Source organism: Callithrix jacchus, chromosome X (genome assembly GCF_049354715.1).
Source record: "Callithrix jacchus isolate 240 chromosome X, calJac240_pri, whole genome shotgun sequence".
In the NCBI taxonomy this organism is placed as follows: domain Eukaryota; kingdom Metazoa; phylum Chordata; class Mammalia; order Primates; family Cebidae; genus Callithrix; species Callithrix jacchus.
Window position 1 is genome coordinate 136,826,219 of NC_133524.1, and position 72,089 is coordinate 136,898,307.

The 72,089-nt window shown below is 40.2% G+C and overlaps 1 protein-coding gene across 1 annotated transcript; it reads left to right on the forward strand.

Annotated features, from left to right (window-relative positions):
- Positions 1–32,622: 32,622 nt before the first annotated feature.
- Positions 32,623–34,229, forward strand: HAPSTR2 (HUWE1 associated protein modifying stress responses 2). The gene has a single exon (XM_054250969.2). The coding sequence runs from the start codon at positions 33,058–33,060 to the stop codon at positions 33,877–33,879; it is 822 nt and encodes a 273-aa protein (XP_054106944.1). The 5' UTR covers positions 32,623–33,057; the 3' UTR covers positions 33,880–34,229.
- Positions 34,230–72,089: the final 37,860 nt, after the last annotated feature.

A 72,089-nucleotide genomic window follows, 5' to 3' on the forward strand; every position in this document is an offset into this window, starting at 1 on the left:
CTCTTTTCAGATATGGGACATTTGTCTTTTCCAGTGGGCTTGGTTAGTTGTGAATGGGCATCCAGATTTAAATGGCTATTTCCTATACTCAACATTTTAGGTGTAAATTCTGAATCCCCAGGGAAAATTGGTCAGACAAGGTCCTCTTACTCTTCATTAACTGTAAAATGAATATAAAGAATCTCTTCTATTTGTGCCCCCCCCAACCCCGTGCAGAGGCTTCTTGGGAGGTATGTTAGCCTATTCATATGTTAATTCCACAGAGCCCTCGATCTTTTCACAGAGGCCCTGTAAAATGATGGGGGAGTCTGCATATTTCAAAAGAGCAGCATATGCTCCTTAAGGTGAACGTGCAATATAACACTGCAGGGGAAATACAGTGCATTATTCTTTGCCCCTTTGCAGAGAGAGTTTACAAGCATCATTTGGAAATGGATGGCATTTTTATGTATAGGGATTGAATTTGACAATTAACCATGATTTTTTTTTTTTATTAAAAGCTCTAGGTCTTCTAAACAACTTTCTTTTTTATGTAAATAAAAGAAATAAAAGAAAAGAACATTTTAATTCCTAGAAAAGCACCAGAAATGGCTTTCCCTGAAGCTGTTTAACTGTTGTTTTGAAAATGTATTCTTCTCAGAAAAGATTCTGAGTTGGCAGGAAAGTGGACAATGTATATAACTTGATATCTTAAATCTCTCTCTCACTCTCTCTTTTTTTCATTCTTAAGCCTAATGTATCCTATCACAAGATGCTTAATATTTAGGTTATAATTTCAGAGATGCAAATGATTCATTACTTGAGTATTTGATAATCATATTTCAAACAACTTGTGATAGACATTAATTGCTTCTTCTAGAATTATATTCCAGGGTTCAGTAATGACAAACACTGTGTATTAATTTCACATGTATTAGAAATAATGATTACAGTAAAACCTATTTGATGTAATGACCATTAGTTCAGAGATGTAGAACGATGCTTCGTGGCTTAAGATGAATAATAATGGCTTGTTTTTCATCAAACAGATGTTCCATCTTATTGTAAAAAGATGTTACATCGCTGAAATAGAAAACGTAAAAGAACTGGAATATACTACATTACCAAGCTTGATTAGCCAATTGAACAATTAATGTCTGGAAAGCGTTAGCATTTGCAATGCACTATGTGCTGTATTTTATCATGTTTTCTATGGGACCAGTTTTGAAGAATGTTTTACAAAAGTAAAATATAAACATTAGAGAAGAAATCTGTAGTAACATAGTTCAAGTTTCTGTGGACCATGAAATGCCGGGATGTCAAACCACAGTGTTGTAAACGTTAAAAAAAACAAAAACAAAAAAACAACTGTTAGCAATGGTTGTTGCTGGGCAGGTTGCTAGGTGGCTGAGGGACAGGAGTAGGAGAGAGATTTTTTTTAGATTTACTTTTTACTCTTTTTTTTAAACGTTTTGCATTGTATACTATATGGATTAAGTATTTTAAAATAATTTCATTATAAACAACAGTAACAACTCATAACCGTATATTGGAGAAGACTCATTAGAAACTACCATGACAGGCTTCAGACACACACACACACACACACACACACACACACTCATTCATTTCCCAATTCTGTTTCTTTCTAGTTATGAGGCCTCAAGCAGGTTGCTTATCTTTCCTAAACTAAGAGAACCCACCTCATGGGTTTGATAGGAGTATTTAAATAGGTTGTAGTATGGCACCTGTCACGTGTTAGTGCTTGATAAATGTTGACTAGCATTATTGTTTATATCATACTAAAAACAGTCTTATCTAATACAGTAGTCCTCTAGCATCTATTACTCTGATTTTCAAAGTGCCAATTAAAAATAGTATTTATGTGTGCTTGCTTTTATTTATTTATAGCCTAATGTATCCCATTGAAAAAGAAGTGAAAGATTCATTCCTCTCTTCTCCTTCCCTTCTTTCCTTTCTACCACAAACTTTTCCTGGGTACCTACTAAGTGCTAAGTGCACAGTGCATACAAAACCTCAAAAATTGTCCATACTAATTATTTGACTGATACAAGAATTTATTTCTGTCATATACCTTAAAGGTGACCCAGCTACAGTTTAACCAAGTAACCCTCCAAATAACAGAGACCTCACTGCTTCCTGAATCTTTTCCTTTGTTGAACAATTCTAATTTGTTAGAATGATCTTTTTTACATTGAACTAAAAATTGGTGTCCCCATGGCTTCCATAGTCGAGCAAACCTCTATCATTTTTCTTTTTCTTTATTTTTCGAGACGGAGTTTCGCTCTTGTTACCCAGGCTGGAATGCAATGGCGCGATCTCGGCTCACCGCAATCTCCGCCTCCTGGGTTCAAGTAATTCTCCCGCCTCAGCCTCCTGAGTAGCTGGGATTACAGGCACGTGCCACCATGTCCAGATAATTTTTTTTTTAATTTTTATTTTTAGTAGAGACGGGGTTTCAGCATGTTGACCAGGATGGTCTCGATCTCTTGACCTCGTGATCCACCCGCCTCGGCCTCCCAAAGTGCTGGGACTACAGGCTTGAGCCACCGCGCCCAGCCACCTCTATCATTTTTCTAACTCGTCTCTTCCTTGCAAATCTTCCCTTCTATCACAGGGCTGGTATCAGAACCCAGATCCCTCGACTCCTTGTCCAGTACTGTTTTGAGATTATTTTATTTTATTTTTTATTTATTTTCGAGACAGAGTCTCGCTCCATCACCCAGGCTGGAGTGCAGTGGCATGATCTCGGCTCACTGCAATCTCTGCCTCCTGGATTCAAGCAATTCTTGTGCCTCAGCCTTCTGAGTAGCTGGAATTACAGGCACGCGCCACCACGCCCAGCTGATTTTTGTACTTTTAGTAGAGATGGGTTTCATCATGTTGGCCCGGCTGGTCTCAAACTCCTAACCTCAAGTGATCCACCCACCTCGGCCTCCCAAAGTGCTGGGATTACAGGCATGAGCCACCGCACCCAGCCTAGAGGTTATTTTAAATAAAAATCTCTGCCAGCCAAGTTGGCTGCCTTCAATTCTATTGAATACCCTGACCTTGTCCAAAAGACTGACTGTGTTGAGGACTTCATTTTAAAAACAAAGGGAAAAATATTGCAAGAGTGATTCCCAGGCAAGACCTAGTGCATCTTAGTTAAAGCACCTTCCATCCAGTGGCTACCCTAGCATCAAGTATTCTACCAAGACCAAGAGTCTGGTGAGAGCAATTCTCTGTAAGTTCTGTAGCTGTGCTAGTTACAAAGTGCTTTCCCTTGGTTGAGAAGCACTAAACACAGACAAGCTTCCTTGATATTCTATTCAGTTTTTTGGAGCTTAAAAATTGACCACTAAGTAATTTGAATTGCTCAGTGTTTCCACTGTTCATTGGGAGCAAAATACCCAAGTCACTTTGTCAACTTGCCACTTATCAATGCAGAGAACAGGTGGTTTTAATATGGGTTGTCCAAATGTGCATCTTCTGAAATAGGTGCTGGTCTCAGAGTCTGGGAAACCTTTGTCAAGGTCAGGTGTAAGATAGTCAGATGAGTCATTCTTATTCCTAGACCTGGTGAGTCCGCTAACTGGGCAGGCTAGGACTGGGTTTGTAAAGAAGGGAGGACACATCTTTCAGTGCAATTGCCACTGAGACAGATCCTGAGTTAGGCCAGGAGGGGACAGCAGAGAGCTGGCCTAGCTGTGAGTCCGGCGAACCTAGGGGTGAGGGGAGTACAATGGAGAACTCTAAGCTGAAGAGGGTGGGATTGTCTGCCAAAGGCTTAGAAAAAAAAGCACTAAAAGAGTAAGAGGCCTAGCGAGGGAGTTGCCAGGTGGAGGGAGATAATCACGGAGGAAGCTCGTGAGGGCAAATTCACTAACTCAGGAGGCAGGGCTCACCCAATTTAAAGGAGTGCCTATGAGCCTGGCTTTGGAATAAAACAAAACGGTGGCAGGAAACTAGGTCCTGGCTTGGGAAGGTTAATATTCTTGAGCCTCAGTTTCCTCATGTATAAAAGAAAAATAATAGTGTTTACCTCATATGGTTGTTATGAAATACATCTGGCATATACTGAACAATTAAAAACTAGTTAATTATAATAACTACCTGCTGTTAAAAAGATACAAACTTGGACGGGCACGGCGGCTCGCGTCTGTAATCCCAGCACGTTGGGAGGCTGAAGTGGGTGGATCACGAGGTCAGGAGTTTGAGACTAGCCTGGCCAAGATGGTGAAACCCCCCATTTCTACTAAAAATACAAAAATTAGCCGAGCTTGGTGGCAGGTGCCTGTAATTCCAGCTACTGCGGAGGCTGAGGCAAAAGAATCACTTGAATCCTGGAGGCGGAGGTTGCAGTGAGCTGAGATCGCGCTGGGCAAGAGCAAAACTCCTTCTCAAAAAAAAAAAAAAAAAGAAACGATGAAATGAGGTTTTGAGGGGCCACTAGAGAAGCTCTGAACAGAAAAGCTAGTGGTCTGCCCTGCCTCCCTTTGGATCCTCACATCAGGGCAATTGAATCATACTACTAATTTGCCCCTATTGCTGGTGTTTTTCAGATTACTTTAAAATCTGTAGATAAATCATCCTATATCACCATAAAACAAGTCAATCTTCACAAATATCTGTGTCCAAATACTGTTTCTCAGACTGTCATTTGCAGCCAGAATTGGCACAAGAAATCCTCTGCTGAACCTTGGATCAGAACCTGTAGTTTGAAAAACATGCCCAGCCTTCCGAGGGGAGTGGTCAGCCAGTGATGGGCTTGGGGGGAGCCTGGGTGGGGAGCTGCTTTAGAGCTGCCCCTCAGATCAGATCACAGCAGGGGTGCCGCTGAGATTTCTTCGGGTGTTCTGCACCCAAAGCTCCTTTCAGATTGCAAACACTTTTGAATTGGATAATAAAATAAAAATAATACAAAAGGACTGAAAGCTCTGGGCGCAGTTGTGAAGGAGAGGGTTACAGAGAGTGGGAAAGGAAAGTGAAAGAGTGAAGCTGGGATCACTGAAGTGGACTTGGCTGAACAACCAGCTCTCTTCAAGGCTGGCCAAAATCTAGAACTCTGTATACATATCCAGCCATTTTCGTTTCAAAATTTTCAAGTTAAAAAAATAGTTACAGAGTGGTTACCTATGCTTGAGTAAGATGTTAAAGGAGAATCTTGATATAAGAATAAAAATACTGGCTCCACCTAGTTTTAGAGTACCCTTGAGGAAAAGCGCTAAAGAAGACCAAATGGAGATTTTCGAATGGGAAGATCTTCTAAGAATGACCACTTATAGATGTCTGGGGGTTGCATTTGAAGAACTATCCGGATTTTTTTTTTTCCCAGCAAGCATATCAATACAAAGTTTGGGGACTTTTTTTAGGAATTGGGCATCTGCAGAACCAAGGTAGGTGTGGACTCCTACTAGAAAGTTCCAGTATTTTCTTTCCGGGAAAATAATTCATGGGGATGCAAGTTCAATTATAGTTTATTCTTTGAAGTGTGCTGGATATCAGACTAAGAATTAGGGCATTATATTTGCTTCATGATAATAAATTATTATTCATCAAGCGCTGTGTTATAGGATAGTCAGAAAAAGCTCCTTTAAATATTTTAAAGTGGCTAGATGTTTCTACACCTAATATGTGTACTATGAGAGAGAGAGAGAAAGAAAGAAAGAAAGAGAGAGAAGGGAGGAGTGGGAGAGAGGAGAGGATATCATATTTTTGAATTCATTATAGGCCAAGAGCTTATAGGATTTTTAAAACAAATCCTTTAATTGACAGATAAAAATGTATGTATTTAAGAAGTCTTTTCCTTTGTCACTTCCTCTATGAAGCTGTAATACCCTGTCTAGGCCTCTATCAGAGCGCTTCTATTGTATTTAATTGATTGTTTATAGGTCCAGTTTACCCAACTGCTGAGATCCTAGAGGGAAGAAGCTATGTTTCTTTTCTCTTTCGGGTCCCAGGGCCCAGTTCTGGGTGTGACAGATAGCAGGCACTCAAAATGTTAAATGAAAGCATACATGAAATAAGAACATTAAATGTTTCTAGTTCTTTAGGATAAAAATAAATTATCCAACTAACAGCAAAATTGCATATCATGTTTAATTTTGAGAAGACCATCACAATTTTTTTTTTTTTTTTAGATGGAGTCTCACTCTGGCCCAGGCTGGAGTGGAGTGGCATGATCTCAGCTCACAGCAACCTCTGTTTCCTGGGTTCAAATGATCCTCATGCTTCAGCCTCCCTAGTAGCTGGGACTACAGATGTGCACCACCGCACCTGGCTAATTTTTGTATTTTTAGTAGAGACGGGGTTTCACCATGTTGGTCAGGCTGGTCCTGAACTCCTGACCTCAATAATCCACGCAACTTGGCCTCCCAAAGTGTTGGGATTACAGGTGTGAGCCACCGTGCCTGACCCAAAAATATTTGCATTTTTTTTCTGATGTTAATCAGATATTACCAAGACTACAAAGTATGGCATGGCCTTTCTGTTAAAGAGTAGCTGGAAGCAAAAGTGTGAGGTGGATGAAGTCCATCATCAATTTCCCTTTTCTGTAGCTTTCAACCATGCTCTTCCATCAACAATAATTTATTGAGCACTTACTATGTACCCAGTATTTTTGTCAGACACCACAACAAAAGATATGCAGTACACAGAAGTCAAGATTAGCTTAACTGACCCCAAACAATTAGGGAGAGAGACACCTGACAAAGGACTAGCTGCAGATGCTGAATCATTCAGGTGCAGATTCTAAATGCTGTAGGGAGTCAAAGGAAAGAAGAGATTGATGAAGGAGTTAGGTTCTGGGAAGGTTTCCTGAATGAAATTGAACTGGAGCTGGATCCTCAAGGATGGGGAGAATGTAGCAAGTAAAAGGGAAGAGGAGATTGTTTCAAGGAGGGGGGTCAATATAAACAATGATCGGGAAACAGGAATGAGTGTGCCATGTGTTTGTACATGCCTTGAGCATCACAAAGTGGTTATCCACAGCAGAGCACCTCTTTACTGGTTCAAAGTCAAGGCATGCTAAGGAGGAGGGCAGGCTATGTGTGAAGGGTAGGGAGTACCCTGGCCAAATCGTGGTAAGCTTATTAGCTCTTCTGCTCCTGTTTTCTATTGTACCTTTGTGTTATCTGTCTTCTGATAGTAGAGGAAGATGAGTATAGTGGTTATTAAGTTTTTCACTACAATAAGGTTCCTAGTGTTGCTGCTTCCCTCAACTACCTACCACCTCAAACACCATGGTGAGCTTGTTGGGCATTGAAGGAGATGGTACTGGTTAGAGCTTGAATTTGGAGAGGTGAGCAGGGGCCAGAATAGAAAGAGCTCAGTATCTTATCAGTAGAGTTTAGGTGATAATAACACTTTTTATTTTTTTGCAGACGGAGTTTTGCTCTTGTTGCCCAAGCTGGAGTGCAATGGCACAATCTCGGCTCATTGCAACCTCCGCCTCCTGGGTCAAGCGATTCTCCTACCTCAGCTTCCCAAGTAGCTGGGATTACAGGCATGTGCACCACGCCTGGCTAATTTTTTGTATTTTTAATAGAGGCAGGATTTCACTATGTTGGCTAGGCTGGTCTTGAACTCCTGACCTCAGGAGATCCACCTGCCTCGGCCTCCCAAAGTGCTGGGATTACAGGCATGAGCCACTGAGCCCAGCCAATAATATGTTTTTATGATGTTTTACACCTTACCAGAGTGCTTTCCTGTCATCTGTCCCCCTTTTTTTTTCTCAGGGACCCCTATAAAGTGGGCAGGGACAACATTTCTATTCCTCTCAGTTTCCATGTCTGGGCTCAGTGCAGTGGAGAAGTGCAGAGGCCAACATCTAGAAAGTTTTATTATTTATTTATTTATTTATTTTTAAAGAGTCTGGGTTTTTCCTTGTTGCCCAGGCTGGAGTGCAGTAGTGCAACCATACTTCACAGCTGCCTTGCATTCCCAGTCTCAAGTGATCCTCCTACCTCAGCCACCCGAGTTGCTGAGACTATACCTGTGCCCCACCATGCCCGGCTAATTAAAAAAACCTTTTTTTGTAGTGACAGGGTCTTGCTATGTTGCCCAGGCTTGTCTCAAACTCTGGCTTCAAGTGATCCTCCCACCTTGACCTCCCAAAGTACTAGGATTACAGGCACAAGCCACTGCACTTGGCCATAATAAATGCAATTTAATTACAGCTCCCTTAAAGAAATGGAGTCCCTGAGCTTTGGTATCTGGAGGTCTAGGATGGGCATAGGAGGAACAACATTTTCCCAGAACTGCAGTGTGTAATGCTAAGATGGCCAAATTGAGAGGCAACATCCTGGGGTGGTACCAAATTGAAGCCAGTCATCCAAAGGAGGCATCAAAGCAGACAAGCTAGGCAGAGACAGAGAATCTGGAGGAGAGCCAATGGGATCAAAATCAGGAAGACAAAACAAGAGAAGGAACATTTCAACAGAAGGATGAAAGGGAGAACATGGAGATACTCCCTAAGCCATGGAGGGGAGCTAAAATAGTCATTGCAAGGATCCTTGTGGTCTTGGTTGTTTCTGGTGAGGTGTCATTAAAAATGCTGATGGAGTGGTTAGATGTGGTGGCTCACATCTGTAACCTCACCACTTCGGGAGGCCTATGTGAGGGGAGGATTACTTGAGGCCAGGAGTTCAGGAGCAGCCTGGGCAACTTAGTGAGACCCCACCTCTACAAAAAATTAAAAAATTAGCTGGGCCTAGCGGCTCATGCATGTGGTCCCAGGTACTCAGGAGGCTGAGATGGGAGGATTGTTTGAGCCCAGGAGTTGGACGTTGTGGTGAGATATGATCATGCCACTGCACTCCAGCCTGGGCAATAGACCCCGACTCTAGAAAAAAAAAAAATTCTGATGGAATCTAAATACCAACATTTCCTCACACCTCACTTCCTGTCCTGTTAAGGTAGCTGCTGTTTCCCTACATTTGCCTGGCCAAAGGCCTTAATGTGCTCTAGATAATTTTGATGTTGGAAGCAGGGATCATTCCTTCAACCTTTACATTTTTCAGGAGCTTGAATTGAAAGTTTTAACCTTGCAAATATCTCCAGGAAGGCCTGAGGTGCTTGAGGGGGAGGAGACTCCATGTTGTGTGCTAGGCCTGAATTCCTGAAAGCCGAGCATTATCAAGGGACCTCCCAATAAAGCTTAGGCATTTGTATAACTACCCCGGCTTGCTTCCCATATCCACTGTCTTCCATGTTTATGTGAATTGCTAGACCAAATAGCAACAATAATAAAAGCAAATTTATTAGTGAATTTAGGCTCATGGGTGTGTCAAGCCTTTGGTGAGTCCCACCCCATTTTGTATCCTGGTCTTCAGTATTTTTTTTTTTTTTTTTGAGATGGAGTCTCAGTGGGTCACCCAGGCTATAGTGCAGTAGTGCGATCTTGGCTCACTGCAACCTCCACCTCCTGGGTTCAAGGGATTCTCCTGCCTCAGCTTTCTGAGTAGCTGAGACTACAGACGCCTGCCACCACGCCTGGATAATTTTTTGGTATTTTTAGTAGAGACGGGGTTACTCTATGTTGGCCAGGCTGGTCTCGAACTCCTGGCCTCAAGTGATCTGCCCACCTCGGCCTCCCAAAGTGCTGGGATGACAGTCATGAGCCACTGTGCCTGTCCGGTCCCCAGTCTTATAATGGAGTGTTTCTTATCCCATTAGGGCTCAAGGTGTAGGTTCCTGCCCTTTTACTAAAGTAATGATAGTCTCAGGGAGTGATGGTGACTCCATGGGCTCATCTCTGATTCACAGACATAAGGCATCCCAGTTAGACAAACCAGTAATCCATGAGGCCATCATTAAGATGGGTGTGTTTCTAGCAGCTAATCAGTTGTGCTGTCCATGACACACTGTTCTTGCTTGCTTTTGGTCTTTGTCTTCTTCTGCCTTGAGTCCCATGAGATAACTTTGTCATGGAAAAATAAAATCCTCTATTTCATACCACTTTTCTGCCAACCACATTGCTGGTGCCCCTAGCAAATACTACCTCATGTAACAGCCCTAAGCTAAAGGCCTTAGGCAAGTCTTCAGTTTATGATAAAATGTTTTCAGGTGTGAAAGTGGCAATAGCACTTCCCCATCACCACTGTGATTGGGCAGTAGAACTGAGACCAAGATGGCTTTGACCTACTAAGGAAGTTTATCCTCATTCAATGTGTGTAAAAGATTCCTTAGTTCTTCCGCCACCCCCACGGGTAATCCGCTGTTCTCTCTGAGCCTCACCTTGTTGGATCAGCTCCAGGAGATTCAGGTCCTTACACAATTCAACCATGGAGACCGTATAACCTCATCCTTAGCAGCAGGTGGTTAAAAGAAGATGCTTTCAGGTCTTGGAACAAGACCTCTTACCAGCCATAATGACTTTTCGTTGTTTCTCAAGCATCCTAAGCTCCTACTCACCCGTAGAGCAAGCCTTTGCACTTGCTATTTTCTTGATCTGAAATACTCTTTCCCTCCATCTTCACATGGCTGGCTTCTTATCTTCATTCAGATCTCTGCCCAGAGAGGCCTTCTTTGACTACTCAAATTACCCTGGCTTTCCCCCCAGCACATCATCACTGTCTTCTTACTTACCTCCCTTAACTTTCTTTCATAACACAGCACCTCAACCTTATGTCTATATCTATATCTTGGTCCTTGTTCATGGCCTGACTATCCAATACAATATGTTATGTGAGGTCAAGAACTTTGTCATGGATGTGCTGTTCCTGGAACCCAGAATCGTGCCTGGCATATAGTAGGCATTTAATCCATTTGGCAAGAATGTTCCAAATTTACAGTTATTATTATAATTATTTTTATCATTGTTTTCAACCAGCTGAAAGGAAGGTACCAAGGAATGGAAGTCACAGTGAGATTCTCTCTATCACCACTGACTGCCATCTCCCATCCCTGAGGACCATGAGGAAGCAAAAACATAAACAAAACATTTGAGCCCCATATAGTAGCTTCAGGATGTCACACGCAGGCAAAAATAGAATTCTTAGATTCTGGATGCCCACTCTCCTCCATGGGACTCACTGGGACACTGCCTTCCCAACCCTACAGACCCGCTACTTCTACCCTGCTTCAATCACTCCCTTTAAATCCTCTGGAATTCACATTGCCTGCTAAATCAATTCACCTGTAAACTCAATCCTTTCCTAAAGCAATCTTTTCATGACTTAGCCTTAAGTGAAAGCTATTTCCTCAGTAAAGAGACCATCACTGCAGTTGCTTCTTGAGCTGCCTACACGTCATGTTCCCACACTTCATGGGCCAGCAGGGCTAGTTTTTCCTTCACTCTCCAAATCCACTTACAGTTCCTCCACCCTCTTGTAAACAAGACTCAAAACCAACAACAACAGCAAAAATTCTTCTGCTTTGGAGACTTACGCCTCAGTTGAACTGCTCTCTAACGTTCCCTGTCACTGTCATCTATGGGTCTCCTAGACTTACCTCTGTATTGATGAAAGGCTTTGGCAGCAGGCCCACTCTGCCTGCATGCCAAGTCTTACCACACATTCTGGGCAAAGTCAACAGCTTATGTGAACAACCTATATCAAACCTTAATCTTGAAGCTGTCTGACTTCCATCTCAGTCACCCACATCTCATGTCTCACCTTGTAATTTTTCAGGACCCCAAAATTGCTCCATCTCTAAGACCACCACTTCTGATGTTCCTCTCTGGCTGCAACTTCCTAGCCCTTTAGTTTGCATAGTCAGTCCCTGTCACCCCCTCCACCTCCCACCCCACTGCCTCATCCCTCTGGTTTCCCCTATTTTGACTTTCTTCTCCTTCCATCTTGCATAACATGGCTCATCTTTTGCTGTCTTGTCAATATTCTTCACAACAAGTGAGCCTCTCCCCTCTCTCTTCTTCCGCCTACACAAAATATAAGGGAGCATACATTCTCTGGTGTCAAATCCACACTCGTGTGATGCTAAGAATGAGTGCCTTCTTACATTCTGTGCCAGGGGAGAGGGGTGTGGGAAGGAGGCTCACTCAACTCAACCTACTATCTAGGAAATCCTCAAATCTGAATGAACTCAAATTATCTGCTTTTTAAAAATATACCTTTTCTGGGGTAGCTGAGCACTGCCAGAAAAAGTCACACAACAAGATAAATTCAATTCCAATGCACGTTCATCATTATTCACCTCAACTGGTCCTTAAGCCTAGCCTGGTAATTCTCATTGCCACACACTGTACAATAACTATTTTAAATCTTTTCCACTCTCCTCAAACCTTTGACCCCACTACCCACTTCCACCTCTACTCTTAGACAACGACTCAGGTCTTTTCTCAGGGAAAATTGAAGTCATCAGATACAACGTACTTCAGTCTCCTCCACCACATTTATAATCTTATTTGTGTCAGGATGAGGTATCATCTTGTCGTGTTCTACTTGCCTTCCTGCCCGCCTGTTATGGCATCTTCCCTGACTAATTATTCTGTCTCTTTTCCTCTATTGAAAATCTCTTCCCTTCTATCAACTTCTCATCAGCATTTAAACATGCACCCATCTTTAAAATACATATTTCTTTGGTCACATGTCTCCCTGTCAGATTACTGCCCTGTATCTCTCTTGACTTTCAGAACTAAACACCTTTTAAAACAGTTTCCACACTTTCTCATGAACTCCTCTGTCCACCACAATATTTTTTTCTGTTTTCCCACCTCTTCCATCATGAAACTGCTCTCACCAGTGATCTCTTTGTTGCTAAACTAACGAACACTTTTAAGCATTCAATTACCAGACTGCTTAGTAGCAGTCCACATTATTGACCACTGTCTCTTTCCCAAAGTTTTCTTTTCTTTTCCTTGTCTTCTACAGCAACACACAATCTTGTATTTTTTTTTTTTAGATGGAGTCTCGCTCTGTCACCCAGGCTGGAGTGCAGTGGCATAATCTCGGCTCACTGCAACCTCTGTCTCCCAGGTTCAAGCGATTCTCTTGCCTCAGCCTCCTGAGTAGCTGGGACTACAGGCACGTGCCACCAAGACCAGCTAATTTTTGTATTTTTCGTAGAGACGGGGTTTCACCATGTTGGCCAATCTGGTCTCAAAACTCCTGACTTCAGGTAATCTGCCCACCTTGGCCTCCCAAAAGGCTGGGATTCCAGGCATGAGCCACCGTGCCTGGCTGTATTTTTTCATTTTTCTCTGGATATTCTTTTTTCAGTCTTAGTGTTGGATTTTTCTCCATCTGCCCCAAATATTTTCATCCACTCAGTCTTTTACTGGATGTTTCCACTTGGATGTCTTACAGGCAACTCCAACTCAGTATGTTCAAAATTGAAATCATCTCCCTCCCTCACACACACACACACACACACACACATGCACACATGCACACACACCCCAACTGCTGTACACTGTTCTCTATTTAGGTTAATTTCATCAAATAGTAAATCTAGAAACTTGAGACATCCTTTCAATTTTGGCTCTGCTTTTCTCCCTTTCTTTTCATAGCTGTGCAAGCAATAAGTCATGTTGCTCTAGCCTAAATCGGTCTTATCAATGTTTTCTCAAGGGCACACTTATCAGAACCTGGTTCTCCCTAACCAGCTGCAAGGAGCTTAGAAAAGGATGGTTCTGGAAGAGAGTGACCAATTAAAGTACCTTGGTTGACCCAAGATTAGCCCAGTAACCTCAAGGACGTGATGAGATCCGTAACCCCAGCATAAATGTAACTCTTATATAAGGTAAGGAAGCTACTCAATGTGTAGTCTATGGACTAACAGCACCTACGTCACTCAGGAGCTTATTAGAAATGCAAAATTTCTTTTTTTTAAAAAAATTATACTTTAAGTTCTGGGATACATGTGCAGAACTTGCAGGTTTGTTACACAGGTATACACATGCCATGGTGATTTATTGCACCCATCAACCTGTCATCTACATTAGGTATTTCTCCTAATGCTATCCTTCCCCTACCACCCACCCCCCGATAGGTCCCGCTGTGTGATGTTCCCCTCCCTGTGCTCATATGTTTTCAGTGTTCAAATTGTTCAACTCCCACTTATGAGTGAGAACATGCAGTGTTTGGTTTTCTGTTCCTGTGTTAGTTTGCTGAGAATGATGGTTTCCAGCCTCATCCATGTCCCTGCAAAGGACATGAACTCATCCTTTTTTATAACTGAAAATGCTGAATTTCAATCCAGTGCTACCTCCTACTACCAATTGAATCAGAATCTACATTTTAGGAGATTGGTAGGAGACAGAGAAGGCAAGGCTTGGACTTGTTAAAAATACAACTTCCCGGCCCCCGGCCGGGCGTGGTGGCTCACGCTTGTAATCGCAGCACTTTGGGTGTCTGAGGTGGGCAGATCATGAGGTCAGGAGATCAAGACTATCCTGGCTAACACGGTGAAACCCCGTCTCTACTAAAAATACAAAAAATTAGCTGGGTGTGGTGACAGGCGCCTGTAGTCCCAGCTACTTGGGAGGCTGAAGCAGGAGAATCACTGGAACTTGGGAGGCAGAAGCTGCAGTGAGCTGAGATTGTGCCACTGCACTTCAGCCTAGATGACCAAGTGAGACTCCATCTCAAAAACAAACAAACAAACATACAACTTCCCAACCGCGCCTATGTACCCTTACATGTCTGGGGCAGAGCCTGGAGGTGTTTGGGACACTCTGGACAAAAGCATTTCATTTTCATGTAATATATTTACCCATTAAAAATTTACATTTTAAAAATATGCTTTTGCATGTACATTTAAAAGTAGATCATGGCAAGAAGATGAATGATAATGGAAGGACCCTGCTTAGCTTTCAACTATGTGAGTTTTGCTTTTGTGGTTACAGTTAGAGAAGCTAGTATAGGCAGAAGTTGCTTTTACAGTATGATTATGACATGCTCAGGCGGACATTGCAACATTTATTATTAAAAGTTAATGTAGAGTGAAGTTGACATTTCAATGAGGTTTTCAAAATAGTGTGCCCATTTTCCTTTAGGTGGCTATAACTTTACCATTTACATTTGCATAGTGCTTAATAATTGGCAGAGTTGCTGGGTGCGGTGGCTCATGCCTGTAATCCCAGCACTTTGGGAGGCCAAGGCGGGCGGATCACAAGGTCAGGAGTTCGAGACTAGCCTGGCCAACATGGTGAAACTCTGTCTCTACTAAAAATACAAAAATTAGCTGAGCGTGGTGGCGTGCAGCTGTAGTCTCAGCTACTCAGGAGGCTGAGGCAGGAGAATTGCTTGAACCTGGGAGGTGGAGGTTGTAGTGAGCTGAGATTGCACCACTGCACTCCAGCCTGGTGACAGAGCAATATTCCATCTCAAAAAAAATATGATAATAATAATAATAATTGGCAGATTTTAGAACTTCATTGGTCTCATAAAAGCTCTTTAAGGTGAGTACTTCAAGTTTGATTGCCCCCTTTCACAAAGGAAGAAACTGAGTCTGGGAGTTCTAAGAAATGTATTTTCCTCATGATTACTTGGCTGACTGGAACCTGAGTCTGGGATCTGATCACCCTCTCTCCCAAAATCCATCACAAGTGTCACTTCACCAAGATGATAGTGAAAATTGTGGTTCCATGGGGTAAAATAGGGGTGAGAGTCCTTGCTTATGCTCTTCTCTTAGACATGGGAAGCATGCAAATCCTTCAACATCAGCATGGATTCTTAATAGGGTGATATAGTCTCCAAAGTGGGAAGAATATTGGTTCTTGGGAGACAGAAAATTTCAATTTATATAAAGCACAGGTATACATACAGTACATAAACAGATCTATAGTATATCTTGGTATTAACATTTCAAAAGGGGGCAATTAGGAAAAAATGTCTAAAAAGACTCCTGGAGATGGGAGGGCCATAAGGAAAATGAAGGTTGAGACACTGACATAGGGAGCCAGAGGAGTTCCGTCTTTCAGAAGGCTTCAGAAAGACCCAGTGTAAGGGTCTTTATATAACTTAGTTGGCCCCAGCATCCCTTTGAGACATAGTTTCTATGAAGAACATAAGCAGGGAAGTGATGCTGCAAAATGCCAAAAAGAATCAGACATGAATTCGATATTTCCTGTCCTACAGCTATAGATTCCACATTGGACTAATCATTCTAGGCCTGGTTAAAGAATCAAGGCTAAGAGCTCAGGTCCAAGGAAAGTTGCCTGGTGTTGAATCCGAGCTCTGACATGTACCATATGGGGTCCTTGAGTTTGGGCAAGATGTTGGCCTTCCTGAGCCTCACTTTGCTCATCTACAAATGTAGCTCTTTAAAGTACCTACCTCCTAGGGTTCTTGTGAGAATCCAGGGAGTTGACGTCTGTCAAGATAGTAAAGCAGCGTCTGGTACTTGATAGCTGCTATCTAAAGGAGCGTTGCCTGGTGCATAGTAACTGCTACCCGAGTATTCATTAAAGTAAATGAACAGTCTAGGGAAACGATTCTCCCACTGAGCACGTATCTTATGCCTGCTATGTTCAAGGCACTGATACATGTGTGAGGCACATGTAGACATATCAGAAGTAGACCCTACCTTCAGGGACTCTACTGTCTTTCAAGTGAAGCAATATGAGTATGGAATTAACCAGGACATAAAGCAGTGCATGTATAGTCAGAGTCATGAGTGGTAACTAGTACTTTATAAATACAGATGGGAAAGACCTCATGTACAGCAGGGATGATGGAGAAATCCTCCACTAAAGAGGAAGGATTTCATTTGGGTCTTAAGGAAGTCATTAGAGGTACATGGTGATTACTGGAAATGTGGTGGCAAAATATTAGCAGAGTGGAGAATATGTAAAAAGGCTTGGAAGAGGGAAAGCCCAATGCATGTTTAGAGAAAGGTGATTAATCTACCTTCACTAACGCATAATGTTTGAGGGTGGGAGTAGGATATAAACCCAGGGGTGAAGACAGGAGTCAATAATGCTTTCTATAATGCTTTAATAGTAGTTTCTAGATAGAATGCAAGCATTAGGGTGTCAGGGTCTGTGTCTGTCTTATTCTGTGCTTTATCCCTAGCACCTAGCACAGTACTTAGCAAAGAATAGAGTCTCATTAAGAATATGTTGAAAAAAATGAATAAATTAATGAAACAAATAGGTTTCAAGAAAAGATTTTTTTGAAAAAATTTGGGATCATTGTGTCAATAGAGAGAAGCTGTTGAAGGAGACAAAGATGTAAGATTAAATGTCATGGAAGTTGGTCAGGTCTTTGGCCATCAATACACATGCATCAAAGAACAGAAGAATGTGAATATCCATTGCACAGGAACCTGAGTCCAAAATGAGTTTCTTAACCAAAATTCACAAGTCAGAAGTAAGGGAAAGTTGGAGGAGACAAATGTGGACAATGCATTACTCCACTTTCTATTGCTGGGACTGAATACCACAGACTGAGTAATTTATAAAGAATAGAGGTTTATTTAGCTCATAATCCTGGAGATTGAAAAGTCCAAGGGGCCAGTGCCTGTGAGGGCTTCCTTGCCACATCATAACATGAGGGAGGACATCACATGGTGAGAAAGCACCAGTGTGCCAGCTCAGGTCTCTCTTCCTCTTTTTATGAAGCCACCAATCCCACCTTTGGCTTCAGGGTGAGGGAGTGGGACTCAACCTGATGACCTTATCTAGTCCTAATTTGGAGGTTCCACCTCCAAATGCCATCAGTGTATAAATTTGAAGACTAAGTTTCCAACACATAAAATTCAGGGGACACATTCAAGCCATAGCAGGCAGGCAGCTATCTCTGAGATCAGTTGACCAGGCCTATTTTTTTGCAGCACATAGGGGAAGGGCTGATAGGGGGACAGTATAGGCCTTAGAATCATTGGTAGATATAGGGCTCCTCTCTCTGCATAGAGGCAGCATGAATTGAAGTCCAGAAATCTGGAAATCCTCAATAAAGCTTGGGGCCAAGCCAGAGGGCCTTCTTAGAGAGTGATGTGCATGGGCCTAGTGGTGGCCCCAGCATCAGGCCACCAGACACATGCTGGCCTGAAGACATGGAGCAATACACTGGGTGTTCAGTAGTCTTTGGCTTCTGAAGATAAAAGATTGGGCAGAGAGCATTCTCCCTTTGAGTACATTAATGTCTCTATTGTTTATTGACCTGGTAATAAGAAGGTTCCTAATGTATCATCATGTCTGAAGTTGGGATTATAAACATCTTGCATTCCAGAATTCTATGCAGCCTGCTGGGAACTTGAAATGACCACAATCCACAAACCTCCAAGACAAAGAGGACAGGTCCACTATGCCTTTTCTGAAATCCTTTGAATAGCGCAAAAGCACCATTTATAAAGGGAAACTATAAAGTATACCTCATCAAAATCAGAACATGCAAAGAGGGTGAAAAGACAGTCTACTGTCTGAAAAGACTAGGAGAAAGTATTCAAGAACCACATATCTGACAAAGGACTGGGATCTAAAATATATATATATATACACACATACACATATACACATACATATACACATACGTACATATACATGCATATACACATACATACATACACACAAAACTCAACAGTCAAATAATTTAATTAGAAGTAGAACATAAGCTATAAATAGTCATTTTATTGAAGAGGACATGCTGGTGGCAAATAAGCACATAAAAACATGTTCCAGGCTGGGCATGGTGGCTCATGCCTTATAATTCCAGCAGTTTGGGAGGCAGGCATAAGAGGACTGCTTGAGCCTAGGACTTTGAGACTAGCTTGGGCAACATGGTGAGACCCTGTATCTTAAAAAAAAAAAAGATAGAGAAAAATTTTTAAGTGGTGTTCCACATCAACACCTCAACATAAGGAAAATGCAAATTAAAACCACAATGGGATGTCACTACACAGCTATCAACGAGAATGGTTGAAATAAAAATGGTAATAATAACAAATGCCGCTAGGGTGTGGAGAAACGAAATCACTCATCCATTGCTGTGGGAATGTGAAATGCTAGAGTCACTCTGGAAAATCATTTCTTTAAAAAGTGAACATGCAACTGCTGTGTGACTGGCAAATGCACTGCTGAGCATTTGTCCCTGAAAATGAAGACCTTTTTCTCATGCAGAAATTTGTATATGAACATTCATAGTACATTTATTTATATTAGAAAAATAAAACATGGCTGAGTGTGGTGGCTCACGCCTGTAATCCCAGCACTTCGGGAGGCTGAAGTGGGTGGATCACCTGGGGTCAGAAGTTCCAGACCAACCTGGCCAACATGGTGAAGCCCTGTCTCTACTAAAAACACAAAAATTAACCAGGCATGGTGGCACATGCCCATAATCCCAGCTCCTTGGAAGGCTCACACAGGAGAATCACTTGAACCTGGAAGGCGGAGGTTGCGGTGAGCCAAGATTGCGTTACTGCACTTCAGCCTGGGTGGCAGACTGAGACTCTGTCTCAGAAAAAAAAGAAAAAAGAAAAGAAAAGAAAAACAAAACAAAACAAACCTTGGAAACAGCCTATATGTCTTATAGTAGGTGACTGGTTAGAGAAAAATACTGTGGTATATCCACCCCCACGGCATATGACTCAGCCATGAAAATTATTCAACTTTTAGTATGTACAACAATCTAGATGGCTCTCCAGGGAATTATGCTGAATGGAAAGAGCCAATCCAGACGGGTACAGACAGGATTACATTTGTATAATATTCTTTTTAAAATTATTTATTTCTTTGTTTATTTTAAACTTTTATTTTAGGTTCAGGGGTACATGTGCAGGTTTGTTATATATGCAAAATCCTGTCACAGGTGTTTGTTGCACAAATTATTATGTCATCCAGGTACCAAACCTATTACGGTATATCATATTCTAATATTCTTGCAATGACAAAATTATAGAACTATTGAACAAATTAGTGATTGCCAGGGATTAGGGATGGTGCTGGGGTCTGGGAGGGAGGTACATATGTTTATAAAGAGTAAACGAACAATCCTTGTGGTAATGAAACTGTTCAGTATGTTGACTGTGCTGTCAGATACGTGAACTTACATATGTGATAAAAATTACATGGAACAAAATACACACACACACACACGCAAGTGGGTACAAGCAAAACCAGGGAAACGTGAATAACATCGGAGGATTGTACAAACGTTATTGTCTTGGTTGTAATCTTGTAGTGTGGTTTTCCAAGATGTTACTCTTTGGGGAGACCGGATCTAGGGTACATGGGATCTCTCTGCATTATCTCTTACATCTACATGTGAATCTACAATTATCTCAACTAAGATTTCAATAAACATATAGACGGTGACAGATAAAGTGCCCCTAGTTCTAAAAGTAAATGGGAAATAAAATAAAGCAATGAGAGAGAACCTGTCTCAGAGAAGCAAGAGGTACAACTCCCAGAGCAATTTGGGCTCCAAGCACTGTGTAATGAAGCCTGATCCAGGACCCTGTCTGGACTCCATGGGACAGAGAACCTCCTCAGTGATGTCTGCCCTGATGAAGGTGGGAGGGTCCTCAGAGCTAGTGCTGCATATTTGCCACCCATTTGCCACTCATTCTGTGTGGAGTGCCTGACAATGTAAGTGTGGCACTGTGTCATCTGGGGTAGGGGGCTTTTGAGGAAGCAGCGCCTGTTTAGGGCCCACAAATCCCATTACTATAGGCCATGCCCTGCAAATCCAGGTGGGGTTCCACGAGTGCACTGGCTTCTACACTAAGGGGCTGGGGCTGCGGCTAGTGTACCAGATGCTGATATTCACTGAACGCATAGTCGGGGCCAGACCCTGTGTTCCTCATGAATCAATTTACAAAGTGCTCTGCATGCATCAGTTTACTTAATCCTTGCCACAGCCCTATTGCTTACTTTTGAAAACAGGGCCTTCCTGTTACCAGATGTTCCAACCTTGGCATATTAGGTGTTCATTTGCCTCTGGGTCATTGGCTGATACTGACTTCTTCATAGAGCAGCTGAGAGGTCCTTGAGAGTGATCTCTCATCAGCCACTCCTCACTCACCTCCTGCCTCCTGTGCCCCAGGATTGCTGGCTTATTAGGAAGTGGCCACCTGGGACCCTGCTGGGATCCTGGACTCTCCTTCTGGACTCTCCACAGCCATCGCATCACATCCTGTGGTCAGACAGCAGGGCTCCAGGGCAGCGATCTTGGGTAACAATACCTGACCTGTGTGGAGCGTTGCCTGGGTGCCAGACCCTGTGCTCAGAGTGTCACCCTTATCCTCTGACTTCATCCCCATCAGTGTCCTGTGAAATTGGTAGGATTTCCATCCCTTTTTCATGACAAGAAGATCAAGGGTTACAGAGGTGAAGTTGCCCGAGTCCACAAAGATGGTCAGAGGAGAGCAGTAATTTGCAGCCAGGTCTGGCTGACTCCAGAGCCCATGGTCAAGTTTAGGGCCTCGCACAGGGCCTAGTGAAGGACTCAGTAAATGTACAATGGCTGAAGGAAAGGCCATTCGACAAAGCCCACCCTGGGGCAGTACTAGTGGTCCTTCGGGTATGTGTCCTGTAATGAGGTAGCCAACCCATCAACTGGGGTAATGGGTGTGATCTCAGCTTGTGCTAAACGATCCATCTCCTTACAGTGGCATCAAGGAAAGAATTGTTCATGTTTGTTGAGCACCTGCTGTACATCCAGTTCTGGGCTGCACTTCAAGGATGAATGAGATGGGGTCCCCTGTTTTAGAAAACACTTGGTGCTGCTGTGGAGACCAGTGTTAGTTGTGAACTTCATGGTATTTACCTGCTGTTTCCATCTTGTGAAGCCCCATCCACTTTGTCACCTTGCTTCTGATCACCACTTGGGTTGTGACTGGTATGCATTTCTGTGAGGGGTTTCACTTAGGAGTTTCAGACTGTTTTGTGATTGGGCTTGGCTGGGCCTCCTGATATGGTGGTTTAACCTTTATTTTAGTGTGTGTGTGTGTGTGTGTGTGTGTGTGTGTGTGTGTGTGTGTCAGGGGGTGGTGAGAAGGTACATTATTGTAAGAATTTAAGCTCCCTTGCTTTTTCAAGTATCTTTCCCATATACTGTCTTGATTAGTATTTTGTTGGGCTAGTGGTTCTCAGAGTGTATGCCCTGGACCAGCAGTATTATCTAGGAGTTTTTTGAATGCAAAAGGTCAGGTCCCACTTCAGACCTACTCAATCAGAATCTCTGGAGGGGTGGCCCAGCAATCTGTGTTTTGACAAGTTCTCAAGGTAATTGTGATCCAAGCTCAGGTTTAAGAATCATTGATAAATATAATGGGTCTGGATTGTGGCTTCATAAATGGTCAAGATGGTCACTTCGAATGATTGTGATACTTTGTAGAGCTGACTGGCCAAGAACTTGTGGTTCCTGAAAGAGGCAACCTGGACCTGGTGCTCACCTTGGTTTGCCAAGGACCTTCTAGTATTTAGCCCTGAAAGTCCCACATCCTGGCAACTTCCTAAAGTCACAGACAGTTATCTTACGGGTAAAAGACAGTGTAGTACCACCCATTGTTGCCAGGGTGCCATTATGTGCCCTGAATTCATAAATGAGCAAACTGTGACAGAGAGAGGTCACACAGTCAGGAAAGATGTGTTGGTGCCAGAATTCAAATCCAGATCTGTCTCAATCCAGGGCCTATGCTTTTAACAAATTTCTCGATGTGGAATTGCTATGTCAGAGCGTGCATGTGAAAAACGTCTAATACTATTGCTGAATTTCTATTCAAGAGGCACAGCACATTGCCTCTTGTCCAAGAGGCACAGCAACACACATATTTTTATGTACTATTGTATATGTATTAATGCAGCATATGTATATATGACAATGCATATAAAAAGATGTGGTTTTCCCTATATTAACCAAATGGGGCTTTATGAACCTGCTTAATTTTTGCCAATCTGATAAGTAGGCCTCATTTTATTTTCTGGTACACATATTTGATCTCAGCTAGTGTGCTCGGTTGGACAGCAAGGCCAAGTGTAATGTGAGACAGGAAATTAATAGGGCATGCCTGTTTTGGCTTAGTGTGAACTTTATTGAAATAGTCCTGATGCACTGCAGAGGCTCCTGGGGATACCATTAAAGATACATGTGTGAAAATCTTCTGAGGATGAACATCCCATTTCCTTGGTCCCAAGTAGATGCCAGGATTGAAGAGGCCATTTTGTAAAGAAGCTTGTTGGTCTTTTCTAAGTCTCTAAAGACATCTTCCTCCTTCAAGTTGCAGTTACGTGCTTGGGGCTTGGCTGATAAACCCATTAGGTTACCTTAGGGTTGTACCTTAGGGAACAACATGTGGGAGGTTTACGACACATAGTCTCTCTCTGTTTCTCAAGGGAATTTGTCTCTTTCTTCCAACCTCCTCAAATTGGTGGCAGAGTAGAGGGACATTTGAGCTGTCACAGGAATTGGAGAGGGCACAGGAATTCAAAAGCATGAGGTTGGAGGAGATATATAAATGTTGTAAATGTGGAGAACCCACTAGCTAGTGAAAATAGGAGCAGTATTCCTGTACAGAGCCTACAAAAAGTTTGTGACTGAGGTGTTGAAAATATGGAAATTGAAGGAAAAATGAAAAGGGAAATTAAGGGGCTTAAATATATGTATAGCTTAGACTCTGAAGGGAAGGAGGCCTCAAGAAAGGCCTGAAAGCTGGAGGACGCACTGTCACAGATGGCTAAAGTTTAGAAGAAAGGAAAGTTCCACATATCATGTTCCAAGAAAGATGTCATCTACATGAGTTGTGGAGTCCCTGTGCCCCTAATGTGGTAGCTTTTTGATGTGATTGCCTGCTCAGAAGATTTCTCCCAAGTGACTTTTATGTTCACAGCAGGTAGACTGAACAACTAACGTGGATTGATACCTTGGTGAAGAGAAAACCAGAAAAACTTCCCTTTTTAGAAAATTTCCAGCTTTATCGAGTTGTAATTTAGATACAATAAGATCCACCCGATTTATTTTATTTTGTTTTTTAGACGATTTAGATGAGATTTATTTTTATTTATTTGTTTTTCTTCAATTTTAACTTTAAGCTTGGGGGTACATGTGCTGGATGTGCAGGTTTGTTACATAGGTAAACGTGTGCCATGCTAGTTTGATGAACAGATCATCTCATCACCTAGGTGCTAAGCCCAGCATCCATTAGCTATTCTTCCTGATGCTCTCCTTTCCCCCAAACCCCGGCTTCAACAGGCCTTAGTGTGTGTTGCTCCCCACAATGTGTCCATGAATCCACCCATTTTAAATGTACAGTTGGATAAGTTTTAATAATTGTATACAGTTGTGTAACCACGACCACAATTAAGTTACGGTGCAGTTTCTCATCTCTAAAGTTTCCCTCTGCCCATTTATACCCTTGCAAGACCCCATTCCAGCAATATTTGTTTAAAAAATCCCTGGTTGTTCCAGCAATATTTGTTTAAAAAAAAGTCCTGGTTTGTTTGCTTGCTTTTCTTCTGTTTTCTCTCTGTACTTTTATTTTACTGAGCTAGGGGTCCATTGTCTGTATCTGTTAAGAATCATGTTGATCTAAATTATAAGTGGGAATACTACTGTTGTTTCAGAAATGGAACCTAGATTGTAAGGAATATCAGTACTTATATTTGGCCATAACATTTGTTAATGTTTTGCGGGTGCATAAATTTAGAATACCACAAGAAGAACCAATACACATATTAATCCATTTATCCTCACCTATCTTTTAAGACCTCTAAAAATATTAAGTGTGATTTAGCTCAGTAACTATCAAACCTAGCCTCATCTGAATCACTTGAAGTGCCTTAAATTGTCCTTTATTTTTATTGTAGAGATAATGACTGAATATGGTTTCTAAGAAATTGAACAGTATAGAAGAGAAAGTTTCCTGTTTATTTGCTAGTTTCCAGTCAAGAGGTAACTTTAAAAAATTATTTAGAATTTTGAGTTTTTCAGATGAATAACATCATTACTCTAACAATGTGTTTATACTTCTGTCTCTTGCTTTATCATTTTTAGACAGTATTTATTGACTACTAAGAAAAAGGAAGGATTTAACATGCTACTTCTTTTACCTATTTCTGACTTCCTCCAAATTTTATTATTTATATTATTATGATTTTCAGAACATCTTAGTGGTTGCCTTTATAACTTTAAGTAATGTACTTAAATCTCCATTGCTGGATCTATTAATTACATACGGTGTTTATTGGTGCTCATTTCAGAGACTTGCCTACACTGTTTTCTCCCTCCACTGCTTCCAACTTCTGCCAGGTATGATATTACTTGTACATTATTATGCTCATAGTAACTACTGCCTGTGTTAAAATCTCAGTTCCAACACTTATCTATGTAATCTGGGATAAATTACTGAATGTCTCTGTGCCATCACTTTTCTCAAATGACAACCGGAAATGATAACATCTTCATAGGGTTGCTGTAAGACAACATTTCATTATTTCAATATCAAAATAAATGTTTCAAAGCACTTAAATTTTATTCGGCATATAGTAAGTGCTTTTTAAGTGTTAAATTTAAAAATAAAATGACAAAAATAAAAAAATCCATTTTACAAGTTTAATGAAATCCTCAGTCTGTTGTATCTCTAGCTTGATTCAAAAAAAATCAAACCAATGGGCAAAAGAGATAAACATTTCACCAAGGAGGATATACACATGGCAAATAGGAACATGGAAATATGTTCAACATCGTTAGATATTAGGGAGACATAAATTAAAAACACAAGGACATCACTATGCATCTCAGAAGGGCTAAAATTCATGATGATAACACATGCTCTGGGAGATGTGGTGAAACTGGATCACTTATACATTGCTGGTAGAAATGTGAAATGATGCAGCCCCTTTAGAAGAAAGTTTCTTATGTAGGAAAGTGGGTGTAGATACAAAAAGGAGACATAAGGGATTCTTGTGGTGATGGAATTGTTCTGTATTTTGACTGTAACTTGACTATATCAATGTTGATATTTTGGCTGTGATATTGTGTTACAATTTTACAAAGTGTTGTCAGTGAGGGAAATGGGATAAAGGCTACAGCGGATCTTCTGGCTCTATTGTTTCTTATAACTGCATGTGAATTAAGATTAACTTAAAAGTTTACAGCTAGGCACAGTGGCACGTGCCTATAATCCTAGCACTTTGGGAGGCTGAGGCAGGCACACTGCTTGAGCCCAGGAGTTTGAGATCAGCCTGGCCAACATGGCAAAACTCCATCTCTACTAAAAAAATACATAAAATTAGCTTGGCATGGTGGCACGTGCCTGTAGTCCCAGCTACTGGGGGAGAGGGTGCTGAGGTGGGAGAATCACCTGAGCTTGGGAAGTTGAGGTTGCAGTGAGCCATGATTGTGCCACTGCACTGCAGCCTGGGCAATGGGAGTGAAACATTGTCTCAAAAAAAAAAAATTAAAAGCTTAATTTTAAAAATCAAACCAATAAACCGAATTTACTATTGGAAATTTCATGTAAATAATATTCATAGCAAGAGCAAGGTGTGTGATTGGACCCATAGAGAAAAAAATGTAAACATATGGCACTAAAGTGCTGCTTGAAGGAGAATGTTTCAAGTGTCAAAGCCAAATGGATTATCTTTTCTTATATTCCTTCAGTGGCTCAGGATGATACCATGATTTAGTATGCTTCTTATTAGAACCAAGATCCTAGTACAGCTTTTGGTTTCTTTAGAGTTGTTAATTGTATTTGTTTTATTGACAACCAAAACCACATATAAATAACTTTTGGTTTCTTATATGGGTTGATTATGGAATTTGTGTCCATCTTAACAGTATTTTCCCCAACCTTTCTGACTTCCTGTTCTAATTATATACTATTGCTTCTTGGTCAGGTTGGTAGTTGTCCTGTTGCAATTTCTTTTATCCATACCTCTGTGATACTTTAAAATACAGATTCCCAGGCCTCACCACAGATCTAGTAAATTGGCTGGGGTGTGGGTGTTTTTGAAAAGTTCCCTCAGGTGACTTTGCTGATTAGTCACATTTGGGACTCCATTTAGCTAATCCTTAGAGTCCTATAGCTGCCATTAATAATAATAATAATAATAATATATACTGTTTATTGAGGATTTACTATGTTATAGGCATTATTTTAGGTGTGAATGTATGGTCTCATTTACTCTTTACTACAAATCTATGAAGTAGGTACTATTATTATTCTCATTTGAGAGAAAACTGAGTGTCAGAGAAGTTAAATCACACCACTTTCAAGCTCCAGAGCCAGAATTGGAACTCAGGTTTGTCCGACAATATCGTATTTAATTTTTACCAACAAACTATGTTAATTTTAAAGTAGCTGGGTGTGGTGATGCTTGCCTGTAGTCTCAGCTACTCAGGAGGCTGAGGCAGAAGGATGGCTTGAGCATAGGAGTTCTGGGCTGTAGTGCCCTATGATGATACGGTATCTGCACCATTAATATGGTGACCCACTGAGAGCAAGGTACTACCAGGTTGTCCAAGGAGGGGTGAACCAGCTCAGAAACAGAGCAGGTCAAAACTCTTGTGCTTATCAGTAGTGGAATGGTGTGTGTGTGTGAATAGCCACTGCACTCCAGCCTGGGCAACATAGTGAGACCCTGTCTCTAAAAATGAAAATAATAAGATAAAATAAAAACTCTGTAGCTCCATGGAAAACATCTAGAAGTCAAAGTGCTTGGTATTGCAGCACAAAGGAAAGGAGACTATCTATTGATAACAAATTTTATAGCTAAAACCTGGCATCTTTTAATTAATTAATCAATGTCATTTTTGTAAGGAACCAGAGATATGAAAAACGGGCCATGTATTAAGTGAAAAGCCTTAGGGATTTCTTTTGAACTCTGAATATTTTGGATGTCATAAAAACAAGTTATAAATAAATTTCCCATTGTTGAACTAGTCTTAATATTTACAAATAACATATGCTCTTACTGTTCTGATATGAAGTGATCTCCAGAATCCATCAGTTTAAAAATAAATAGCATATGCTACCATTTATAGAAAAAAGAAGAGGCACACATATTTGCATTTGGTGATGAAGACATAAGACTCTCTGAAAAGATACACAAGAAGAAAACAAAACAAAAAAACCCCATGCCCTAATAATGGGCACAAAACTAATGTTTGAAATCTAAATCTAAAATGTTAATAAAATGTGCAAAACTACTACACACACATATAATGGAATAGTGAATTTTGTGTTACATTAGATCACTGTATGCTTTCATACTGTATTGGTTGTTTTTCTTGTGTAATTTAAAAACCAGACCAACTCTGCTAATTAAGCTCTCCCTGGCTAGGAGCTCACTTGGATCTCTGACAGTTCCTAGTTAAAGCCTAGTTTGTGGTTTTTGACAACAAACCAAGACCCTGTTGTTTGCTTCAAGAAAGCTGGCTGGTTTTAGTTTCTGGAATTATTCTGGGGGGTACCCTCATCCCAACAAGTCACTAATTGTCTTGACCATGACTTATAGTAGTGCCAGATTTTTCTTCATCACTTTCTGTTTGAGACAGGTAGTAATAGTAGTGATGAAATTAATGTGAATTTGGTTTTGATTTATGACAGATTATCTTGGAAACAGAAATAGGTGGTATATAGAGATGACTAAGGACAAAATCAACTAAATCAAATTATTTGAAGTAATATATGCGTTTTTGGCATATACTTTAATTCTTCCACTTATTGCTTCTTAATTAGTCTGGAACTCCAAAGATGAAAACAACATAGGCAAGTGACATTTAATAAGATGAAATGTTTAAAATGTACTTCTTCTGATAACGGTACTCAATGTGAATAGTATTTAGTAATTCTTTTTACAATTTTACTTATTTATTTTGGCATGTTTAGGAATAGGAAAAGACTCTGAATCAGAGACCTTCACTACTTTTATTATTAAATCTACCTCATCTCCCTTTTTGTATCTCCCTACCAGAAAAGAAGTGGCCTAAGAATGTCCATCTGCTTGGTATATTTTAAAACATCTCATAACACTTTGACTTCACTAACGTATTACCCAAAGCAACTAGTTTCCATCACCTTTACTCTCTTATGAATCCCCAAAGTAAGCTTAAAAGGAAATCACAAGCCTTGTGAAAAAATTAGAACTATTTCTTCCTTCCCTTATATGGTCTACTGGTGTCACTTAACAAACTCTTCAGTCTGTGACCTTGAGAAACCTAGAGGCTAAATAGGTGGAATAGAATATTGAAGGTCATCCCCTCGCCCACCACCCAAAAAGAAGAGCATATATTCAACCTAACAGGTATGTGTTTTCATAATTATGGCAGATGGCGATTGAAGCAAAGGCAATTCAAAAAGGGGGGCAAGTGAAAGCAATAATTTTGAATGTTTGACATTTGTTTTGAAACTATCTTACTACCCTGTACCCTTTACCATCTGTCTGTTATCCCTCCCAACACCCACCTCTGTCTTCCCACAGGGCCCCATTGTCTGCAGTTCCTGTTTCTCAGGGGCGGAGCTGTGGGAGGCAGCCATGGGTGCCATAATAGGCACCTGCGGCCAGCACAATGGGCTGTGGGTGCTTGTGGGAGAGACAGATTGATGTATTGTGCATGGGGGAGGAGGGCTGTCACTTGAATCCATGTGAACCCAGGCTTTAGGGGCAAGGGAGATTGACAGCTTTTGTAGGTTGCATTTCTTTTTCAAAGCTTGGCTTTAATAGACAGTAAGTTTGGGGCCCCAGGCTTTCACTCCCATAATTCTAACAGGGCAATCACGAGCATTCAGCATTTCTTTTTACCCCCCTTGTTACGCATTAAATGATTTCAGTAAAGGAATGTGCAGCATTAATTAGAATTTGTTAGCAGATACCAAGGGGAAAAGTTTCTTCACAACAACTATAGGAGGTGTCATTTGTACAAAGACTTTTTTGTTTTCTTTCCCCATTACATTATCACTGCAATATGTAAGGTAGTGATTCTTTTCATTTAAATTAAGTGGAAAGCTACTAAATCTTGTTTTATTCTCCAAAAAGAATAAGGTCCTTAACACTTATCTTTTAACTTCTTTCATTTCCTAAGGTTGGTGTTTACTTTTGCTTTCAGTCTGACCCATTTACTGGTCTGTGTGGTTGTGTATCCAGTTTTGTGTACCATTTAGCTCTTACAATTACAAGCAACCCACTACTGATATATAAGGATTGTTTCCAGGTGAAAATAGCTAGCAGTAATACTGGAAATCGCTGATACTGGAGCTCTTTTCGGTAATGGTATACTGAGAAATGATAAATATTAGACTGCTATAGGTTTGTGTCCTAACTTATTTTCTAACACTATTTTTTCCCTACTTGATATTTAACCTTAGCCATGACATCAAAGTTGTGGAAGAATGAGGCGGTGGCAAAGGAATATTTTTTTTCCCACAGAAAACGTATTCCTAAACTATGTCAGTTTTTTTTTTAAACATCAAAAGTTCTCCCTCACACACATACACAGATAGCATTATTTCCTTATAGCAAGTAAAAAATGGTCCTTTTGCTTAGTATCTGTTTTCTATTATTTTCAAAATAATCTAGACATTTTAGAATTATATAGGAAGAAAACTAATGTCAGATAGGATATCTTGTAAACACACCCTTTGGCATCCAGGGAAATAAAAAAACATTACTAAAATTTCTGGTGTGATATTTTTTCTAACATCTCTCTTACATAAAATCATTTTCTCAGTAAAAGGAGTTAGAGGCTAATTGAATTCGAATTTTCCCCACTCAATTGTTTCATTTAAATGTGTTAAGGACAACAGTGAAAAATATTGTCTACTATTATTTCTCAGAAAGAACATATTCCCCCACAGTTGTCTGGCTCTGTCTATAATAATAATTTGGTGCAATGGTTTAAAAAGTAGTGGAGTGATAATAATTAGAGTGTGCGACACAGAAATTTCAATGTGGGATTCAACATTTCACCATGCAGGGCATGAAAATTGCCGGCCAGGGCTAGTCAGCTCTAAGTACTAATTAACTAATTAATCAGGTGCTGAAACCAACTGAATGGAGGATACCAGCCAGACAACTCAAGCCCAAGCAGAGGGTTGTGCTCTTTAAAAGACAGAGCAGTCTTTCTTCTTGGTTTTTAACCCAATCAAAAATGAGAAGAGAAAGTAGGATATGGTGTCCTACTGTCAGTCATTTGGGTCCAAGCTGTTTACTTAGAGAAAATAAAATAAAAACATGTGCCTGTGATAATAACTGTGATGCACCATATATAGAGCAACCCTCAAAGCTCTGCAAAACTGCTTACTCCTTGGCCATCAATTATTAATATTTCAGGTCTGGTGAGGGGTAGGGGATGAAGTAGGGTCTGCCTTCTTGGTTTCTTCCACAATGTATATTTTTTTAACATAGAGGAATGAGAAACTTATCTCTCTTCTTAGGCTGATCTTAGGTCTTTTGCCTCATCCTTCGTTTATGTAAATGAGAAGAGTCCAATTACACATATGGAAAAAGGGTTTAATGAATCGTGAAAAAGCCCGGTTTGCAGAGAAAGGGCACAATTCTGTCTTCTTCTCTTTTAAATTTAACTTAGAAACATGTATTTCTTTTAGGGAAGATGATAAAACTTAATGATAATTTTATTTTATGTACTAACTCTCATTCTTGGGAATTATTAGACATATTTTGCTAGAAGATTAAGCTTTATTTATGTCTGTAAGGCTTTCTGGATACACAGCAATTATTCCACAACAAAAACGGCAAAATTCTAACTTTTTAATCTAAATTTTAAAAATGACTAGGTTTGTTCCTCCCACTTTTGATGTTATTTTTAGTTTAGTGATTTTTTTTGTTTCTTTTAACACAGTTTGCTTTGGAATTGTCTGTACTGAGAAAAGATTGCATTATTACAAGGGATTTGTTATTGAACCCAAGGAAATGGTATTAGTGTTCCATACCGTTTTAGCTTAATTTTGGTATTATTATGATGTTTTAAGTAGCTAGAATTTTTAGGGTGTTGAAAATTAGGAAAGTTTTTTTCTCTTTCTTTCCTAAAAGAGACTGAACTTTACATTAGAACAGAAAATCCCGTGTTTGAGCATTCATTTTTTTTTTCCTTTTTTCTTTCCCCTTACTTCATCTTGGAATTTTCAGTAGTTGACAGTAGTCCTCACAGAATCTACTCTTCACCTCATTTTTCTTAATGACAAAAACCTTCGCAAGAATGGAGGGGGAATTAATATCATTTCTGACTGTAACTCTTAGAATTTGGTAAGTATGAAACTAACCCTGAAGTAGTGCTTTGCAGGGACAGCAGGGAAGTTCTCAATCAGGACTGGAGCACTTTCTGACGACCTAGTTTAACAACTTCCTTGGACACTTGGGGAAACTGAGGCCCAAGAAGAGGCGGCAGGCACTTTCCCTGTGATTTTTTTTTCTTCTACCAAATACTACTTTGGTCCAAGTGGAAAACACTTTCCTTGGGCGCCTAGTGTGGGGAGGACATTGCTGGGGTCCAGACTCCCTCCCTACCCACGAGTGCCGCGCTCTTTTCACTTTTATTCCCCCAGCCTCCCCGGATCGGCGGCCTGGATGTGATCGACACCATGAAGTTGCCCCATAATCCTCTCTGGCAACATAGGATGTAAAATTTGATCAGCTCATTGGATGAAGCCGACAAGTCCCAAATATGTGTGAAAAGGGGGCTAAGAGGTAGGCAAGTGCCGCGTTGAGGCAAAGCTCCTGCCAGCCCCCCTCCGAGATACCGGTGCTGCAGCCGCGGCGCTAGCGGGGGCTGGGACCTAGCTGCGGAGCCGCAGCGGCGGCGGCGGCGGCGGCGGCGGCGGCGACGGCGGGGAGGCCGCGGCGCCATGGGGGGGTCGTAGGAGCGGACCGCCGGGCCGGAAGGGGGCAACGCGGAGACGCGGGCGGTCGCGGGGTTATCTTCGCTACTGCGGAGGAGACAGCGTCCGCGCCGTTGCCGGTGACTGAGCCGGCGGGCGGGGCGGGGCGTACACCAGGGCCGCGCGCCGCTAGCGCCGTAGCAGTTGGCCTCAGGGCCCCGCCGCCCGCGCGCCCGCCCGCCTGCCCGCCGGGCGGCGCACGCGAAGGAGGCAGCGGCCTCAGAAGGAGGCGGGGAGCTCGGAGCAGGAGGTGAGGAGGTGGAGGAGCAAGAGTAGGCGGCGGTGGCGGCGGCTGCGGAGCAGGAGGCGGTGGTGGAGGTGCGCGGCCTGAAGAGGAGGATGGAGGAGCAGCAGCATGAGGGCGAGGCCGAGGTCGCGGAGCACTGGTTTTCCAAGTGGGAGCGCCAGTGCCTGGCTGAGGCCGAGCAGGAGGAGCAGCTGCCCCCCGAGCTGCAGGAGGAGGCGGCTGCAGAGTTGGCGGGGCTCAAGAGCGAGAAGCAGAAGCTGTGGCACCTCTTCCAGATCTCGGCCACCGCGGTTGCTCAGCTTTACAAGGATTCTGGGTGTCAACAGCCAGGACTTTCCATGTGGGACCCCTTCCAGAATGCAGCCATGGCCGTGACCAGCCTCTACAAAGAGAGCGGGGATGCCCACCAACGAAGTTTTGACTTGGGTGTCCAGGTTGGCCACCAGCGTCGCATCAAAGATGTGCTGGAGTGGGTGAAAAAGGGCCGGAGCACCATTCGTCGCGAAGACGTGATTAGCTTCCTGTGTGGCAAAGTGCCCCCCGCTCCTCCTCCGCCTCGCACTCCTAGAACACCTCCGAAGCCACCCACTGGGGCCGCCAGCCAAGCTGTGGCAACTGAGTCCAGCTCATCGGTGGACGTCGACCTGCAGCCCTTCCAGGAGGCGATCGCCCTGCATGGCCTCAGTGGCGCAATGGCCGGCATCAGCATGAGATCCGCTGACTCGCCTCAAGACAGCAGTGTCGCCAGCAGTGGGCGCCGAAAAAGTAGTTTCTTGGAGGATGACTTGAATCCCTTCAACTCAGAGGAACTGGCCCTCCACCTGGACAGTGGGGGGATCCGCAAGCGCACCTCGGCCCAGTGCGGTGATGGCATCACAGACTCCCCAATCCAAAAGCGCAACCGAATGGTCTAAACTGCCTCATTGGTTGCCTGGCGCCATATTGCTTGAGAATGAACTGAAGCATCAACACGCTTGTCTAATTGTTACTGGAGACCGTCTTTCTTCCTTTCTCTAAGTTAAACAAAGATTTCTATCAATTTTGCCATAAAGAAACTTTAAAAATATTCCAGAAGAGGCTTCATATGACTCTGACTTTCCAAAAATGTAATCCTAGCAGAGAATAAATATGTAGTAGTTAGCAGGATCATTTAAAGCAAACCTATCTGGTCAAGGCAGGAGCCTGATTTATCTTGTTCACAGCTATATTCCTCAGCACCTAGCACAGTTTCAGGTGCTCAATAAATGTTTGTTGAATGAATAAATTTGACCTTATTTATTCTTAAAGGGAAGTCATAGAAGGTGTTTACTTGGTTCTAGAATACTTTTTTCTTTGGTTGATTGTTGGCTTTAATGGTATTTGCCAATTCATTTGCATTGTATCAAAATGTAAAACTTGACGTCTTTGTGCAATCTGGAGGCTTCCATTTTTATCTCACTGTACCATGCACCTAATTTCTAGAAAGAAACTGCAAGTAATACATATTAGGCTGTGATTTTCTAATTTTGAAAAATAGTTGGTTTTGGTGATTATGTGATGCTGCAAAGAGGTGCTGTGGTGGTTATGCAGGTATTACTTGATATTGAGTCAATTCAGGGCTCTTTTGGGGAAAACTAAACCATCAATTGAGATCTTGATAAAATAAGATGGTGGCTCAGTGGTGCTGTTTTTTTCTTAGGAATATAAAAAGTTCCTTTTTTGAGGTTACATCTTTTTAATAATCTCTGTTTTGAAGTGGAAGACCGAGTAGTCAGAATGAACTTCTGGGTTTTAATTAAGGGGACAGCATGGTATAACTAAAAGAGTATGAGCTTCATTTTAAAAGGACCGGCAGAATCCTAGCTACATAAATTAACTGCATGATTTTGAGCAAGTTATTTAATGTCTATTGCCTTCAGTTTTTCATCCATAAAATGGAACTATGTGTCTCCTAAGGTGGTTTCGAGGATCAGGTGAAATTTATATTTCGAGTGTCCAGCACAATGCTTGGCACATAAAGTACTCAATAAAGGTTATCCCTTCTCTATAAATAAAAATCAATACAACATTAAAATCATTATATTTTAGAAAAAGCAGAAAAATAGATCAGTTTTAAAATCAGCAAGTAGAATCTCTGTGCTTGAACTGGAAACTACTCTTCGACATTTGAAACTTGCCTAAATATCGCAGATCTTGTATAAGTGTGTTGAGCTCATGAGCACTCAGGATCACCAATCTGGATACTAGGGCAGTGTTGGAGTGTCTGAAGTAGCCTGAAGGATGCGCTTTGCAACCAGGAGTAAAAAAACATCTACCTCCTCTACTCTGAAAAAATATGAGAAGGAGGGTGTAAGGGTAGGAGAAAATTGGAAGCAAAGGTCCTAGGGCGCCTAAAAGGCTAACATGCTTTTGAATGAGGGTGGGGTGGTGTTGAGGTGATGAAGGAGGTAGAGCAGGTATGGGTCTGGGGTTTGGGGAGAAAGAGGGGAGGTGGGAATGTGATTATTGAAGGAGTGGGGGGAAGTTAAAAAGCCCAAATCTCCCCAGGGTCTCCCAAAACCAGTGCATAAAATATTATAGATTGGCAAAACATTGCCTTTATGTTCACATTAGAGTTGTGTCTGCTTCATTAGTGTGGCCTTTCGAGTAGATTTATAATTAATGAATGTATTAAAATAATAAAACAAAATAAAGCAAATAATAAAAACTGGCTGGGCCCGGTGGCTCACACCTGTAATTGCAGCACTTTGGGAGGCCTAGGTGGGTGGATCACCTGAGGTCAGGAGTTCGAGACCAACCTGGCCAACATGGTGAAACCTGGTCTCTACTAAAAATAGAAAAATTAGCCAGGCATTGTGGTGGGTGCCTGTAATCCCAGCTATTCGGGAGGCTGAGGCAGGAGAATTGCTTGAACCCGGAAGGCGGAGGTTGCAATGAGCTGAGACCATACCATTGCACTCCAGCCTGGGCAACAAGAGCAAAACGCAGTCTCAAAAAAAAACAAACAAAAAACAAAAAAATGGCTATTGAGGCACTGTGCTAGGTCCTGAGAAGGAATATTAAAAAGCATAAAAACAATTCTTATCCTCAAAGAGCACATTCTGCCTTGGAAGATAAATTATATAGCCAAAAGGGCGCTTCTAATTGGGAAAAGTGCCCAAGGTCTGTGCAGAATTCAGAGGACAGAGACTCTTCTTGCTGAGAGGGTCACAGCTTCAGGAAGAAGTAGCATTTGAACCAGGCCCAGAAAAATGGGTAGGGAGTGTCCAGGGATTGGACAGTGTCTAACAAAGGTTGAGAAGGGGCAAACCATGAAGTGTGTTCAGGGAATCACAGGAACTGGGTAGGGGAGGTATGAGCCAAAGTGTTTAGAGTCTCAAATGCTTGGCCCCAGTACTTTAGGTTTCTCTAGGAGCAGGAGGTAACACCACTCACTCTGTGCCTTAGGAAGATTAGTTTAACAGAATGCCTGCTTGTTCAAAAGTGAGACACTGGGGCAGAGACAGAGACAGGACAGGGTATCCCTGTGGGATATATTTTACTGGGGATATTGCCATTTGGTTAACTTGCGATGAGGGAGGTGTTATTGACAGGGCTTTCTCTGACAAGCCTTCATTCATCCCACCCTTCCACATCACAAAGCTTACAAGATAGAAAACAGTTCCACTATGTTCTACAGTGCCTCTTAAAGGCTAAGAAAGCCTTCACTTCCAACAGCAGTAACTCTTAGAAGGTTAGTTTTGAAGAAACAAAGTGGCCATTCCCTTTTTTTTCCCTCCTGGGTATGCAGTGGAATCATTGGGGTCTGTAAGACTGATCAAGTGCAGCAGTTTTAACAGGTAGGTAGGGAAGGTCATAAGAAGTCACGTCAATATGAGGGCAAGGACCTCATTTGTCTTGTTTACTTCTGTAATCCCTAGTACCTAGTACAGTGCCTGATTCACATGGGCACACAATGAATATTTATTAAATGAGTGGATGAGGACTCCATCCAGACCCAGGTATATCTATTCTCCTTCCCTCCTTCTCTATTTACTTACTGCCCAGGGAAGGCACCTGAAGCCCATACCCTAATTTATAAATAATTCTCTGCTGTGTGCCTTTACCCTCTTTCCTAATTACTAGATTCAGCATTTTACACTGTGGTTGGTCCCACCACCGCTCATGAAAATCTTTTGAGGAGTTTGTGAAACTGATGACTTCAGAATTGCCCTTGCTGAATTAAAATCTCAATGAGAGCTTCCCCAAATCTACCTGCTTTCAGGAGGAGGTCTCAGTAATTGTGTTGCACAGTAAAGTCTGAAAACCAATCCTGAATCTGATTGTGATGGATTCAAGTGATGGATCCAAGGAGCTAATTTTAAATTGATCGTTGTTAAAATTTCTATGCAGGCTTAAAGTGAATCTCCCCATTTGTAGATATCTTTATCATCACTTTGCGTATTTCATGCATTCTCTTCCTGGGAGCTTAGTTAGGTAAGACTGAGGCAAACACTTGTTAATAACTGAAATTTCCTCATTATTTTCTTTTCATAGGAGGCTGAGAGAAGAAGGCTCTGATTTCCTAACTTCTAGCTATATGTTTTCACTCTGCTTTCTAGTGAAAATTGCATATGCACTGATAGTTTGGAAATACTGCAGTTAGATCACTTTGCCTTTTATAAAACGATGATGGAGTGGGAATCAGGGGAGGATTAGTTGCTGATCACCTTGGGCCTTTGTGGATGTCTACGGAACTTTATGTTTGATCTTCTAGGTAGCATATGCACGGTTACTACATTGCAAATACAAAGCCAAAAGGGACTTTAAGGATTATTCAGGGCAGGGTCAGCTATTCATTTTACAAATGCGGCAGCTGACCTCACTAGAAAGGGCCACAGTGACTTATTGGGAAGTTCCAGTCCGTTGCTCCCTTCACTGTATCTCCCCTAGTTACATTGTGTCTGAACTTGTAATTAATATGTTGCTAGTCAGGTGGTGCTGGGGAACTTGTATTATGAAGCTGCTCCGGCATGGTAAGCATACTCTTTACTGTGCTGTGTTTATTTGGGGGAAGCTGTTGGAATTGTGTATTCAGGGAACCCAAGTGACCCTTGCCACCGCCACTGTGTTCTAGCCACCAGCCAAATTAGGCTACTTGAACACTTGAAGTTTCCTGAATTTTCTATAATCGCTGCCTCTGGGCCCTTTTGCCTTGTTGCTCCCTGTAATACCTTCTGTGATTGCCTAACTTCTATTTAGCCTTCAAAGCTTACCTCATGCTTTACCTTTTTTTAAGAAAAATACGTTCCTTGTCCTTCTGAGTCAGGATTAAATCCCCACATGTTGAACTTACCACTGTAATGGTCAGTTTGCTTCTTTGTCTGCCCTACTAGTCTGTAAACCGTCTATTCTTACCCCAAGGTGCTCACTTCCCTAGGGAGGTGTGTAAGAATCTCTGTGATTGCATGTGTAGGTTGAAAAAGCATACTCAACATTACACTGCACATTTATGTTTTAATGAAAACATTGTCTTCGTTATAGAATTATAGTAGGGTAAAGAAAGCTCAAAATAAAACCTTGGAGGAATAGTTTTATTCTATGTGACATTAAACATGTTTCTGTAAAGAAGGGTAGCAAATAAGTTATCAGCATTCTCATTTGTAGACACAATTGCATTGTCTCAAGCATTTGGGGCAAGCACACAGGATCTTGGTTTAAGCCTTGACTTTCCTGATAACAGGTTGACTTTCCTGATAACAAGTTGATTTCTTTCCTGGATCCTTTCTTGTTTGATATATGAAATAAGGGAGTTAGTTGTGCTAGATAAAGTCCTCACAGCTCTGGTACTTTCTGATCTCTGATGTAATTCAGTAGGCAATGGTAGTGACAACCTTTCTATGAAATTCTCATTTTAGCAATCTAGTATCTGACCGGTTGGGCTCTGTGAACTCATTGAAATAAGGACTGCCAAGTTGAAACAATTCTGAGCCAGGAAATTTACTAGGTGGGAGTGGCAGAGCTGCTTGTAGAATGGGAATGTGTCTGCACAGCACACTCCTCTCTCTTTTAGTTTCATCTTCTTTAGCAGGTCAGGAATGAAACAAACAAACAAACAAAAAATTCCAAAGGCTTAGGAGGCACATTACAGCCAAATGTCCCCTTCTTTGGGCACTGTTCTTTTTCAAAATAGTAAGTTGAGCAGGAGGATGTTACAGAGAGAGATGAGTTCACAGACTCATTGGACCAAAGGGAGAATTGGAAGGTCACCGAGTCCACATGCCCCAACTCTGGTGAGAACTGGAATAGAAACCATTTTGGATCCATGAGCTGCTCTTCTCACATTAAAAAGCTTTTAAGAAAGTCCAAAACCTTCTTCAGGAGCTGCCAGGCAGGTCTTTCTGAAAACAGCCCCAGATTCCTCGGAATGCAGCTGGGTATGCTGCTCTCCTTCTATTGTAGCTTAACTGCAGACAAGCTGGCTATCCATCTCAGTGGAATAATCCTCTTTTATTTTTCAAAACTCTTCTTTCCAAACCCTGGCTTCGAGACATTAAACAAAAATGTAATTTATTTAACTTTTTCTCATGTTTTCTTCCTTCCTTGTTATAAAAAATAAAATCAAATCACAACTTTTTCAGCTTCTTGGTTGGATAGAATGCTTTTTATTTCAATGTTTTCTAATCTACCGCCCAAACCCTCACATATGGTATATGTTATATAGTATCTCATACATCTACCCTTCTATCCCTAATAGAGACCCCAGCTGCAATTTGCTCATTCTTTACTTATTGAAATCTCAGGCTTTCTTGACAGCAGAACCCAATTTTGTGTTTAAGTGTGAATATCTTAAATTAGAAGCTTATGGGAAAGTTGGGGAAAATGTTAGATCGTTAAGGAAATCATGTGCCAAACCACGTGGGAGCCTCTTAAATACAACTTTGGTGGTCATGACCCTGGCCAAAGGGGGAAGCCTGTGATGTCACCTCTTCCCCCAGTCCCAGTTTCACGGATAGTATCTCTGAATGGAATTGTCTGAGGGAGATTGTTCCTTGTGAAAAGTTCACATGATGGAGTTTGAAGAGCTTGTTTTACTCGGAGCTCAGCAGGACAGAGTGGCTTGGAATGCAGCATTCAGTGTGTTCTGTTTGGCTGAAAGCTGTCACAGGGAACAAGTACTTAGCAAACAGCATGAACAAGGATTTGAACTAGAAAACGAGAAGGGCCTTGACAACATTGTAATAGTGGCTTGTGTCCTCAAAAACTACTCAATGGTACACAAGGAGATGATAAAGAAAACTAGGAAAATACATAAATAGATTTGAGTCTCATTCAAAACAACCCAGTGTAAGAGCATTGTAACATGGGTAAAGTTTGGACAGAGGTTGCTGGGGTCACTGTGACCATCTGCACTTTACTATATGGGATTGGATTTTTGCCTCTCTTTAGCCTTCCGACTAAGTCTGTACCTACAGGATATCCACACAACTTGTTGAAAATAGATCGATTGGCCTGGCACAGTGGCTCATGCCTGTAATCCTAGCCTAGCACTCAGGGAGGCTGAGGAGGGCGGATCACTTGAGGTCAGGAGTTCACGACTAGCCTGGCCAACATGGTGAAACCCCCTTTCTACTAAAAATACAAAAATTAGCTGGGGGTGTTGGTAGGCACCTATAATCCCAACTCCTGGGGAGGCTGAGACAGAAGAATCACTTGAACCTGGGAGGCAGAAGTTGCAGTGAGCTTAGATGGTGCCATTGCACTCCACCCCGGCAACAGAGCAAGATTCCGTCTCCAAAAACCTAAATAAATAAATAAATAAATAAAATAGGTCCATTAATCAACTGCTTAGTCTGTTTTCACATGCCAAATACCTGGATTAGATTGAATGTTTTCTTTTTATATTTTACCTAATTTGGTAATTTATTTCAGTAACCAAAGCTTCAATTAATTTACTGAATAGACCTGTTGATACCACTTTTGGCTTTTCATGCTTTTTTTTTTTTTTTGAGACAGAGTCCTACTCTGTCGCCAGGCACCAGGCTGGAGTGCAGTGGCACAATCTCGGCTCACTGCAACCTCCACCTCCCGGGTTCAAGAAATTCTCCTGCCTCAGCCTCCCGAGTAGCTGGGACTACAGGCACATGCCACCACGTCCAGCTAATTTTTGTATTTTTAGTAGAGATGGGGTTTCACCATGTTGGCCAGGATGGTCTCGATCTCTTGACCTCATGATCCGCCCACCTTGGCCTCCCAAAGTGCTGGGATTACAGGCTTGAGCCACCGCGCCTGGCCGGCTTTTCTTGCTTTAAGTGGAATTATGTGCAATTTAACAGGGCTATTCTTTTAATATTTACATTGCAATTACTTAAAAATCACTTCTTCCTATTTCTTGAAGTCTCTTTTTAATACTCCAATTTCAGGTGATATCTGCACATTATACATGGAACACACATCTTCCTGGATGATAAACTTTAACTCCTTCAGGTATGTGCAGTAGTCTTAGGCTCTGTTTTGATGCTCTCCATAGGAGCGATGCCACAGAAGCCCTCCTTTTTTAGATGAAATGGATATAAGAAGGTATTTATTACAACACAGGTTTAGCTTATAATTAATTCTTCCCTATAGCAGCTAGTGCTCTAGCAAGGATTCAATAGTTAACTATGTAAAAGGCCAAGAAAGCACAGCATGGTGTCCACACATGATACATGTTAATCAACTCAGTGAGAGTTTTATAGTGGTATATGGACATACACTGGTTACATTAACTTCAGTTTAAAAAGAGATTAAATTCAATTAGGCAACGTCTCCCAAATTCAGTTCAATTCAATTCAACAAACACTGTTAAGAATGCAAGGTAGGCTCATGCCTATAATCCCAGCACATTGTGAGGCCGAGGCGGGCGAATCACCTGAGGTCAGGAGTTCAAGACCAGCCTGACTAACGAGGAGAAACCTCGTCTCTGCTAAAAAAATACAAAATTAGCCCAGTATGCTGGCACAATGCCTGTAATCCCAGCTACTCGGGAAGCTGAGGCAGGAGAATTGCTTGAACCCAGGAAGTGGAGGTTGCAGTGAGCCGAGATCGTGCCATTGCACTCCAGCCTGGGCAACAAGAGTGAAACTCCTTAGAAGGGTAAATATTCAAGTTTCATTGTTCAGAAACTTTGAAAATGCCTTTTCTTATTCACTTGAAACTCTTCCTAAAAATTTTACCATTCTCTGCTTGGGAGGCTTTCATTGAAAACTCCTATTTCTAGCTTGGATATAGATTCAGATATTTTACACACAAAGATATATTACTGTATTAGTGCTGTGTCACGACTCTTTGGGTTTTGGCATCTTGTTGACCTGAGAAGGAGATGGTGGATGTACTAATGATTAGGAATTAGGTCGTTTTAAGAGTAGAGTTTTAGGCTAGTTTTGGTCACGCATGCCTGTATTCCCAGGACTTTGAGAAGTTGAGGTGGATGGATCCCTTGAGCGCAAGAGTTTGAGAATAGCCTGGGCAATATGGTAAGACCCATCTCTACAAAAAATACAAAAATTAGCCAGACTTGTTGGTGTGCACCTGTAGTCCCAGCTACTTAGGAGGCTAAAGTGGGAGGATTACTTGAGCCCAGGAGGTAGAGGTTGCAATGAATGAGCTGTGATTGCACTGCTGTACGCCAGCCTGGATGACAGACCAAGACCCTGTCTCAAAACAAAACAAAACAAAAGAGTAGAGTTTTGTTTTGTGTTTTTAGTAGAAAAGGTCCAGTTTGAACTCCTTCGTAGACTATCCTTATTTCCTTGATCACTTAGAGCAGTGCTGTCTAGTGGAAATATAATGAAAGCCACATATGTAATTCTAAATTTTCTAGTAGCCACATTGAAAAAATAAGTGAATTAATTTTAATCATATATTTTTTAACCCAGTATACCCAAAATGGTATTATTTCAACATGCAGTCAATATAAAATTATTACTGAGCTATTTAATGCTCTTTTAAAAACCTTTTCCTAAGTCTTGAAATCCAGTATGTGTTTACATTTACGGTATATCTCAATTCAGTCCGGGGACAATTCATGCCCTCGATAGGCACATGTCTCTAGTGGCTCCTATGTTGGATAACACTGTCCTAGGTGGACCTAACCTCTAACTGGGAGGGAGGATTGTGATAACTCAAGTGTGCTGACCTCCCTTGAGGGATTTATCAACACTGCCATACTCAGCTCTGTCCAGATTGGGAATCCCTGTTGTCCAATCTGAGATCATTGACCACTTCAAGGCCAGTGATTATGTTATGCTAAGTACCAATTTTTCCATTTTTTCAAAAATAGGTCAGCTGTTACTCCATAGAATTATTTCCTAAATTAGAGGATTTGTCAGACTGTAGCTTCATACAGCTTGATGTAGACAGTTTTAAGGAATAGAAAAAGGAAATGTCTTCCCTCACGGTGCATAAATGGTTGTCATTATCTTTAACAGGCACCAGTGTTTATTGGACAACTACTGTGTATAAGGCAATGTGATAGATGCTGTGAAGAATATATAATGATGACCCAGACATGCTTTCTGCCTTCAAGGAGCCTATATTCTTATGAGAGAGTCAAACTACAGACACACATGTGCATACACACAAACACACGAATTCTATGATAAACTAAATGCAAATGAGTGCCATACTAGTGCAATACTCACCATGTGTATTAGGGCACAGACTAGGGAGAGATACCTTCCAACTGATAGGATTCAGGGGCAGGTCTTGGAAGAGGTAACTGGACTGAGCCTTAGGTCGGTATTTTCAAATCAGTTAATTAAAAGAGTTACCCCCAATATATCATACAGAATCAAATTCGAAATAGATCCTCAAACAGCTTAAGCTCGCTGATCACCTAGGGACTTGTTGCATATGTTTTTCCACACTGAGTTAGCCTGGAATGAAACTGGTTTCTGCTCCCAAAACGTGCCCCTTGTTACCATTCTCAGAGACTCCACACAGGCTAAGTTAACTCCAGTGTAATTTGGCTTTTTTAATGTTACCTGACTACGTTCTTTTTCTGTTTAAGAAAGGGCTCGACCGTACGCCATTTGATTAAAATTATATTCTTTGATAGGGTTTTTCCTGTTATGGAGCAGCTGATTATCATTTCCATTGTCAGCTTTGGAGGGGGCAGTAGGAGACATATATTATTAATTATCAATTTTATTTACCTAGCATTTTTCAGTTTACCAAGTGCTTTTACACAGATGATTACATTTGGTTCTCATAGTTTCTTTATCTGACGATGTTACAGGCAAAGGAACTGAGGCCCAGAAAGATCTGCTGACTTGCTTAGGGTACTTTGGCTAGTCAGTAGTAGAACTGGGTTAACCCAGGGCTTTTGACATCCTCGCCGGTGTCCTCATCTTGCCTCTGTCCTGCTTTTCTGCTCCCCCCAAATCCTGTCCTTCAAGCGCTGAAAAACAAGGATAAGCAGGCTAGCTCTCTGATAAGAAATTTAACAAACAAAAATCTAACCACTCTCATAGATGAATTAGACAGGCATTGTTTACATTGCAAAATAATTCCCCCATTTGTTCAAAAAGTTACCTCCCCTTGCAAGGTTAGCATATCATTTTATTTACAACAATTAAAAAGAAAGCTTTATATCCAACAGCTAAAGTGAATATTTATTAGGTGATGTAAAATATATATAGTTCCACAGGGCAGGTCATTATTTGAAGTTGGCAAGAGTAATTTCTTCTTGTTAGTCAGTTTTCTATTTTCACAAATATGTTTTAACCTACAATCTCTGGAATCAGTGCAGAATTTCAAATTGAATATTTCTTTTTTTTATGGTAAAATACTCTTTCATACTCACCGAGTTTCACAGGATGGAATGCATTTTATTTTCTGAACTTCAAAGCAAAAACCATTACTCTGTCCTCGGAAATTTTCCTTCTAGTGCCTTGTTTTGGTGAAATTCCTTCTAGCTGTTCTCTTTTCAATGGTGTTCTGAAGGATCATCAGCCTTAGCATCAGCCTTAACAATGGTGCAGAAGAATCAGATCTGACAGAGAGTGCAACCAATTAACAGCAAAAAAACCTGTAAAAACAGCAAAACCTACTGGCATGGGTCACAACCTTATATATTCCGTATCTTATTACCATTTAATATACATCCAGATGAGGCAAATAAGCAATTTTAATGGGAAAGAAATGAAACTTCAGCTGCATTAAGTGTTGACCTATAACATAGCAAGAAATGTTATTCATTTTCTTCCAAACTGCGGTGTTAATGTATGGTTTTCATTGGGAAATAAAGATCAGCTGATAACTAAGAAAATTAGGGGAAGATATGTACTATAAAAATGCTGTATGATTGGATTTCTCTAAATTAGTATGGTTATCTAAAAAAAACCCCACTCTTAACTGAATACAGTATTTCTAGGGAGTTTCTGTTCTAGCACATAGAGGGTTGAGTACCATTTTGATCTATGTTAGCCTTCTGTAGCATGTCCATTTCTCATATTTAGAGTTTCTGGAATGGCTTTAGCTGAAATTATAGCATTTTTCTGCCCATGAAAAAAGCAACATGTTTAACACAGAGGGGCTGTGATTTTAAGTTAGGCTAACTCCCAATAATGAACTCTAGGATAATATGATTCGCTTCCACTTCAAGGCATATTTTAATTGCCAAAGGAATTTCACATAAGCTAAAACATATGCACAGATTTTTGCGGGGGCAGGAACCCTGGATCAGGAGTCAGGAACTGGGTTCTCAACCTTGTTCTGCCTCCCACTAGCTCTGTGATTTGTCGTTTTAGGACTTTTGTTACTGAATATGTAAAATGAGGGTAGAATCGGACTCAGTGATCACTTTCTTTTTATCTCTAAATTCTATCCCTGCTTTGCTTTGCTTCCACTCTCCTACCACTCGTGATCCATGCTACTGTATTTGTTGGTCATGTGATTAACAATCCTTCAGGTTCACAGTTGGAGTAAAACGCTACTTTGGGGAAACTTGCCATAGTAACTAAATGGCCATTGAGAACACAGAACCGTGAAAGGGCAACATTTCCTATGTAGTTTTACCCCCCAGATGCCCTTGAACTGTACAGCACTTGCATATATTAGTGATGCAAATCTGAGAGAAGAACAAGACCAAGATGTTAGGACCAAGACACTCAATTTGCATTGGAATGCCCCATGCAAACAGCACATCAGAACTCATGAAGTGGCATTTGGCTTGAACTCTTGGAAGGCATGCCAGTCTGTAAAGAATTCAAACGGCAAATATTACAACGAGAGCAGTTCATTGTTCTTCTCTAAATGCAACTTGATACTGAATCTGAAGGGATTGGGAAAAAGTACGAATTTGATCATTTAACTAAATTCATTTCCCCTCTATGGGCATCAGTGACTTCATCTATAATATGAGGGCAAAAAACTTGGAGATACACCTTCCAACCCTAATATTCTGTTTCCACTTGGATTTTTTCTTAAAGGAGGAGAGAAAGAAGAGAGCAACTTCTGAACTGAGGAGGAGTTCTGAGAGAATTCAAGTTCAGAGACAGAATTCACTGCTTTTCTGATTTTGTCTAGTGCTGGACCTGCTCCTTGCTCTCTTCTTCTCTATTTAAAGGGCTAATAAAGCCCATATGTCACCATGGGTCAGTGAGATATAAAACTAATGAACTGGGGCTGGGCGTTGTGGCTCACACCTGTAATCCCAGCACTTTGGGAGGCTGAGGTGGGTGGATCACCTGAGGTGGGGGAGATAGACACCATCCTGGCTAACAGGGTGAAACCTCGTCTCTACTAAAAATGCAAAAAATTAGCCAGGCGTGGTGGCACATGCCTGTAGTACCAGCTACTCGGTAGGCTGAGGGAGGAGAATCACTTGAATCTGGGAGGCAGAGCTTGCAGCAAGCCGAGATCACGCTATTGCACTATAGCCTGGGCAACAAGAGCAAAACTTTGTCTTAAAAAAAAAACAAAAAAAAAACCCCAAAAAACTAATAAAACAGAATGGGTAGGTACAGTACTAGCTTTGGACTACTGGCTTCCTCACCATTTTCTCTTTCTGCCTCTGGTCATTTCACTACCATCTTGCAAAACTGTTACAGAGATCAAATACATCATATCTCCCAAAAACTTGATATCTGGAGGGCAGGATGCTAGTGACTTGAGGGCAAAGTGAATGCTACCAGGACATTACAAGTTTCACTTATTTAATTTGACAGAAATTTCTATAAAACTCATTTTTGTCAGGCACTCGTAAGTGTTTTACAAATACTAACTCATTTAGTTTTCATAACATGGATTATACATTCATACCTATTATTGTTCCCTAATTAACAGATGAGATAACTGAGGCACCAAGTTAACTACATTGCCTAAGGTCAAACAGCTAGTAACAGCAGAGGTGAAAACCCTAGCAGTCTGGCTCCACAATCCATTCTTTTAACCTCTATGCCCATGGAATACTGAGTTGCCTGGTGTAATATTTCATGTGTTTCACTCCGATGGTAAAGTAGGCCCCAGAAGCTGGGCAAGCCCCTGACCAAGTCTCCAGTCCTGTCTACCTGACTTAGATCTAGATCCCAGACATTTTCCTTTTTTTTTTTTTTTAGATGGAGTTTCACTCTCGTCAGCCAGGCTGGAGTGCAATGGTGTGATCTTACCTCGCTGCAACCTCTGTCTCCCAGGTTCAAGCACTTCTCCTGCCTCAGCTTCCCGGGTAGCTGAGATTACAGGTGCCCACTGCTAATTTTTGTATTTTTTTTTTTTTTTAGTAGAGACGGGTTTCACCATGTTGGCCAGGCCGGTCTTGAACTCCTGACCTCAGGTGATATGTCCGTCTCTGTCTCCCAAAATGCTGGGATTACAAATGTGAGCCACCACGCCTGGCCCCAGCCATGTTACTTTTCCCAACCCTTGGGTTTATGATGGTCAAATTCATTCCACTCTTCCTACACTGGAATTCTGTGCTCTCTGATCTCTGTCCCATAGGTTTTCACAAGTTCTCAGACTGCATCTACAGGATAGCAAACATGCCCTTAAACCTGTTGGTTTCCTCAAACATCCAGTAAATTAAATGAGGAAAGACAGTCATGCCAATAATAACTATTGTTTATTGAACAATTGCTATTTGCTAAGTGTTGAGAAAAATGTTTTGCATGTTTGTCCTATAATTTTCCCATTAAGCCTGTGCCATGTGTTCTTTTATTATCTTCATTTTACACATGAAGAAAACAAGGCTCACATATGTTGAGAAACTGACCCAAGGTCACACTTTTAAGCACATGGTGGAGCCAGGATTTTGACTTAGGCTGTGTATACTTGATCCAAGGCTCTTGAGTTTAACTATTGTTTTATACTGCCTCCAGTGTTTTTCTGGGATGTCACTCTCCCAATACTACATGTACAGTCCGTATATGCTATTTTGCAGCTGCTTGTTCAGGTTATCATTGATATGTCTAGTTCTGCCTTAGTGGATCATAATTTTAATACAAGTGTACCATTGTCTTATAATAACACAAACTGTTTTGGGGTTTCAAGGGAGCATTTGCTTTGCCCCCTTGTGTAATGGATCTTCATAATGGACACCTTGTAAAATAGATCTTCATAAGTGTCACTTTGTCTTAAAGAAGTTATGGAAAGAGACTGCGAGAGGATTTAACTAGACCAAAGGGATTAGGGCGTGTCATATATTATACTCCTGTGGGCTTTTTGATTGGGGAACTTGGGTCTTCTTTATTGGAATGGACCTAGATAGACAGAAAATAAGAGTGTTGTGAATAAGGTTCATGAATTGTTATTATGGCAGATGAAAACTCCTCTAGGATTTGTGATTATCTGATATTCTCATGTTATTGCCAGATTTGTTTTTCCAGTTTTGACACTAGATGATTGCTGCTCTTGAATGAATGCAGTTTGATTTGAAAACAACTGCGATGATATTAGAACTATGGATGAAGCCAAACTATCCATACAAGAAGGCTAAATTAACTAAATCAGACCTTAAAACTCATTTGACTTTATTAATCTTTGTAACTCAAGTGGCACCACCAATCAGAAAGGATCTTCTGTGCCTCTGAGTCTGACTCTAATTGCCAGTTAATAAAAAAATGCCAGGGTATCCTTAATCAGCCAATTAACTGACCTAACAATTATAATAGGGAAGAACAGTGGGAGGGGTTGAGACTGGGAATAGCAAATCCCTCAAGGTGGAGTAGAATTCTTTAGGGGTTAATGGTGGACACCCTTTAAAGTAAAAGGATTTTGTTCTACCTTGACTGGTTTCCCGTTTTTCTTTCCTTTCTCCCTTTCCTGACATTTGTAATTGTTGGAACCCCTAATTGGCTGATTAGCTAATTGAGGGGAGGGAGGGAAAAGGAAAAGAAGAGGGAGAGGGAGAAAGAGAAAGAGGCTTATGTGTACAGTGTGGATTTTTAAAAAAATGGTTCTTTACTCTTTGAAACAATATTTATGTAAAAGTAGTTGTCTGTAGTTAAGGATTTATTATTTGAAATTTACAGCATCACTTTTTTTTTTACTAAAACATTTACCTCCTAATTTATAAATCCCACAACAGTAACATGCAAATTGAGGTTGAAATATAATGCGAAAAGTCTGACATCAAGGAAGCCAGTTATTTTTTTTACCTGAACATAGCTTCATAAAATTTTAAATGACAGTAAATCAGAAGCTGTCTTTATTAAAAGAGTGTGTTATTGGGCATTATGTTTTTATTTGTATGATAAAAATTAATGTTAAGACTAGTGAAAAAAGTGTGCATGTAGGTCAAGTTCTCCTCTCAATTATCATTTATCAGTAGTTCATGAACATTCTCAGAAGTTGATGATAAAAAAATGTAGAGATTTAAAAGAACTATTTTGCTCCAAGGAACTCTCAGTTGCTGGGGTTTTCTTTTCCAGATGCAAGCACGTTTTTGTTGTTGTTGTTTTCTGGGATGGAGTTTCACTCTTGTTGCCCAGGCTGGAGTGCAATGGCACGATCTCAGCTCACTGCAACCTCTGCCTCCCGGGTTCAAGTGATTCTCCTGCCTTAGCCTCCTGAGTAGCTGGGATTGCACGCATGCGCCACCACGCCCGGCTAATTTGTGTGTGTGTGTATTTTTAGTAGAGATGGGGTTTCCCCATGTTGGTCAGTCTGGTCTCAAACTCCTGATCTCAGTTGATCTGCCTGTCTCAGCCTCCCAGAGTGCTGGGATTACAGGCATGAGCCATCTTACCTGGGCCAAGCACATGGTTTTTTAAAAATATATTTGGAAACAGTAAATTATGGAAAACTGCCAGAGGAGGCTCAACATTGATTTGCCATACCAACTCCAGCCTCAATCCTAGAGTTGCAGGCTTTCTTTACAATTTATGAATTATTTGCAATACTTCTGTATTTTATCACTGCTCATCTAGACTTTTTTGTCACCAAGCTATGGAATTATAGCATTTTAGAGTTGGAACTAACCTTAGAGATCACTTGCTTTTACCTTCTCATTGAACACAAAGAAATCAGAGGGCCAGATAGGGGAAGGGACTTGTCTAAGGTCATATGGAAAATTTCCTGGCTGGGCCTGGAACAGATCTCCAGATTCCCAGCCCTGTGTTCTTTGCTTTCTTCCAAACTTCTTCCCATATGATACCAAAGGCCAGAGGGCATGTATCAGCCACCATATTCTGTTAGAGACCATGTTAATGTAAAATCTGTTGCACTCCATGTCTGGTTGTGTTCATTTTAAAACCACTCCTCAGGCCAGGTGCAGTGGCTCATGCCTGTAATCCCAGCTCTTTGGGAGGTCGAGGCAGGTGAATCACGAGTTCAGGAGTTTGAGGCCAGCCTGGCGAACATGGTGAAACCCCGTCTCTACTAAAAACACAAAAAATTAGCTGGGTATAGTGGTGGGTGCCTGTATTCCCAGCTACTCGGGAGGCTGAGGCAGGAGAGTCACTTGAACCTGGGAGGCAGAGGTTGTAGGGAGCCAAGATTGTGCCGCTGCACTCCAGCTTGGACGACAGAGACTCTGTCTCAAAAATAAAAATAAAAATAAATAATAAAACCATTCCTCAATGGCCAACTCAGAAAGCATATGTCTTAGTTTTATTCTTATGAGTCCCATCTTTCTTTCACTAATGTATTATTAACGTGTCTTCTTTCTGTTCTGCAAAGTTCTCAGGGGAATAGCTATGTCTTGAATTTGGAAATGGAAATGACTGTAGGATCTATTCCTTTTAATCTCATGGCTAGGAAATGCTGCCATTTCAACTCTCCAAGATTCTGCTTAAAGGGATTATTTAAAATAGATTTTTCTAGTGCTATTATAAACTCTACTTGGCTCTACAAAATATATGTACCTTTATTTTTATTTGCCTTTTTTGGGGGCAGTGGGGTGTTTGTTTTCTCTCAGTTTTTTTCTTGGTTGTTTTGTTTTCAATCTGCAGGATTTAAAATTTATTTGTATAGAGACTCCCTTATTTTTCTTACTGGGGGCTAGTTTCCCTTCAGCTTGGAGGGTTCGTCACAAATTGCTTGTAAATCAAGATCTGATTAGGAAGTAATATATTCATCTGTAACTCCTGCATAAAAGTTATTCAAGTATTGTGACAAAATAAGTGTTGTTTACTTTATACATTTTCTGCAAATTCTAAAGATTTTGTCTAACTTAAAGACTCTCATGGAATCTCAGGGATTGTGGCTTGCCCACTGAGAGTATAAAGGCTTGCTAAATTAAGTTGATTTGCCTGTGAAAGAAATGCTTCCATTATTCATGTCAGAAGCCTGTCACATCAAATTGAGGGAGTGGAGAAAACCCTTTTTTATCAACATTTAGAACCAAGAAAAACCAACCATTGAGGGTCTGAATTTCAATTGGGGAAAAAGTCAGGCTGAAAGCAGGGTTCAAAAAAAAAGGAGGGGGGCTGGGTATTTGTCTAATGTTGAAAATCAGTAGAGGAGATTGATTTAACTTTGGCTGAAACTTGTTATATAGACAGACAGAATGAAACTTCTTAAAGCAGCAAGTAGTACATACAATCTTGGTGTCTTTCATGTGTAAACTTGTCAAAAGTGGTTAAGCTAATTCAAATTTAAATTTCCTTGAATTCCTATTCTTGGACTCTTAATTTGTTTATTTTAAAGGATTTAGGAATGCATTTCTTGGGGGTTACTTTTCAAACATTGATGAATGTATTTTGTTTTTCAAAAGTTCAAGATTATAGGCTCTGGTGTGTGATTAGTAGTTGTATTAATAAGACAAGGAAGACAAGCCAGTCAAGCATCATTGTTTGTATCAGGTATGTGGGCATTCGTCTCTGGGTGGATGTATTGTATACATGTATGCACACACACACACATACAGAGCTTCAAATAAAAAGCAAATCATTAAGAGAATAACACAACTTTCAACAGTAAAGGGAAGACCATTCCCCAAAGAAAAATATCCTCCTACAATATTAGTTGATTTTAAGAGAATTCGCTTGTATTTGCCAGGATAGTAGATTTTGTTAAATTTTAACTATTTGAAAAAACAATGATAATATAGCAGAATTTATTTGGTTATTATTTATGTAAGAAATACGATATTCTCTTTTTTTGCAATATTTGATTTCTATCAGCATATGCATTTCAAATTATTGTGTGCCTAGCGAAATCCATCATAAAACTGTTTCTTATTTTTGCAGATTTTATCCTTCCCAACCTTCAATTTACCTTGAATATGCTTCTACCATTATTATACAAGTGAGTGTCTTTGATCTGATTTTTTTTTAAAAAAAAAAAAAACATTTTTTGGCCTATTAAAAGTGTAGAATATCATTTTCTCTATTTCTTATAATTTTTTTAGAGATTTTTACTTAAGTTTTGTACCAAGAAAACTGTTCCAAAAAGAAAAAAGATAATTAAAACTGAAAAGATTCCTGCTTTCTCCAACCTTTAAAAAAAAATGAGGCCCGAAATCCCATTAAAGAATAGAAATGAATCTTCCCTCCCCTGCTGACTTTTTTTTTTTTTTTTTTTGGTGAGAGGTTCTGTAGCACTTTAACCCTAAACTGAATATTGTGCCTAATTGATATTTGTGTGTAGTGGAAAGAAGAGTTGGTTTGTGGTGTTCTCCTTACAAAAGTAATTACTTCTCCAATTGACTGAAAATATGTGCAGATTGTAGATGGGGGGCAATGAATGAAATAGAAAGGCAATTGTACTATGGAGGGCTGCAGAAGACAAGGATTAATGGTGAGCAGAATTGTATTTTGGTGTTCTTTCGGCAACATTACAATCTCCCTGAAAGTGAATGCTACTAACAAGGAACCTATAGGACAGGGGGTTTGGGGTAGCAATTGGGGTAGGTGGTTGTGAACTAGTATAAAACAGAGAACCATGTCAAGGCAGGAAGTGAATATCTAATTTATATATATTTACAAAAGTACAAAACAAACAAGCAAATAACCAAAACAACTTTTCTAATTTGACCTGTGCTATTTTTAGGTCACAAACCACCAGAAGTCATTCCTATTGTGCATTACACCAGTCTCTATTTGTTGACTGTTTGTTTCCAACTATCAGAATATAGACTATTGTCTGGTGAAACAATCCAAATAGGTGTGCAACAGGAACTGAGGTAGCAATAGTGAATGCTTCAAGGTTTTCATTTTTTTCCCCATGAGGTGCTATCATTTCTAGGCATTTTGCAAGTGCTGGTAATGTTATTTTCTAAGGAATGAAATTTGAATTATATAGAAGCATAAAGTGATAGGTTTGTAGAGCTGGGAGAGTTTAGAAATTGGGTAAACAGTCTTATAGGTAAGTACATTGGCAGTGCAGAGAAGAGAGGAACATCAGAACATAGGAACTGTCAGCATCAGAACCTAGTTTTTCTGATTCTCAAGCCAGTGAACTTCCCAGTGATTTACACAGGAATAACTGGCATGGTTTTCTTTCACTTTCGTGAAACAATATGGACATGGATCATATTAAATAAAAATAGGCCTTTGCAACCCCACACCCAGAGATAGCCATTCACAGTCTCCATATACAAATATAAACACTAGTATTTTCACTTTGTATTGTTCACATTTTCTTGCTTAATATATATCATATTTTATATATAATATTTATGTGTATAATATATACCTACATTTAATATCCATTTAGGCAGAATATATTAGTGTGATTTTTTTTTACCTTGTTGGGCATCTGGAAAATTTTGCTGCATTTCCTTAATTGGTTTTGGAAATATTTGAAAATATATTACAGACATAATGATATTTCACTGTATGTAATTTGTATATGTATCACTAACGAAAAGGATTTTTTCTATGTAACCACAGTACCATTAAAATTTTAGTTATTGAGAATAATGTTGCTATGAACATTTGTGTACAAGCTGCTGAATGAAGATATATTTTCAGTTCTCTTTAGTATACACCTAGGAATGGAATTGCTGGGTTATCTGGTAATTCTGTTTAGCCCTTTGAAAATTGCCAGACTGTTTTCCTAAGCAACGACACCATTTTACATTTCTACCAGCAGTGTATAAGTGTTCCAATTTCTCTTCATCCTCTGTAACACTTGTAATTTTTGATTAGAGTCATTCTACTGGGTATGAAGTGGTATCTTGTGTTTGTATTTGCATTTCCCTGTTGGCTAATGGTGTTGAGCATCTTTTTATGTGCCTGTCTTTTATTTGTATATCTTCTCTGGAGAAATGTTTATACAGAGTCTTTGTTCATTTTAAAAATTCAGTTGTCTTTTTATTATTGAGTTGTAATTGTTCTTTCGTAAGTTGTCACATATATGATTTGCAAATACGTTTTTTACATTCTGTAGTTTTTCCTTTTATTTTGTTTTTAAGTTAATTTTTTTTTTTTTGAGATGGGGCCCTGTTCTGTTGCCTATGCTGGAGTGCAGTGGTGCAATCTCAGCTCACTGCAACCTCCGCCTCCTGAGTTCAAGCAGTTCACTGCCACAGCCTCCCGAGTAGCTGGGATTACAGGCACCCGCCACCACACCTGGCTAATTTTTGTATTTTAGTAGAGATGGGGTTTCACCATCTTGGCCAGGCTGGACTTGAACTCCCGATCTTGTGATCCACCCTCCTCGGCCTCCCAAAGTGCTGAGATTACAGGCATGAGCCACCTCGCCCAGCTAAGTTAAATTTTAATACACATAATAATCGTACCTATTTATGGTGTATAGGGTGATGTTTTAAAACATATATGCATTGTGTAATGATTAAATCAGGGTAATTAGCTTATCCATTGCCTTAAACAATTATTATTTCTTTGTGGTAAGAACATTCAAAATCCTATCTTCTAGTTATTTTGAAATACACAATACAATATTGTTAACTACAGTCAACCTACAGTGCAATACAACACAGGTTATTTCTCCTACCTAACTGCAAGTTTATATTCATTTAGCAATATCTCCTTGTCCTCTTTTTCCTTCCTTCCTCAGCCTTTGACAACCACTATTTTCTGCTGTACTTCTATGATATCAGCATTTTCCCATTCTGCAAATGAGTGAGATCATGCAGTATTTATTTGTTTTTCTGTGCTTGACTTATTTCACTTAACATAATGTCCTTCAGCTTCATTCCAATGGCCACAAATGACATAAGTTGATTCTTTTTTTATGACTGAATAATATTCCATTGTGTGTATATATCATATTTTCTTTTTTCAACTTGTGTTTTAAGTGCAAGGGTACACATGCAGATTTGTAACATAGGTAAACTTGTGTCATGGGGGTTTGTTGTACAGATTATTTCATCGCCCAGATATTTAGCATAGTACCCATTAACTATTTTTCCTCATCCTTTCCCTCCTCTCACCTTCTACCCTCTAATAGGCCCCAGTGTGTGTTGCTCTTCTATGTGTCCATGTGTTCTCATCATTTAGCTCCCACTTATAGGTGAGAACGTGGCATTTGTTTTTCTGTTCCTGCATTAGTTTGCTAAGGATAATGGCTTCCAGCTCCATCCATGTGCCTGCAAAGGACATGATCTCATTTTTTTATGGCTGCATAGTATTCCATGGTATATATGTACCACATTTTCTTTATCCAATCTGTCACTGAGGGGCATTTAGGTTGATTCCATGTCTTTGCTATTGCGAATAGTGTTGCAATGAACATACATGAGTGTGTGTCTTTATAATAGAACAATTTATATATTTTTAGATATATATTCAGTAATGGGATTGATGGGTTGAATGACTTTTTTTTTTTTTGAGACAGGGTCTCACTCTATCGTCCAGGTTGGAGTGCAGTGGCGTGATCTTGGCTCACTGCAACCTCCACCTCCTAAGTTCAAGCCATTCTCTCACCTCAGCCTCCCAAGTAGCTGGGACTACAGGCACATGCTACCATGCCCAGCTAATTTTTGTGTTTTTTGGTAGAGATGGGATTTCACCGTGTTTGCCAGGCTGGTCTTGAACTCCTGACCTCAAGTGATCCACCTGCCTGGGCCTCCCAAAGTGCTGGGATTACAGGCGTGAGCCATCATGGCTGGCCAAATGATATTTCTGTCTTTAGGTCTTTGAGGAATTGCCACACTGTCTTCCACAATGATTGAACTAATTTATACTCCCACCAACAGTGTATAAGCATTCCTTTTCTTCCACAACCTCGCCAGTATCTGTTATTTTTTTGACTTTTTAATAGCCATTCTGATTGGTGTGAGATGGTATCTCATTGTGGTTTTGATTTACATTTCTCTAATGATCAGTGATGTTGAGATTTTTTTCATGTGATTGTTGGCCGCACGTATGTCTTCTTTTGAAAAATGTCTGCTCATGTCCTTTGCCTGCTTTTTAATGTTTTTTTTTCTTGTAATTTGTTAAGTTCCTTATAGATGCTGGATATTAGACCTTTGTTAGATGTATGGCCTATCTCTATGTTGTTTGTTTACTTTGTTGATAGTTTATTTTGTTGTGCAGAAGCTTTTTAGTTTAATTACAGCCCATTTGTCAATTTTTGCTTTTGATGAAATTGCTTTTGGCATCTTGATCATGAAATCTTTGCCTGTGCCTATGTTCTGAATGTTTTTGCCAAAGTTTTCTTCTAGGGTTTTTATAGTTTTGGGTTTTACATGTAAGTCTTTAATACATCTTGAGTTAATTTTTGTTTGTGGTGTAAGAAAGGGGTCCAGTTTCAATCTTCTGCATATGGCTAGCCAGTTACCCAGCACTATTTGTTGAACAGGGAGTCCTTTTCCCATTGCTAGTTTTGGTCAGCTTTGTCGAAGATCAGATGGTTGTAGATGTGTGGCCTAACTTCTGGGCTCTCTCTTCTGTTCCATCGACCTATGTGTCTGTTTTTGTATGAGCGTACAAACCTGTTTTGGTTACTGTAACCCTGTAGTATAGTCTGAAGTTGGGCGATGCCTCCAGCTTTGTTCTTTTTGCTTAAGATTGCCTTGCATATTTGGGAAATATTTTGTTTCCATATGAATTTTAAAATAGTTTTGTGAAAAATGTTCTTGTTAGTTTGAGAGGAATAGTATTGGGTCTATAAGTTACTTTGGGCAGTATGGCAATTTTAATAATATTGATTCTTCCTATCCATGATCATGAAATGTTTTTCTATTTGTTTGTGTCATCTCTGATTTCTTTCAGCAGTGTTTTGTAATTCTCCTTGTAGAGGTCTTTCACTTCCCTGGTTAGGTGTATTCCTAGATATTTTATTCTTTTTGTGGAATTTTTGAATGATTGCATTCTCGATTTGGCTCTTGCCTTAGCTTGGCTGTCATTGGTATATTGGAATGCTGGTGATTTTTGTACATTGATTTTCCCTGGCTAGAATTCCATATGAGGTTGAATAGAACCGGTGAGAGCAGACTACTTTGACTTGTATTTGATCATAGCAACAGAGCATTCAGACATTCACCATTAAGTATGATGTTAGCTGTGGATATTTTTATTTTATCTTGATTAAATGTGGAAAATTATCCTTTTCTCCACTTTACATATGCAAGTATAGACCATGTCATTTGGGAAATACTTTCAACTATGTGACTCTATACTTGGTCATGATAACATTGCAAGCAGTGGAGTGAAGGGGCAAAGTATAAGACTTAAAGATGATAAACATCCCTGTGATAGTTTTCCCTCCATATCACTCACCTGTGTAGAGAATGGTGCCAGAACCAGGTTACCTGAGCACTCACTCTCTAATGCCATAAAAACATAATTATTTTCCCTAACCTAATCAATAAAGGTTTCCTCATTTTTTATGACCATGGCACTGATGAGCAAATTTCCAAATTGGAGAAACAGGAGGAAAAAGTAATTGTACTACATACCTTTTTCACCTCTGAAAGGCTTCTAAGGTGGCTTTTTAAAAATGACCTACTCGTTCGGAAAGTGCTAACACACATCTTCACAAAAACAGTAAATCTTTAGGCAGTGAAGGTATACAAACTTTAAAGCTGTGTCTCTTGGAAACCCCAATAAATCATACTAAATGTTCAGTGCAGATAAATACTTCCCAGAAAAGGTCAAGAAACTTTTGTTTTCCTTGAAGGGCTTGTGGCATTGAAAGCCATCTTGGTTCTCAAGTCTAGTGTCTCAGCAGATTAGCCATGAACTTGCAAGTGAAATAGTTTCTAGGGCTTCCCTCTGGTCTCTCTTTTCTTCATCTTCTGAAGCCTGTCTTCCTTGATCTCATTTTCTTCTTAACTATACAGTTTTCATTCTCTTCATTCAAGAAGGCACATACCAGTCTCATTTTTTTTCTGTAATTTTCCACCTTATAAAAAGAGATCAAGGCCATCCATCACTCAGTGCAGGATAACTCTTTTCATGAGGAAATGTAAGGAATAGACTTAATAAAGTCTCTAAATTTCCAAGAGAAGTGAGAATCTATATTTTTACTTGTAACTATTCACTTATAATATGAACAAATTTAATTTTTCAGTTTGCCAAAGGCTGTGTTTAATATCTAGTCCAGTTCTAAATGGAAAAGACTGTTATTTTTTAAAGAGATTTTACAAACAAATTAAAAAGTCTATATTTGCTTCTATAGCTACCATTTCAGGTGTTCTTCATTCCTTTGTCCACATTCACATTTCTACCTGGTTACGTTTTCTTTCTACCTGAAAGATTTCATTTAATATTTTCTGTATTGTAGTTCTGTTAGTAGTGAATTCCTTCTGCTATTGCATGTCTGAGAAAATATTTTTAAATATTTTTATTTTGAAAGATTTCAAACATACAGAGAAACAGAATAGATAGCAGAATAAACACTCATATATCAACAACTATATTTAACAATTATAAGAATTTACTATATTTGCTTCTAATTATGAAATATGCTAAAGTAAATTATAGATATATTTCACTCCTAAATAATTTCTATATGCATTACTAACAGAAAGGACATTTTTTCTTCATAACCACAGTACCATTATCACATCTAACAAAATTGGCAGCAATTCCCTAATATCCTTTAATGCCCTGTCTATATTTAAATTTTCCTGATTGTGCCAAAAATGTCTTTTACAATTGTCTTATTCAAACTATATTTTAATCAAGAATTGTTTAAGGGTTATAATTCTTAAGTTTCTTCTAATCTAGAATGGTCCTGCTGTTCCCTCCAACTTTGTTTTTCCCTACGACATTGACCAGTTTCGGGTATCAGGGCAGTTGTTCTGTGGAATGCCTTACCCTCTGTAAGGCATTTTTTTCTCATGGTTTCCTCATGATAGTTAACTTGTTCCTTTATGCCCTGTATTTCATAAAATGCAGGTATTAGATCTAAAGGCTTGGTCTGGTTCTGGTTAAATGTTTTATTGCCAGAATAATTCAGAGGGAGTGGGGAGGTGGGATTTGAACCCATCTGTGTAAACCGAAGCATGTGCTTAATTGCATTCTTAAAGTATTATATGAATGAATCAGTGAGTTTTTGGACTGGGTCAAGTTACCTGTTCCTTTTTTTTTATTTTGGAGCCGGAATTTCGCTCTTGTTGCCTAGGTTGAAGTGTAATGGAGCAATCTTGGCTCACTGCAATCTCCACCTCCCAGGTTCAAGCAATTTTCCTGCCTCTGCCTCCTGAGTAGCTGGGATTATAGGCAGGTACCACCACACTGGCTAATTTTGTATTTTTAGTAGAGATGGGGTTTCTCCATGTTGGTCAGGCTGGTCTCGAACTCCCAACCTCAGGTGGTCTGCCCACCTCGGCCTCCACCGTGGAATTACTGGCATGAGCCACCTTGCCCGGATCCCTGTGCCTTTAATTAGACTTTACTTTCTATTTGTATGACTTTATAAAGAGTGTGAAATTTGAGATACAAGCCTTTATTTTCTTTTAATAATACTGTGGTGGCTTTGAAAGTCACCCCTCAGGCTGAGCATGGTGGCTCATGCCTGTAATCCCAGCACTTTGGGAGACTTAGGTGGGTGGATCACTGGAGCCCAGAAGTTCGAGACCAGCGTGGGCGATGTGGTGAAAACCTATCTCTACAAAAAATGCAAGAACTTTTGGGCCCAGGAGGTTGAGACTGCAGTGAGCCGTCACTGCACCATGGCACCTGAGCATGGGCGACAGAGCCAGACCCCATCTAAAAAAATAAAGCCACCTCTCAGATCTCTGACTTCAGGGAACCTGCTTGAATGATGATCCCAGTTGCTCAGCCCTGAAATCTTCTATTGCATTTGCCTGAGGCCAAGTTTCCCATGGGCTGCTCTCAACCAATGACAGCACAACAAGGATACTAAAGCTTCGTCTCCTAGGAGATGAAGAGCTCCTCCAAAGGGTGATCTTCACTCAAGGATTCTGTTTGTCTTGCTGAAATTTTCTTAGAATTTTACTGCAGTCTAAGACTTTTCTTACCCAGTCTTCATTCCTTCCCCACAAAGGTCAAAGCTATATTACTGACAGCTCTCGGAGCCTCTTAATGGCTCTCTTTGTCTCTATTTTCTCTCATATGTGTTTTCTCCAATAAATCGATCTTGGTATCCTCTCCTTCCTGGGGGACTCAAGACTAATCGGGAACAATTTCCTAATGCATTGACACCTGTTAAATTAAATAATTTTTGGAAATAATATGAAACAACCAATAAAATAGACAATACAAGGAGAATGATAGACTGCTAGAATGGAACTGTCAAAGAAAGAAATGGCAAGGTTATTGTGTGCCTCAAATATCAATTTTTCAGGGTATAGTGCAATAATAAATTGGTTATAGATATTAAATTAATATGCATGTTAGCAACTCCCAGCAGGTAGTTTCATTAAAATATTATTTGAAAATGGAAAAAAATGCAATGCCTCCTGGTTAGCACAATTCTGGAAATATTAAAATGAATGAAGGTCATGATTTCCTTTTAATTAAATTTTTGATTTTTGTGGGTATATAGAATGTATATAAGTTTATGGAGTGCATGAAATACTTTGAAACAGACATGCAATATGTAATAATCACATCCGAGTAAATGACATATCCATCTCAAGCCTTTCTTAGTTACAAATAATTCAATTTGTACTCTTTTAGTTATTTAAAAATGTACAATTGAGTTATTGACTATAGTCACCCTGGTGTGCTATCAAGTACTAGTTCTCACTCATTCTTTCTAAATATTATTTTACCCATTAACCACCCCCATTTTCCCCTAACACTATTCAATACCCTCCCCAGACTCTGGCAACCATCCTTCTACCCTCTATATTCATGACTTGAATTGTTTTAATTTTTAGTTCCCACAAATGAGTGAGAACATGTGTAATTTGTTTTTCTGTACCTGGCTTATTTCACTTAACATAATGACTTCCAGCTTTGTCCATGTTGTTGAAAGTCACAGGATATCATTCTTTTTTATGGCTGAATAGTACTCCATTGTGTATGTGTACTACATTTTCTTTATCCATTCATATATTGATGGACACTTAGTTTGTTTCCAAGTCTTAGCCGTTGTGAACAGTGCTGCAGCAAACATGGGAGTGCAGATATCTCTTCCATATACTGATTTCCTTTCTTTTGTGTATATACCCAGCAGTGGGATTGCTGAATTATATAATAGCTCTATGTTTAGGTTTTCTTTTTGTTTTTTTGAGACAGAGTTTCTCTCTTGTCACCCAAGCTGGAGTGCAATGGCGTGATCTTGGCTCACTGCAGCCTCCACCTCCTGGGTTCAAGCAATTCTCCTGGTTCAGCCTCCCAAGTAGCTGGGATTATAGGTAATCCCAGCTAATTTTGTATTTTTTGTTTTTCTTTTTGAGATGGAGGTTTGCTCTTGTCACCCAGGCTGGAGTGCAATGGCCTGGTCTTGGCTCACTGTAACCTCCACCTCCTGTATTCAAGCGATTCTCTTGCCTCAGCTACCTGAGTAGCTGGGACTACTGGCACGAGCCACCATGCCCAGCTAATTTTTGTATTTTTGTTAGAGACAAGGTTTCACCATATTGGCCAGGCTGCTCTCAAATTCTTGACTTCATGATCCACCAGCCTTGGCCTCCCAGAATGCTGGGATTATAGGCATGAGCCACTGTGCCCGTCCTATTTTTAGTTTTTTGAGTAACCTCCAAATTGTTCTCCATAGTGGTCATACAACTTTACATTCTCATCGATGTTGTATGAGTGTTCCCTTTTATCCATGTCCTCACCAGCATTTGTTATGGCCTGACTTGGATAAAAGCCATTTTAACTAGAGTGAGATATCTCATTGTAGTTTCAATTTGCATTTCTGATGATCAGTGATGTTGAGTACCTTTTCACATTTTTGTTTTTCTGTCTTTTTTGGAGAAACATCTATTCAGATCTGTAGCCCATTTTAAAATCTAATTATTAGAATTTTTTTTCCTGTAGAGTTCTTGGAGCTCCTTATATATTCTGGTTATTAACCCCTTGTGAGATTGGTAATTTGCATATATTCTCTCTCATTATGTGGGATGTCTCTTCACATTGTTGATTGTTTCCTTTACTGTCCAGAAACTTTACAACTTGATGTGATCCCATTTGTCCATTTTTTTTGCTTTGGGTGCTTGTGCTTGTGGGGTATTACTCAAGAAATTTTTGTCCAGACCAATGTCCTGGAGCATTTTCCCAAAGTTTTCTTGTAGGAATTTTGTAGCTTGAGGGCTTAGATTTAACTCTTCAATCCATTTTGATTTGATTTTTGAATATGGCAAGTGATAGGGGTCTAGTTCATTCTTCAGTTTGTGGATATCCAGTTTTCCCAGCACCATTGATTGAAGAGACTGTCTTTTCCCCAGTGTGTGTTCTTGGCACTTTTGTCAAAAATAAGTCATTGTAGGTGTGTAAATTTGTTTCTGCCTTCTCTGTTTTGTTCCATTGGTGTATGTGTCTGTTTTTATGCCAGTACCATGTTGTTTTGGTGACTATAACTCTGTAGTATAATTTGAAGTCAGGTAATGTAGTCCTGTAATGAAGTCTCCATTTTGTTCTTTTTGCTCAGGATAGCTTTGGCTATTCTGGGTCTTTTGTTGCTCCATATAATTTTTTTCTCTATTTCTATGAAGGATGTCACTGGTATTGATCTTTTGTATTGTTTTCTTCCATTCAAGTTCATTTACTTATTAATTCTTTTAGATTGTTTAGATTGTTCATTTGAAGTTTTACTTGTTTTTTGATGTAGGCTCTTATATTTATAAACTTCCCTCTTAGTACTGCTTTTGTTGTATCCCATTGGTTTTGATATATTGTGTTTCCATTATCATTTGTTTCAAGAAAATTTCCAGTTTTCTTTATAAGTTTTTCATTAATCCAGTGGTCATTCAGGAGCATATTGTTTAATTTCCATGTGTTTTTATAGTTTCCAAATTCCTCATGTTATTGATTTCTTGTTTTATTCCACTGTGGTCAGAGAAGATGCTTGATATTATTTCAAATTTTTAAAATGTTTTAAGACTTGCTTTGTGACCTAACATGTGGTCAATTCTTGAGAATGGTTCAAGTGCCAAGGAGAAGAATGTGTATTCTGTGCTGTTGGATGAAATGTTCTGTAAATATCTATCAGGTCCATTTGGTCTGTAGTGCAGATTAAGTCCCATGTTTCTTTGTTGATCTTCCATCTGGAAGATCTGTTAAATGCTGAAAGTGAGATTTTGAAGTTTCAAGTTATTAATGTATTGGGGTCTAGGTCTCTCTTTTGCTCTAATATTATTTGCAAAGTAATATATGTATGGTTGTGCATATATATTTACAATTGTTATATCATCTCTCTGAATTGACCCCTTTATCATTATATAATTCTTTATCTCTTCTTCAAGTTTTGTCTTGAAATATGTTTTGTCTGATATAAGTATAGCTACTTTTTTTTTTTGTTTATATTTACATGAAATGCCTCATTGCATCCCTTTATTTTCTGTTTATATGTATCTTTATAGGTGAAGTATGTCTCAGGTAGGAAACAGATCACTTGGGTCTTGTTTTTTATCCCGTGTAGGACTCTATGTCTTTTGACTGGACAGTTTAGTAAACTTATAATACATTCAATGTATTATTGATAAGTAAGGAATTATTCCTGCCATTTTGTTATTCGTTTTCTGGTTGTCTTATGGTCTTCTCTTCCTTCTTTCCTTCCTTTCTGTGTTCTCTTTAGTGAAGGTGATTTTCTCTAGTGGAATTATTTAATTTTTTGCTTTTTACTTTTTGTTTATCTATCGTATGTTTCTTGATTTGAGGTTGCCATGAAGCTTGAAAATACTATCTTATAATCCATTGTTTTAAACTGATGACAACATAGCACTGTTTGCGTTAGCAAACAAAGACACAAGTAATAAGAAAACCCTCTTTCCTTTTGCCTCTCTGTGTTTTTCTTTGTGCTTACTAGTACAAGTGCATTTTGTACCTTCTAATGATTTATTTCTTTTTTCTTTTTTGAGACAGGATCTTGCTCAGTCACCAGGCTGGAGTGCAGTGGTGCAATCTCAGCTTACTGCAACCTCTGCCTCATGGCTTCAAGCTATTCTTCTGTCTCAGCTGGGACAACAGGCACATGCCACCACACCCAGCTAATTTTTGTATTTTTAGTAGAGATGGGGTTTCACCATGTTGGCCAGGATGGTCTTGATCTCTTTACCTTGTGACCCACCTACCTCGGCCTCCCAAAGTAATGGGATTACAGGTGTGAGCCACTGTGCCAGGCCTCTGATGATTTCTTATTGCTCATTAACATCCTTTTCTTTCAGACCAAAGAACTCCCTTGAACATGTCTCATAAGACAATTCGGGGGTTGATGAAATCCTTCAGCTTTTGTTTGTCTGGGAAAGTCTTTATTTTTCCTCTTGCTTGAGGACATTTTTGCCAGATATATAATTCCAGAGTAAAACTTTTTTTTTTCATTTAGTACTTTAAATATGCCATGCCACTTTCTATTGGCCTGTAAGGTTTCCACTGAAAAGTCTGCCAGATGTATTAGAGCTCCATTATATGTTATTTCTTTTCAGGTGGTGCTTTTAGGATCCTTTCTTTATCCTAAACCTTTGGGAATTTGACTATTAAATTCCTTGAGGTAGTCTTCTTTGAGTTATATATGTTTGGTGTTCTGTAACCTTCTTGTACTTAAATGTTGATATCTTTGTCTAGGTTTGGGAAGTTCTTTGTTATTATCCCTTTGAATAAACTTTCTACCCCTATCTCTTTCTTTACCTCCTAATTTCGGCCAGTAACTCTTAGATTTGCCTTTCTGAGGCTATATTCTGTATCTTTTAGGTATGCTTTATTATTTTTTTTCTTTTGTCTCCTCTGACTGTATATTTTCAAGTGGCTTGTCTTCAAGCTCACTACTTCTTTCTTCTGCATGATCAGTTCTGCTAATAAAAGACATGCATTCTTCAGTATGTCAGTTGCATTTTTCAACTGCAGAATTTCTGCTTCGTTCTTTAAACTATTCAGATCTCTTTGTAAATTCATCTGATGGAATTCTGAATTCCTTCTCTTGTGTTATCTTGAATTTCTTTGAGTTTCCTTGAAGTAGCTATTTTGAATTGTCTATCTGAAAGGTCACATATTTCTTTTTCTCTAGGATTGGTCCCTGGCACCTTATTTAGTTTCTTTTGTGATATTGTGTTTCTGGTGGTCTTGATGCTTATGGATATTTGTCAGTGTTTGGGCACTAAAGAGTTAGGTATTAATTGTATTCTTCACAGTCTAGGTCTGTTCATGCCCATCTTTCTTGGGAAGGCTTTCCAGATATTTGAAGGGACTTGGGCCCCAAGCCCAGTAAAACTGTGGTTCTTGCAGATTTCCAAAGGTATTTTCTTTGTGGTCTTGGATAAGATGTAAAACAATTCCCTGGATTATTAGGCAGAGACTCTTGTTCTCTTCCTGTACTTTTTCCCAAACAAATGGAGTATCTTTTTTTTTTTTTGAGGTGAAATGTTGCTCTTGTTGCCCTGGCTGGAGTGCAATGGTGCAATCTCGGCTCACTGCAACCTCCACCTCCCAGGTTGAAGCAATCCTCCTGCCTCAGCCTCCTGAGTAGCTGGGATTATAGGCATGCGCTACCACGCCATGCTAATTTTGTAGTTTTAATCAAGATGGGGTTTCACCATGTTGGTCAGGTTGGTCTCAAACTCATGACCTCCGGTGATCTGCCCTCCTTGGCCTCCTGAAGTGCTGGTGTGAGCCACTGCACCTGGCTGGAGTGTCTCTCTTTGTGCTGAGCTTCCTGGAGCTGGGTGTGGGGTAATGCATGCACCCCTGTGGCCACCACCACTGGGCCTGTACTGGGTCATACCTGAAGCCAACACAGCACTGGGTCTCTTCCAGCACCCACTATAACCACCACCTGGCTACTGACTATGTTCACTCAAGGCCTTTGGGCTCTCCAGTCAGCAAGTATGGGAGTCTACCATGTTTGTGTTCTTCCATTCATGGCACTGAGTTTTCCCAGGCTCTGAGTGGGTCCAGTGATGCTGTCCCAGAGCCAGGGGCTGCAATAAAAAACTTAGAAGGCTGCCATATGTTCTATTCTACCATAGCTATGCTGGCCCTCAAACCACAAGACAAAGTCCTTCCTGCCCTTTCCTCCTTTTACCACAAGTAGAGGACGCACTCCCAGCAGCCACCACTCATTGGCCCACAGGGAGTTCTGCCAGGCCACTGCCAATGTTCACTTAAAGGCCAAGGGCTCTTTAATCAACTTGTGGTTAGTGCTTTTAGGCCTGGGAGTCACCTTTCAGGGTAGTGAGCTCCCATCTGGCCCAGTGCAGCTCCAGAAATGCTGTCCAAGATCAAAGGCTTAGATTTGGGAGCCCTGATTCCTCTTGGTGCTCTACCTCACTGTGGCTGAGCTGGTACTCAAGGTATAAGACAAAGTGCCCTTTATTTTTCACTCTGATTTTTTTCGCAGCAGTCTTTCACCATAGCCACCATAGCTGGGAATGTGTTGGGTCTCACCTGAAGCGAGCACATCTCAGAGTCTCACTCAAGGCCTATGGCATTCTACCTGGATATCCCTGCTGATTATTTAGGATTCAAGGGCTCTTTAGTAAGCAGCTTATGGGACTCAGTCAAGGCTGTATCCTTCTCTTCAAGGCAACAGGTTCCCTTCCCACCTAGGGTTTGTCTAGACATGACATCCAGGTGCTAGGGCCTGGAATACAGACCTCATGACTCTGCCCAGTGCCCTATCTTATTGTGGCTGAGTTCTTACTCAGGATGCAAGACAAAGTCCTTTTTACTCTTCACTCTTCTCTCCTCAAGAAGAAGGAAGGAGTCATTTTCTTTGCTGCCAGCTGTGATGCCTGAGATAGGGGAAGGGGTGGTTCAAGCACTATCTTAGCTGCCCCAGCTGTTGCCAGTAGTATGAGTTGCCTAGAAGTGCAGTACTTGTGTCTTAGACTGCCTTTCAAGCTTACCTAGGACCACAGAGCATCTTAGCTTACAGCGGCAAGGCTTGCTGTGAAGCTCAAGTTCTGATCCCTGGGATGGACAGTTCCTCTTCGGCTGTGGCTGGTCCAAACGCTCCCTCCATGGGCAGGCACCAATTGAACCCAGCACAGCTTTGCCCTCTGCTGTGACAGTGCAGCACTGAGTTCAACACCAAGTCCCCCAGTCACTACACTCTCCCTCCCCCAAGTGCACAGATTCTCTTTCCATGTCCTGTGGCTACTGCCATGGGACCGGAAAGGGGTAGCAGCAACGATTCAAGAATGTCTTCCCTAGGTCAGGAGCAGGGGCTTATGCCTGTAATCCAAACACTTTGGGAGGCCAAGGTGGGTGGCTCACTTGAGGTCAGAAGTTCAAGACCAGCCTGGCCAACATGGTGAAACTCCATCTCTACTAAAAATATAAAAATTAGCCAGATGTGGTGGTGCATGCCTGTAGACCTATCTACTTGGGAGGCTAAGGCAAGAGAATTGCTTGAAATCAGGAGGTGGAGGTTGCAGTGAGCCAAGATCACACCACTGCACTCCAGCCTGGGTGATGGAGTGAGACTGTCAAAAAAAAAAAAAAAAAAAAAAAAAGAAAGAAAGAAAAAAGAAAAAAAAGAAGAATGTTTTTCCTATTCTCTTCAGTGCCTCTTTCAGGAATATGAAGATAACACCAACTGTGATTGCTCATCTGAATTTTAGTTCTTATGATGGTACTTTTTAATGTATAGTTAATTGTTAATATTTGATATTCCTGTTGGGGGCAAGATGATCACTGGAGGCTTCTATTTGGCCATGTGGCTCTACCTTCATGGCTTTTTAATATAGGGAATCATTTTTCATGGTTGAAAAAGTTTTTCAATAAAAGATAATTTTCCCTATTCCGGGCTACAAAAGGTACATATGTTTTAGAGTTTAAAGCTGGATTCCATATAGCATTATAACTTTTGGGCAACTGTATGGTGGTGGTCTGGAAGGAAGAAGAGGGAGGAGGGAGGGAAGATGTAATATAAATGTCTGATGTGGCATTTGGATGGGAACCAAGCACCAAATTCTCTACATAGATGAATTGGTAACATTTGGATTTTCAAAGCATATTATAAGATCAGATGAAACTTCTCAGTAGCCACACATAAAAAAGGTAAGTTTTAATTGTAAATAATCCATAGAAAAGTGAAACAAAATATTTATTGGGTAGCCTACTATGTGCTACAGTTTGAAATTTGGCAGGGTTATTGCAGAGTTGAAGATAGGCACAGAAAGATGTTTGTGTGTTAGACTTTACTTGTCAATGGCCCTGCTGTGCTATTTCTGTACTTAAAGAAAAATGGAAGTTCGGAGTAGAAATGTTCAATTAACTGTTAAACACCCTCATCAATTAAGAGATCATTTCCAAATATGATGGATGAGTTCAAAATATCCAATTCATTCTAATCATCAGGCGGAAGAACAGTCCAATTCCCAAGGAGAAAAGAGTAGATAAACATGTAAATGAACTCACAAATCTTTTAGAAGTACTCTGCCCGCAATGGCTGAATATTAATGTACAAACTTTTCCATGTGTTAAGTGAAGAGCTGAATTACAGCGAGTAATGTAACATTCAATGATAACCTAATTATATTTTATTTTGTAATATTTTTCAATACATACTAGATTATAAGAGTAAAACACTGGGAACACAGCTAGGACATGAAAAACTCTATGGAAAGCTCCGAAGACTAAGTCCCATAGCTATTATAAGGCTTGACAAGTACCACAATTTTTCATCCATTTTCCCTTCTCTACACAGAGCTTGATTTTCCTTTTTATACTGTCTATTCACCAGGGCATTATAATCTTACACCCAGGTCAAAAGTCACCAGTACTAGAAAGTCTTCCCTGACACTTAATACTTGTGTCTGTGAGGACTATACTTTGAAGATTTTACAGGCAGCATAATTGACTAAGGGTCCCAGCTGCTGTGCTCCAAAATTCATCTCCATGTTTGCTTCGAGGTAATACATCTTACAAGGTGCTCCCAGTCAATGACTGAAGATATCAGAGTTGCTAAAGCAGACTTATTCCTGGGAGACATTGATCTTATTTGTTGCTGACTTTGGCTTGAGGTGTCCCCAACAATGGCTTTGTCAAACTACTTTTGGTCTGCATGGCAGTCTAGGGTGGTACCACTCAACATTTTCTTTCTTTCCTTCATTCACGTCAGACTCTCCTTCATTCATGTCATACTTACATCATGGTCTAATGACTCTCCCAGACTTTTTTTGGCTCCTTTCCTATTTTCTCTCATAAAGAAATTTCCTCTAACAAAATACTTGCTCCTTGAATCTGTCTTGGCATAGTCTTTTGAGAAGAACTGAACTAAGACAACCCTCCCTTCTCTGAGTGACCTCTACAGTTGCCCTCTATAATTGCTATTGTTTCGCTGTCTTGAGTGGCCATTCTTTTTTGTTTTCACATGTATCTTCCATGCTATATTGTGAGATCCTGGATTGCAGGATTTGTTTTGTCCTGTGATTCTCTCCCTGGTATTTAGCATGCATTAGGTGTATAATCAATGTTTTTTGAGTGAATGATGAATATATGAAGACATAGTTACTAGGTGCTACTGAATCAGACAGGTGTGATTTCAAATCCTGACTCTGACACTTGAGTAGCCCTGCGACCTTGGACGTGTAAGTTATTTTACTTCCCTGTTCCTCTCTTTCTCATTGGTGAATTGTGTGTGATAATAATAATAATAGGTTCAACTACATGAAATAGGCCATATTCAATTTTTTTTGAGTTATAAAGTTAGTAATTTCTTTATGACTCAATCTAACATTTATTATACAGTTTTGCTTGAGAATTGAAATGAAAGGGCATGTAAATTGCAAATTTTAAAAACTGGCCTCTGTAAGACCTTGTTGAAGGTTACCAGTTGTTGTTTTGGGGGTTACCATTGTCATTATTAGCTCTAGGGCAGTGCTGTGAATGTATTACTTTAGTGAAATGTTACCCAGTTGCACAGAGTGAAGTATGGGTGTGAATCACTGCTCATACTCCATTGTTAGACAATAGAGAGAGACAATTCTCATCATCCTCTAGCAGTGCATTCTTTTTCTTTCTTTCTTTTTTTTTTTGGAGAGAAGGGGTCTCACTTTGTTGCTCAGGCTGGCTGGTCTTGAACTCCTGGGCTCAAGTAATCCACCTGCTTCAGCCTCCCAAAGTGCTGGGATTACAGATGTAAGCCACTGTGCCAGTCTAGCGGTGCATTCTTAAAAGGATAATATTAAAGAAACAAAATGGTCCCCATTGAGGTGAATATTGTATTATATTTTACTGTTTTGAGGTAAAATTCACAAAATTTAAAATTTACCGTTTTAATAATTTTAAGTGTAGAATTAAGTGGTTTTTAGTATATTTACTAAATCTTTTAGTGAATTTTTTAGTATTGTGCAATTATCACCACTCTAATGTATAATATTTTCACAACACCCATACCCATTGGCATACACTCCCTATTTTCCACTTTCCCTAGTTCCTGGCAACCACTAGTCTACTTTCTGTTCCTAATGATTTGCTATTCTGGACATTTCATATAAATGGAATCATAGGATATGTGGCCTTATGTATTTCGTTTATTTCATTTAGCATGATACTTCCTCTTTTTTTTTTTTTTTTTGAGACAGTCTCTCTTTTTTGCTCAGGCTGGAGGGAAGTGGTGTCATCTCAGCTTGCTGTGAATTCCACCTCCAGGGTCCAAGCGATTCTCCTACCTCAGCCTTTCAAGTAGCTGGAATTATAGGTATGTACCAACATACCTAGCTAATATTTGTATTTTTAGTAGAGACGGGGTTTTGCCATGTTGGCCAGGTTGGTCTGGAGCTCCTGACCTCAGGTGAGCCACCCGCCTCAGCCCCACAAAGTGCTGGAATTACAGATGTGAGCCACCCCATCCAGCCTAGCATGATACTTTCAAGATTCACACAAATCTTGTAGCCTGTGTATCAGTACTTTATTCTTTTTATGGTTGAATAGAATTCCATTTTATAGACCACATTTTGTTTATCCCATCCGTTGATGGGTTATTTGGATTACTTCCACTTTTGGCTACTATGAATAATGTTGCTATCATCATTTGCATACAAGTTTTTCTGTGAACATATCTTTTCAGTTCTGTTGGGTATATACCTAGGAATGTAATTACTGGCTCATAGGCTAACTATAAATTTAACTTTTTGAGGAATTGGTACACTTTCCCAGAGCAGCCATACCATACTACATTCCACTAGCAATGTATGAAGGTTCCAATTTTCCCCCATCTTCACCAATACTTATTTCCTTTTTCCTTCTGCTTTTTTTTTTAA

Excerpts from the sequence above, each read along its gene's own strand:
- HAPSTR2 (XM_054250969.2), top strand. The coding sequence starts at position 33,058 with ATGGAGGAGCAGCAGCATGAGGGCGAGGCCGAGGTCGCGGAGCACTGG.